The sequence below is a fragment of the Arachis stenosperma genome, chromosome 5 (assembly GCF_014773155.1).
Source record: "Arachis stenosperma cultivar V10309 chromosome 5, arast.V10309.gnm1.PFL2, whole genome shotgun sequence".
In the NCBI taxonomy this organism is placed as follows: Eukaryota; Viridiplantae; Streptophyta; class Magnoliopsida; order Fabales; family Fabaceae; genus Arachis; species Arachis stenosperma.
Window position 1 is genome coordinate 90,457,463 of NC_080381.1, and position 72,089 is coordinate 90,529,551.

General features: G+C 35.3%; 1 protein-coding gene across 1 annotated transcript; it reads right to left on the bottom strand.

Annotated features, from left to right (window-relative positions):
• Window positions 1-43,233: 43,233 nt before the first annotated feature.
• Window positions 43,234-57,003, bottom strand: LOC130983184 (probable methyltransferase TCM_000336). Its single transcript, XM_057907370.1, has 4 exons — window positions 56,824-57,003; window positions 56,178-56,624; window positions 53,876-54,148; window positions 43,234-43,708 (listed from the first exon to the last, which is right to left on the bottom strand). Exons 1-4 carry the CDS (start codon window positions 56,896-56,898, stop codon window positions 43,376-43,378), a joined length of 1,128 nt encoding a protein of 375 aa, XP_057763353.1. The 5' UTR covers window positions 56,899-57,003; the 3' UTR covers window positions 43,234-43,375.
• Window positions 57,004-72,089: the final 15,086 nt, after the last annotated feature.

Sequence of the window (72,089 nt, forward strand, 5' to 3'; positions counted from 1 at the left end):
ATTTTACTAAACCTCCTATCTATGATTTGAGTGATGGAGAAGAGATTGAAGGCATTGGTGAAGAAGAATGGGAACTTGAAGAAGTTTGGCAAGAGGTAAAGCTTAAAGAATCTTGCCAAGTGGTGGAAGCTTCTAGGAGAAGATAGACGGGAGTAGAGCGTGCTTTGTCAAGATCATTGGGAACTCCTCCACCCAGGTTGTCATCTAATCCTTCATTTGAGTGGGTAAAACTTCTAACTCTTAGTTTTATTATCCCACTTGAACATGGTTTGCTTGAGACGGATGGCCAAGTAAGGGCGCTTTGTGGAATTAAGCATAAGAGGAGGATGTTTAGTGGTTGGCGTTGTAAGTCTAGGCTCATTGTGGTTGGAAGCTCAAAATTGAGGAGCATGGATTGGACTAGTGCTCAATTGAATGGGTCTAGGAGGATAGTTTGGTGCTTCCATGAGAATTCATCTCTCTTGCCACCCGGAGGAAATCACCATGATCAACTCAAGGACGGGTGTGAGAACAAAGTGTGGGATCCCGAATCGCACAAGGAAGATCAACTTTGGGAGCCTATGGTTTGTGAAGAACTCCATCAAAGCTTGGAGTTATTAACTTTGAAAGATGAACCACAATGGAAGTCCAACCATTGGTGGATGTTCAAGGTTGGATTCAAGCACAAGCCACATTGATGGATAGCTCCCCGTAAGTCCAACTTAAGGACAATAAACAAAAGTGCTAGGTGGGAGACACCCCACCATGGTAACATCTTTTCCTTTTTATCTTTTGTACATATTGGTAAAATAGGTTTAATTTTATGTTTTGTTTGGTTAGATATGTTCATTTGGGAGTTTAGTGTGTTAAATAAGGTTTTATGATGTTTTGGTAGTTGTTTGGAGGTTTGGAATGCTTGGTTTGGTGCAAAAACGTAGAAAAATTTTGAAAAACAGAGCACCAACCCACACGTACGCGTCACCCATGCGTACGCGTGTCCCAAGAATTTTCGACCATCCACGCGCATGCATACATGACGCGTACGTGTGGATCCAGAAGTTCCACCCCTCCATACATTCACCCAAGAGTTGTGCCTGAAGTGTGCCAACTTTGTGCCCAAAGAACGCGCACGCGTACTTTACACGTATGCGTCGCCGCTCTGAATAACTCATCACGCACACGCATGCGCCACGCGTATGCGTCGCTACCATTGCATCAATCCATGCTTACGCGTACATGATGCGTACGCGTGGATTGCCCTGTTTCACCCACCTTCTTTTCTTCTCCTCCTTCCATTTCTTTCCTTTTTCTCTTCTCTTTTCACTCTTCAATCATCACCCAACACTACCAAACACCATCTATAACCACTTCTTTTAGTTAGTTAGTTAATTGTTTAATTAGTACATTTTTATTTTGTTTTCTATTTTTCTTTATAAGTGTTGGATTATTAATATTGTTTACTGTTTCTTGTTGCTGATTATTGATGAGATGTTATTTTAACATCATTATTTTTAATTTTTATTGTTGGATTTAATTGTTGAGGTTATATTTTGTCACTTGGTTTTGAGTTTTCATGTTTAACATTTGTGAGCACCAAGTGAATGTTACATTGCCTTTAAGCTTCTTAACTCTTTTGAATTGCATGTTTTGGCCACCATGCATTCGTCATCTATTGTTAGGCAATTGTATATTATCATTGCATTTTTTTAGGTGATGCTTGTTTATGGTTTACCCTTTTTCACATCACTTATTTCATGCATTGAGAATGTAGAGTTGTGAAATTAGATCGAAAGCTTACCTAGTGACATATTTTTGAGCTTTGTAAAGCTTTGTGGATCATGCTTGCTATGTGATTGATTTTCACTTCTATCCTCTTTTTACTAACTTCCATAGCATCCATGTGTTTCACCTCTATGTCACTTAGGTGTTGCAAAAACTTCAATATGTGTCATTGATTGTTGTGTGAGTTTCATATACCATTTTGTTCACTAAGTCTACCTACACATCAATCAATGTCCATGCACTTTCCAATTTCACAATTGCTTGATTTTTGCATGAATGCTTTTATGCTTCTTCACTACTTGTTGGGTTGTTTTAGCCTACAAGTCTTTTAAAGTATCTCAAGCACACTAGAATGAGTGAAGTGCATGTTTTCTTTTGTATAATTGTGACATGATTTTTAAATACTAGGGTATGAGTTCTAAACCGCATGCAAGTTAGAACCCATACTATTTTTAATCAATGTCACACCAATTCACTCACTTAATTCTAGTGATTTACCTCATTCCAACAATCCACGCTTCCTTGCTTTTGTATTTTTTCATCTTACGGTGTGATGAGCGGATAATTTGTACGCTTTTTGGCATTGTTTTTAGTATGTTTTTGATAGTTTTAGTTGAGTTCTTAGTATATTTTTATTAGTTTTTAGTTAAAATTCACTTTTCTGGACTTTACTATGAGTTTGTGTGTTTTTCTGTGATTTCAGGTATTTTCTGGCTGAAATTGAGGGACCTGAGCAAAAATCTGATTCAGAGACTGAAAAGGACTGCAGATGTTGTTGGATTCTGACCTCCCTGCACTCGAAGTGGATTTTCTGGAGTTACAGAAGCCCAATTGGCACGCTCTCAACGGCGTTGGAAATTAGACATTCTGAGCTTTCCAGCAATATATGATAGTCCATACTTTGCCCAAGATTTGATGGCCCAAACCGGCGTTCAAAGTCACCTCAAGAAATCCCAGCGTTAAACGCTGGAACTGGCACCCAAATGGGAGTTAAACGCCCAAACTGGCATAAAAGCTGGCGTTTAACTCCAAGAAGAGTCTCTACACGAAATTGCTTCATTGCTCAGCCCAAGCACACACCAAGTGGGCCCGAAAGTGGATTTTTATGTCATTTACTCATTTCTGTACACCTTAGGCTACTAGTTATCTATAAGTAGGACCTTTTACTATTGTATCCAGAGACTTTGGTAGCTATCTTCGTTTTATGCTATCTTAGATCATTGGGAGGCTGGCCATTCGGCCATGCCTAGACCTTGTTCTTATGTATTTTCAACGGTGGAGTTTCTACACACCATAGATTAAGGTGTGGAGCTCTGCTGTACCTCGAGTATTAATGCAATTACTATTGTTCTTCCATTCAATTCCGCTTGTTCTTTATCCAAGATATCACTTGTTCTTCAACTTGATGAAGGTGATGATCCGTGACACTCATCATCATTCTCACTCATGAACAAGGTGACTGACAACCACTCTTGTTCTACAAGCAATCAAAGCTCCAGTGAATATCTCTTGGATTCCTGATAACACGATGCATGGTTGATCGCCTGACAACCGAGTGCTCGCCTGACAAACGAGCCAGCCATTCCGTGAGATCAGAGTCTTCGTGGTATAGGCGAGAACTGATGGCGGCATTCAAGAGAATCCGGAAGGTCTAACCTTGTCTGTGGTATTCTGAGTAGGATTCAATGATTGAATGACTGTGACGTGCTTCAAACTCCTGAGGGCGGGGCGTTAGTGACAGACGCAAAAGAATTACTGGATTCTATGCCGGCCTGATTGAGAACCGACAGATGGATAGCCGTGCCGTGACAGGGTGCGTTGAACATTTCCAATGAGAGGATGGGAGGTAGCCACTGACAACGGTGAAACCCTTGCATAAGCTTGCCATGGAAAGGAGTAAGAAGGATTGGATGAAGACTGTAGGAAAGCAGAGAGACGGAAGGGAAGGCATCTTCATGCGCTTATCTGAAGTTCCTACCAATGAATTACATAAGTATCTCTATCTTTATCTTTATGTTTTATGCGTTCATCACCATTATACATTTGAGTTTGCCTGACTAAGATTTACAAGATGACCATAGCTTGCTTCATACTAACAATCTCCGTGGGATCGACCCTTACTCACGTAAGGTATTACTTGGACGACCCAGTGCACTTGCTGGTTAGTTGTGCGAAGTTGTGTAATGCCATGGAATTGAACTACCTAGTTTTTGGAGTTCATGACCGGGGATTATGAGAGTTGTGAAAAGTATTGTTCACAATTTCGCGCACCAAGTTTCTGGCGCCGTTGCCGGGGATTGTTCAGTTTGGACAACTGAAGGTTCATCTTGTTGCTTAGATTAGGTATTTTTTTTTCGAAATTCTTGAAGATGAATTCTAGAGTTTCATGATGCTTTGTTGAAGTCTGGCTGGCTGAGAAAGCCATGTCTAATCTTATTGGACCGAGGTTTCAACTATTCATCACAAGAGCTTGTTGACTTTCATCAATCTTGCTTTTGGAGCAATGATCTGCTAAGGCTTGGCTGGCCTGTGGCCATGTCTAGTGTTTTGGACCGAAGCTTTCTTTGAAAGCTTGGCTGGCTGTGATGCCATGTCTAATTCCTGGACCGGAGTCTTAGAATAGCATTGCACTGATTCCTGGAATTCTCATTAAGAATTTTGATATTTTTTTCACTTAATTTTCGAAAAACACAAAAAAAATCAAAAAAAAACTCATAAAATCCAAAAATTTCTTGTTTGAGTTTAGTGTCTCATCTCAAGTTTGGTGTCAATTGCATACATTCATGTGTCTTAAGGATCTTCAAGTAATTCTTGATGATTTCTTACTCTGATCTTTGAATTCTTTTGGCTTGAGTGTTTATGCGTCTCATATAGTGTCAGTAATATACAAACTGCTAAGTTTGGTGTCTTGCATGCATTGTCATTTCATTCTTGTTGCATTTTGATTATTAAAAATCCAAAAATATTTTTAATTTGTGTCTTTTCAAGTCAATAACACAGAGAATTGAAGATTCAGAACATACTGCAGAGGAATTATACAGAAAAAGCTGGGCGTTCAAAACGCCCAGTGAAGAAGGACAGACTGGCGTTTAAACGCCAGCCAGGGTACCTGGTTGGGCGTTTAACGACCAAAGAGGTAGCATTTTGGGCGTTAAACGCCAGAATGTATACCATTCTGGGCGTTTAACGCCAGGATGGCTAAAGGGGGAGAATTTTGTTTTCAAATCAATTTTTTTTCAAGTTTTCAAAGTTTTTCAAAATCAAATCTTTTTCAAATCATATCTTTTCAATCAAATGTTTTCAAAATCAATTTCTTTCCTTTTTCAAAGATACTTACTAACAATTAATGATTTGATTGAACATCTCAAATTTGTTGCCTTTTCTGTTGAGAAAGGTTTAATGTTTGAATCATATCTTTTCTTGTTAGGCAAGTCACTAATTTTCAAAATCAAATCTTTTACAAAATTGTTTTCAAAACATATCTTTTAAAATTGTTTTCAAATCAAATTTTTTCATTCATATCTTTTTAATCACAACTTTTTCAAAATAAGTTTTCAATCAAATCTTTTTGATTTCTAATTTCAAAATCTTTTTCAAAAATCACTTGATTTCTTTTCCACTTTCAATTTTCAAAAATTATCAATCAATTTTTAAAATGTTTTTGACATCTTTCTAATTGAATTTTCGAAAATCCTCTTCCCTTCTTCCCACATCCTTCTATTTATGGAGTACTACTCCTTCTTAATGCACAATTCGAACTCTATCTAATCAAGTTCGAATTCTTCTACCTCCTTCTTCTATTTTTCGTTTCCTCTGACACCTTAAGGAATCTCTATACTGTGACATAGAGGATTCCACATCTTCTTGTTCTCTTCTCTTTCATATGAGCAGGAGCAGAGATAAAGGCATTCTTGTTGAAGTTGACCCTGAACCTGAAAGGACCTTGAAGCGAAAGCTAAGAGAAGCTAAGGCTCAACTCTCTGTTGAGGACCTGACCGAATTCTTCAAAGAAGAAGAACCCATGGCAGCCGAAAACAACAACAATGCCAACAATGCAAGGAAGGTGCTGGGTGACTGTACTGCACCTACTCCCGACTTCTATGGGAGAAGCATCTCTATCCCTGCCATTGGAGCAAACAACTTTGAGCTTAAGCCTCAGTTAGTTTCTCTAATGCAACAGAATTGCAAGTTCCATGGACTTCCAATGGAAGATCCTCATCAGTTTTTAGCTGAGTTCTTGCAAATCTGTGACACAGTCAAGACTAATGGGGTTGACCCTGAGGTCTACAGACTGATGCTATTCCCTTTTGCTGTAAGAGACAGAGCTAGAATATGGTTGGACTCACAACCTAAAGATAGCCTGGACTCTTGGGAAAAGCTAGTCAATGCCTTCTTGGAAAAGTTCTTTCCACCTCAAAAATGGAGTAAGCTTAGAGTGGAAGTCCAAACCCTCAGACAGAAGGATGGAGAATCCCTCTATGAAGCTTGGGAAAGATACAAACAATTAATCAGAAAATGTCCCTCAGACATGCTTTCTGAATGGAGCATCATAGGTATTTTCTATGATGGTCTCTCTGAACTATCCAAGATGTCTTTGGATAGCTCTGCTGGAGGATCTCTTCATCTGAAGAAAATGCCTACAGAGGCTCAGGAACTAATTGAGATGGTTACAAATAACCAATTCATGTACACTTCTGAAAGGAATCCTGTGAACAATGGGACTAGTCAGAAGAAAGGAGTTCTTGAGATTGATACTCTGAATGCCATACTGGCTCAGAATAAGATATTGACTCAACAAGTCAATTTGATTTCCCAAAGTCTGTCTGGAATGCAAAATGCACCTGGCAGTACTAAGGAAGCTTCATCTGAGGAAGAAGCTTATGATCCTGAGAACCCTTCAATGGAAGAGGTGAATTACCTAGGAGAACCCTATGGAAACACCTATAATTCTTCATGGAGAAATCACCCAAATTTCTCATGGAAGAATCAAGAGAGACCTCAACAAGGTTTCAATAATAATAATGGTGGAAGAAACAGGTTTAGCAATAGCAAGCCTTTTCCATCATCTTCTCAGCAACAGACAGAGAGTTCTAAGCAGAATAACTCTGACTTAGCAACCATGGTCTCTGATCTAATCAAAACCACTCAAAGTTTCATGACTGAAATAAGGTCCTCCATTAGAAATTTGGAAGGACAAGTGGGACAGCTGAGCAAGAAAGTTACTGAACTCCCTCCTAGGACTCTCCCAAGCAACACAGAAGAAAATCCAAAAGGAGAGTGCAAAGCCATAACCATGGCCGAATATGGAGAGGAAAGAGAGGAGGTAAACGCCACTGAGGAAGACCTCAATGGGCGTGCACCAACCTCCTCTGAGTTCCCCAATGAGAAACCATGGGAATCTGAGGCTCAAAATGAGACCATAGAGATTCCATTGGACTTACTTCTGCCTTTCATGAGCTCTGATGAGTATTCTTCCTCTGAAGAGGATGAGTATGTCACTGAAGAGCAAGTTGCTAAATATCTTGGAGCAATCATGAAGCTAAATGACAAGTTATTTGGAAATGAGACTTGGGAAGATGAACCTCCCTTGCTCACCAAAGAACTGGATGACTTGTCTAGGCAGAAATTACCTCAAAAGATACAAGATCCTGGGAAGTTTTCCATACCTTGTACCATAGGCACCATGACCTTCAAGAAGGCCCTGTGTGACTTAGGGTCAAGTGTGAACCTCATGCCTCTCTCTGTAATGGAGAAGCTAGGGATCTTTGAGGTGCAAGTTGCAAGAATCTCATTGGAGATGGAAGACAACTCAAGAAAACAAGCTCATGGACTTGTAGAGAATGTTTTGGTAAAAGTTGAAGACCATTACATCCCTACTGACTTCATAGTCCTAGAGACTGGGAAGTGCATGGATGAATCCATCATCCTTGGCAGACCCTTCCTAGCAACAGCAAAGGCTGTGATTGATGTTGATAGAGGAGAGCTAATCATCCAAGTGAATGAAGAATCCTTGGTGTTTAAGGCCCAAGGATATCCCTCTATCACCATGGAGAAGAAGCATGAAGAGCTTCTCTCAAAACAGAGCCAAACAGAGCCCCCACAGTCAAACTCTAAGTTTGGTGTTGGGAGGCCACAACCAAACTCTAAGTTTGGTGTTGAACCCCCACATTCAAACTCTAAGTTTGGTGTTGGGACGTTCCAACATGGCTCTGAGTATCTGTGAGGCTCCATAAGAGTCCTCTGTCAAGCTAATGACATTAAAGAAGCGCTTGTTGGGAGGCAACCCAATGTTTTATAATTAACTATTTCCTTTTGCTATTTTATGTTTTTTGTAGGTTGATGGTCATAAGAAGTCACAAAATCAATGAAAAAAGCAAAAACAGAATGAAAAACAGGAAGAAAAATAGCACACCCTGGAGGAAGAACTCACTGGCGTTTAAACGCCAGTGAGGCTAGCAGATGGGCGTTTAACGCCCAGTCTGGCACCATTCTGGGCGTTTAACGCCAGAAAGGGGCACCAGACTGGCGTTAAAAGCCAGAAAAGGGCAAGAACCTGGCGTTAAACGCCAGGAATGGGCATCAGCCCGGCGTTTAACGCCAGAAATGGCTCAAAACGTGATTTTGAGCAACATTTGGTGCAGGGATGACTTTTCCTTGACACCACAGGATCTGTGGACCCCACAGGACCCCCACCTACCCCACCACCACCCTCTCTCTTCCCCCATTCACCAATCACCTCAATACCTCTTCCCCAAAAACCCTTCACCTATCAAATCCCATCTTTCTCTTCACCACTCACATCCATCCTTCATAAAACCCCACCTAACCTTCCATTCAAATTCAAACCACTTTCCCACCCAAACCCACCCTCAAATGGCCGAACAACCTTCTCCCCTCTCTCCTATAAACCCTTCTTCACTCCTTCATTTTCACACAACCTAAACACCACTTCATTTTCACACAACCTAAACACCACTTCTTCCCTCTTTGGCCGAATACAAAGCCATCCCTTTTTCCCTCATTTCTTCTTCTTCTACTCTCTTCTTTCTTCTTTTGCTCGAGGACGAGCAAACCTTTTAAGTTTGGTGTGGTAAAAGCGTTGCTTTTTCGTTTTTCCATAACCATTTATGGCATCCAAGGCCGGAGAAACCTCTAGAAAGAGGAAAGGGAAGGCAAAAGCTTCCACCTCCGAGTTATGGGAGATGGATAGATTCATCTCAAGGGTGCATCAAGACCACTTCTATGAAGTTGTGGCCTTGAAGAAGGTGATCCCCGAGGTCCCCTTTTCACTCAAAAAGGGTGAATATCCGGAGATCCGCCATGAGATCCGAAGAAGAGGTTGGGAAGTACTTACCAACCCCATTCAACAAGTCGGAATCTTGATGGTTCAAGAGTTCTATGCCAATGCATGGATCACAAAGAACCATGATCAAAGTATGAACCCGGATCCAAAGAATTATCTTACTATGGTTCGGGGGAAATACTTGAATTTTAGTCCGGAAAATGTAAGGTTAGCATTCAACTTGCCTATGATGCAAAGAGATGAACATCCTTACACAAGAAGGGTCAACTTTGATCAAAGGTTGGACCAAGTCCTCACAGTTATATGTGAAGAGGGCGCACAATGGAAGAGAGATTCAAGAGGCAAGCCGGTTCAATTGAGAAGGCATGACCTCAAGCCCATGGCTAGAGGATGGTTGGAGTTCATTCAACGCTCAATCATTCCCACTAGCAACCGGTCCGAAGTTACTCTAGACCGGGCCATCATGATTCATAGCATCATGATTGGAGAAGAAGTGGAAGTTCATGAGGTTATAGCCCAAGAACTCTATAAAGTGGCGGACAAGTCTTCCACCTTGGCAAGGCTAGCCTTTCCTCATCTCATTTGTCACCTCTGTTATTCAGTTGGAGTTGACATAGAAGGAGATACCCCTATTGATGAGGACAAGCCCATTACCCAGAAAAGGATGGAGTACACAAGAGACCCCACTCATCATGAGATCCCTGAGATTCCTCAAGGGATGCACTTTCCTCCACAAGACTATTGGGAGCAAGTAAACACCTCCCTAGGAGAATTGAGTTCCAACATGGGACAACTAAGGGTGGAGCACCAAGAACATTCCATCCTCCTCCATGAAATTAGAGAAGATCAAAGAATCATGAGAGAGGAGCAACAAAGACAAGGAAGAGACATTGAGGAGCTCAAGCACTCCATAGGATCTTCAAGAGGAAGAAAGAGCCGCCATCACTAAGGTGGACCCGTTCTTTAATCTCCTTGTTCTTTATTCTTCTGTTTTTCGAATTTTATGCTTATGTTTATCCATGTTTGTATCTTGTGATCATTAGTGTCTTTAGTGTCTATGCCTTAAAGTTATGAATGTCCTATGAATCCATCACCTCTCTTAAATAAAAACGTGCTTAATTGAAAAGGAAATAATTGCATGAATTCTGAATTTTATAATAGTTTAATTAATTTGATGTGGTGGCAATACTCTTGTTCTCTGAATGTATGCTTGAACAGTGCATATGTATCTTGAATTTGTGGTTCATGAAGGTTGGCTCTTGAAAGAATGATGAAAAAGGAGACATGTTACTGAGGATCTGAAAAATCATAAAAATGATTCTTGAAGCAAGAAAAAGCAGTGAATACAAAAAAAAAAAAGAGGCGAAAAAAAAAAAGAAAAAACCGAAAAAAAAAAGAGAGAAAAAGAAAGAAAAAGAAAGAAATAAAGTTGTGATCCAAGGCAAAAAGAGTGTGCTTAAGAACCCTGGACACCTCTAATTGGGGACTCTAGCAAAGCTGAGTCACAATCTGAAAAGGTTCACCCAATTATGTGTCTGTGACATGTATGTATCCGGTGGTAATACTGGAAGACAGAGTGCTTTGGGCCACGGCCAAGACTCAATAAGTAGCTGTGTTCAAGAATCATCATACTTAACTAGGAGAATCAATAACACTATCTGGATTCTGAGTTCCTAAAGAAGCCAATCATTCTGAATTCCAAAGGATAGAGTGAGATGCCAAAACTATTCAAAGGCAAAAAGCTAAAAGCCCCGCTCATCTAATTAATACTGATCTTCATAGATGTTTTTGGAGTTCATTGCATATTCTCTTCTTTTTATCTTATTTGATCTTCAGTTGCTTGGGGACAAGCAACAATTTAAATTTGGTGTTGTGATGAGCGGATAATTTGTACGCTTTTTGGCATTGTTTTTAGTATGTTTTTGATAGTTTTAGTTGAGTTCTTAGTATATTTTTATTAGTTTTTAGTTAAAATTCACTTTTCTGGACTTTACTATGAGTTTGTGTGTTTTTCTGTGATTTCAGGTATTTTCTGGCTGAAATTGAGGGACCTGAGCAAAAATCTGATTCAGAGACTGAAAAGGACTGCAGATGCTGTTGGATTCTGACCTCCCTGCACTCGAAGTGGATTTTCTGGAGCTACAGAAGCCCAATTGGCGCGCTCTCAACGGCGTTGGAAAGTAGACATCCTGGGCTTTCCAGCAATATATGATAGTCTATACTTTTCCCAAGATTTGATGGCCCAAACCGGCGTTCAAAGTCACCTCAAGAAATCCCAGCGTTAAACGCTGGAACTGGCACCCAAATGGGAGTTAAACGCCCAAACTGGCATAAAAGCTGGCGTTTAACTCCAAGAAGAGTCTCTACACGAAATTGCTTCATTGCTCAGCCCAAGCACACACCAAGTGGGCCCGAAAGTGGATTTTTATGTCATTTACTCATTTCTGTACACCTTAGGCTACTAGTTATCTATAAGTAGGACCTTTTACTATTGTATCCAGAGACTTTGGTAGCTATCTTCGTTTTATGCTATCTTAGATCATTGGGAGGCTGGCCATTCGGCCATGCCTAGACCTTGTTCTTATGTATTTTCAACGGTGGAGTTTCTACACACCATAGATTAAGGTGTGGAGCTCTGCTGTACCTCGAGTATTAATGCAATTACTATTGTTCTTCCATTCAATTCCGCTTGTTCTTTATCCAAGATATCACTTGTTCTTCAACTTGATGAAGGTGATGATCCGTGACACTCATCATCATTCTCACTCATGAACAAGGTGACTGACAACCACTCTTGTTCTACAAGCAATCAAAGCTCCAGTGAATATCTCTTGGATTCCTGATAACACGATGCATGGTTGATCGCCTGACAACCGAGTGCTCGCCTGACAAACGAGCCAGCCATTCCGTGAGATCAGAGTCTTCGTGGTATAGGCGAGAACTGATGGCTGCATTCAAGAGAATCCGGAAGGTCTAACCTTGTCTGTGGTATTCTGAGTAGGATTTAATGATTGAATGACTGTGACGTGCTTCAAACTCCTGAGGGCGGGGCGTTAGTGACAGACGCAAAAGAATCAATGGATTCTATTCCGGCCTGATTGAGAACCGACAGATGGATAGCCGTGCCGTGACAGGGTGCGTTGAACATTTCCAATGAGAGGATGGGAGGTAGCCACTGACAACGGTGAAACCCTTGCATAAGCTTGCCATGGAAAGGAGTAAGAAGGATTGGATGAAGACTGTAGGAAAGCAGAGAGACGGAAGGGAAGGCATCTTCATGCGCTTATCTGAAGTTCCTACCAATGAATTACATAAGTATCTCTATCTTTATCTTTATGTTTTATGCGTTCATCACCATTATACATTTGAGTTTGCCTGACTAAGATTTACAAGATGACCATAGCTTGCTTCATACTAACAATCTCCGTGGGATCGACCCTTACTAACGTAAGGTATTACTTGGACGACCCAGTGCACTTGCTGGTTAGTTGTGCGAAGTTGTGTAATGCCATGGAATTGAACTACCTAGTTTTTGGAGTTCATGACCGGGGATTATGAGAGTTGTGAAAAGTATTGTTCACAATTTCGCGCACCACGGTGTTTATTTTGTTTTTCATGTTTGATGCACCATAAGCAAAAATGGAAGCAGAGGAAGAACACGCAGCACCGGTTGAACTACCAGATGAAGGTGGCAACTCGGAGAGTCGCCGTACCCTCTTGCTCATTTAGTGCACTGAGGACGGTGCAAACTTTTTAGTGTGGGGAGGTCGTTCGACCACTCAGCATTTTTGGGTAACAAGTTTCTAATCCCAACACTTGCATTTTATTTTAGGATTTTTAGTTGCATTTTTTTATTTTGCATATGTATATATTAAGCTTAGTCAAAATCATGATATTTTCCAAGGATTTTATCTATAGGGCACCCCTATTAATTGAAAAAAAAATTTTAGAACTTGTTTGAATTATATACTTTGTGGATCATGTTTTGAGCTAAGAACACAAGCATGTGAGATTTGAGCCTAATTGTGTGGTTACATCATATATAACCACTTATTTTTATTCTTGTGTGCATTATTCTCTTCTTATGATTGTAATCTCTTATTTGTTTGATTCTTTATGTCTATTATTTTGTGTATACATGCATTTATATGATTGATGCCATTGTTCAAATAGCTCACTTACCCAAATAGCCTACATTTTATCTTTTATTGTTAGCCAATTTTGAGCCTATGCTTAACCCATTAGTTCATAATTGTAGCACATTACAAGCCTAAGTGAAAAACAATAAATGTCCCTTGTTTAGATCTTTGATTAGCTTAGGCTAGTGAGAGTGTTTATCAATTGATTTTGGGAGAGTTGGGAACATTTGGTAGAGATAAAAGTGTGTTTGTGTTTTTGTTGAAAAATTTTGGGAATTGGGTACATACTCATGTATTAATCATGTGTAAACCATATGCATTGATGTTCTTGTATATATTTAGTTTGAAAAAAAATGAAAATGAGAAAAACAAAAAAAATATATAGAAAGAAAAAAAAGCAATAAAAAGGGGACAAAGTGCCCCAAAGTGAAGTTCAATAATAATCAATGCATATGTGTGGTGATCAAAAGGGAATGCATGAGTGTGTGAAAAAGTGAAGAATGGATAGCTAGGTTTGTTTGGAATTGTATAGGTTGTCGTAGGTTAGGTGGGAAGTTCAAGTTAATCAAAGATTCAAATTTTAAGCTCACTTGACCATATGCATCCTACCTTGACCCTAGCCCCATTACAACTATGGGAAAGCCCTCATGATATTTGTATGCATGCACAAAGTAATTGTTGATTGTTAGATGAAAAACAAATCTTGGGAAGCATGATTGGGGGGAGAAGTAAGTGAATCAACCACATACACTTGAGTGCCTAGAGCGGATACACATCTGGTGAGGGTTCGATTGCTCAATTACATGTTTCCACCCATGATCATCTTTTCTTGCAAGTTTGTAAAATCTTTCAATGATTCAATTCAATTGTGGGTTGATTTGACTGCTATGGCTTTAGCCCTTGTACTCATATATGTGTTCTTGGAAGTTGACCTATTTTGACCAAGTAGTTACATTCATTTAGATAGATTGCATGTAGACATGTAGCATTTAGGTAGTTTGCATTGAATAAATGTTGATACCCCTTTGCTTCTTTCTTAATTTTAGCATGAGGACATGCTTAGTTTAAGTGTGGGGAGATTTGATAAACCCCAATTTTGTGGTTTATCTTGTGCTTAATTTGGGGGATTTTATCACCTTTTCCCACATTTATTCAATGAAATAGCATGGTTTTGCAATTCTCCCTTAATTTGTGCTTAAATGTGAAAACATGCTTTTTATGCCTTAAAATAGATAATTTTTAGTCACTTTAATTCCATTCGATGTCTTGATATGTTTGTTAAGTGGTTTCAGGTTTAGAAGGCAAAGATTGGATTGAAGAAATGAAGAAAAAGCATGCAAAGTGGGAGAACTCATGAAGAAATGAAGGAACCATAAAGCTCTCAAGCATGACCTCTTCACACTCAATCGACCATAACTTGAGCTACAAAGATCCAAATGAGGCGGTTCTAGTTGCGTTGGAAAGCTAACATCCGGGGCTTCAAAATGATGTAAAATTTGTCATAGTTGCCTGATGTCTATGGATGCGCACGTGCACTGTATGCGTGCACACCGATTGGTGCATGTGATTTACTAAAAGCAACTTGTGGCCAGTGATTTCTAGAGCATTTTGGACCCAATCCAACTCATTTCTAATTCTATTTTATGCAGAATTCAAGCTCGGGCAAAAGGGGGGAGCAATTGTTTGTAGTTTTGGCATCATGTAGGTTAGTTTCTAGAGAGAGAAGCTCCCTCTTCTCTCTAGAATTAGGTTACGTTTAGGACATTTCCATCTTAGATCTAGGTTCAATTACATGTTTTCATCTTGTTTCTTTTATAATTTATTGTTCCTACTACTTGATTCTCTTAGTTTTCATGTTAATTTCTCTTTTATGTTTGTGGATGCTCTTGTTGGATTTGATTTACTTTTAGTGTAATTTAATGTTTGATGTTCTTTTATTGTTGATTTGAGTTGTGATCTCATTTTCCTTGCAATTGGTAGTTGTTAGATTTTATCTTTCCTTGCAATTTACCATGCTTTCCTTGTATGCCTTCCAAGTGTTTGACAGAATGCTTGGAAGGATGTTAGAGTAGATTTTGAGCATTCTTGGCTTGGAAAGAGTAATTAGGCAATCTTGAGTCATGAAAACCCAACTAATGTTGGTGATCTAGAATTGTTAGTTAATATGATTTCCATTGACTCTAATCTTTTGCTAATTCCATTAGTGAGTTGATTAGTACATTTGGATTGAAGTTAACTAGTCTTATTAGACTTTCTCCGAGTATGAGGATAACATGATACCTTCTTCCATCTTCAGGGATGACGTAATAAGATAAATTCTTGTTTATTATTGTGATATGATTGATTAATCTCGTTTGACTTTCTCCCTATGTGTTGGAGTTAACTAAATAAGATGAATTAATCATTGTATAACTAGGATGGAAAGCCTATGTTCTCAACCCTTGCCATGAATGTCTCCCTTTATTACTTGCTTTCTTTAGCTACTTGCTTGATTTACTTTTCTTGCCATCTATTTTTCTTGCCCTCTTACCAATCAAAACCTCCCTTTACCCCTTCATAGCCAATAATTGACCACTTCATTGCAATTCCTCGTGAGACGACCTGGAGTCCAAATACTCCAGTTAATTCTTATTGGGGTTTGTACTTGTGACAAAACCATAAATTTAATTTGATTCGAGGATTGACTATCGGTTTGGACTATACTAACAACAGAATTATTTTGTGAAATTTCGAACCGGTATCAATTCTTGCAATCAAAGCTCTTTATTTTAGGCTTTTAGCTTAGTTAAATATTAGTAGCAGAATTCTTTTCTAATTCAATTTTACGATTGCGTTATTTGAATTTACTTTGATATGTAAATATAGGTGTTAAACCCTGATTGTGTTGGATTTATGATTATGTAAGACTTATTAAATACATATTATATTTTGAAATGCAATGTTCATATTATTTTGGTAAATTTTTCTATTTTACTGAGTTGTAGATTTTAATATTTGTAGTATTTTTTTATTGCGATGGAAGCATTAGGAAGGAGTTTATATATAAAGTTGGTTAATTTTAAAACAAACATTATGGCGTTCCGCCGTAAATGTCTAACGGTAACTAAAATTTCAAATTTTGCGGCGGTTGCTAAACCGCCGCTATACACCTACTTTGCCTGGTTCACGCCCATAATGGCAGTTTTAAACCGCCGCGATTTGCCGAGTCACATTGGCGGCGGTTATTCCAGCGGTTCTTCAAAACCGCCGCCGCTGCTATGCCGACGGTTGATTTGACCGTGTTTTACTCACCGCCGGGAGCTGATTCTAGCGGCGGTTACCGCAACCCCCCAAAATAACCGCCGCCGCTATGCTGTTTTGTTATAGTGATAGACCTTTCTTGGTAACATTCAAAGAAATGTTACCATAGATATATTTTGTAACACTTAAAAAAATGTTACCATAGATATTTTTTGTAAAACTTAAAAAATGTTACAATAGATATTTTAAGTAACACTTAGAAAAATGTTACATAAATATTTTTTTGTAATACTTCAAAAAATGTTACTATAAATATTTTTTAACACTTAAAAATGTTACAAAAGATCTTTAGTAATATCTTTTGTTATATTATAATATTTTTATTTTATATTATACACAATATAAATATACTAAAATTAATTAGTACAACATAAAATATTTCATTAAATTCACAAATTCACAAAATGAAGTTTTTATAACCTCTTTCATTAATCAATAATCGTTGTACATGTTTGCTTCATGATGTAAATAAAATGAGAAAAAAATACTTATAGCACTTAAACTCTATGAACATTCCATATAAATAAAAAAAGTGATACAAATATTTTACCAATCACACAAGAGAACAAATATTCAATGCTGACCAATAGTTCCAGACTTCTTTCTAAACTTGAAGGAGCTTCAGCCAAAACACATGGGCCTTAATTTCACCCTCACAAATTGCTGGTCTTTACATTCTACGGTATCCATCATAGCTCCCTTCTCCCCATACTTGACTCCACCAAGTAGCATATTCTCACCTACTTAGGATCATAAACAACATACACATTGTATTCCAAAGGGCTATCTTTATGCTTTGATGCAACTATCCTTTCCCAAGGGACTTTGATATCATCCATCCAAACAAAGTGCTCTGACACGTCTGTTTTCTTCTTCCCCAACCTCTTCACTCCAACCTTCTTTTACTCTAAGGCTACTTTAATGAAATAAGGGTGCTCCTACCCAAAAAGAAAAAATAAAATGAAATAAGGATGCTTAAACGTTAGTCAAACTTCCATATGCATAATGCATAGTTGGATTTCCAGTTTGATGTACTCATAATCAATTGTAAATAGTGGATCAAAATCAATTAAATATTATTTAAAATTATATCATTAGTTTTTAATTAAAAAATTCATAATTGATTAATGTAGGTCAAAAAGTACATATCTGGAGTCTCATTAAGAGGTCAGAACTTTGTTTAATGGAGAATAGATTGTTGCTGAATTTTTGGCACAATCTTTCAACCTCAACACATTCTTCTTCAATTCCTGCATTTGGATCAAACTCCCAATGTTCACATCCAATGAAATTGTTCCCAGAAATTCGAATATTCTCCATTTACAAAAATTTAACTATGGCATAATCATAAACTATAATACTCACTGACAGGTTGGGGTGTTGTAGCAGGTAGAGCACTAGGTGCTGTTGCCACTTTCTCTCTAAGACCCTAAACATTTCAAACACATAAGTGTGAAAATTATTAGTACTTAATTAGAAACAAGGCAAACAAAATCTAAAACGAAGACCTATGGAGAACTCCTATTATTAGTACTTAATTTAGAATACCAATAATCATCACGCATAAGTAACGCCAATAAAAGCCTACCCATCAGAAATATTAGCATTTAGCAACCCTAATGTGACTCCAATCAAGGGGTCATAAGATAAGATTCAAGCCAACGGATGAAAAATAAATGGTCAGAGTTAAAGAAGTTTATATAACCTTTTAAAGAACTCATTATATTCTAAAATAAATCTTAATCAAGTTTTGGCATCAAGTAATCCTAAATATTCATAGGCTAGAAAGATTGATTACACATGAACGAGAGCCTTGCTATAAAATACCAAACCATCTTCATTCTGCAATACATTAGCAGGCACAAATTGCCATCAGAATTTAATATTGAAAATAAACTCAATACAAGTATTATTACTGCAACGAGAAGATTATATTGTAGATCATTCTACCTACTTGAACCCATTAAGACATACCAGCCTAGCTGCACAGCACTTCCTATAGTCCAGGTAGAATTTTCTGTTATGACAAAATGCCCAAATCAAAAAGGAAAAAAAACAACCATCCCAATACTGCATGAAATCATCTAGATTATAAAATGACACAAACTATCTCTCATGATTATAGCCAAACAAGGTGGCACCAGTCAAAGTAAGATATGGTGCCAAAAACTAAACACTAGTAATGGACAAGTTTTTTGGTTATTTTTTCCTTTTTATCTTTCTTTTACCAAAAAATACTTAAACTTTCTCAATTTTAAAGCTAAGATCTTGATAGCTCCTTTATAGATTTTTGAGCTATAGATTTTTGAGCTATAGATTTTTGAGCTATTTCACAAGGGAGTAACCATTTTTTTTCTTTTGAGTATCAATATAAATAAAACACTCCATATAAGAATACTATAGTAGGATCAATATCAATATTGTAGAAACTTTTTGAACCACTGAGCAGATCTTTTAGGGTATCTTGGCAATCCATCATTGTAATCAACATAGATCATTCCAAATCGAACAGTATAGCCATCTGCCCATTCAAAATTGTCCAACAATGACCATGCAAAGTACCCTTTCACATTTGCCCCATTCCTATCAATTCAAATATGAATGTGGATCCTATACATTTAGTTTACAAGAACAAGACTAATACATAATACATATATAGGTGCTATAAACTTACTGTAGGGCACTATGAAGATTGGAAAGATGGCCAGTGCTATACATAATCTGTCTTCTAGTGATTCTTCAATACTCTCATTAAGTTCATCAACACCTGCATTTGATTGAGGAATTTGGTTTGCAAAAGCAAGAAAATCAGTTAGGTGAAGATGATGATAGACTTCAACTCCAACATCCCTACTTACCATTTTTTGTTATGTAAACAATTGGATTATTATACTTCTCCTTTGTGTAGACAAAAAGATCTTGGATTCCTAAACGTCTTTGTTTCCCACACCCTTAATAAAGTATAATATATATATATATATATATATATATATATATATATAGAGAGAGAGAGAGAGAGAGAGATTAATTGAAAGATAAAGAAAAGTGTCTTTACTTGCAAAATTGACATTAGAATAAGTGGCATAATTTGGTTTTGCAGACAATAGCTTAGGTGCATTGGAAGCATAGTTGGTGGTATAATAGTTCAATCCAATGAAATTATATGAATGTATGAGTTGCTTAGATTGCTCTTTAGAGAACTTAGGCAATCTACTTCCAACTATAGATTTCATGCTTTCTAGATAATCTCCTATTGTCAAAGGTTCCATAAACCTATATAAAATAACAAATAACTGTTTTACTTAGATTCTAAGAACCAATCAATAATTTAAAAGCAGGGGTATTAATATTAATATTAGTACTTACCATCCATACATAAAGTCAAGTGATCTTTCAGCAGCACTTTATATCAAGTGGACTATTTGAAAAAGAAGATAACTTATATAAAATTTTACTGACATGAGATAACAAAAAAAATAAAATCCAAATGCAATAGGAGATAGTCTTCTGGCTGAATGCAAACAATACTAACTTTATTACACACTAAATTCATTCTTGAGACTTTAGCTTACAGCTTAAATCAATAAACCTTTATTAGAGATAACTTATGACATTGTATCAAAGTCTCTTTGACCAATTAATCTTGAACTCGATTATTGTTGCCTACCATTCTTGAAAAAGATTAAATATAAATTAAACTTCAAAGAAGGTAAACTGAACATATGCATTGCTTAAGCTTCAACTCCAATAGACTCTTTGTGAAACTGCATGTTAGTTAACAAATCATTAAAATGCCTCTATCCAACTATTAAGCTTTTAGAAGAACAGGCATGATGATATAAGTATCAAATTTTAGAAAATAAAATAAAGCTCTGCACTGGTGCTCTCTTAATTAACTATAATTAATACATTTATATGTTTATAATGTTGGTTTCTTGATTCTTAATTTGATGCAAAAAAGTTAAAAATGAGCAGAAGTGTTTATGGATCACACTCTTGCATTACTTACATTACTGCCCTGGCAACATAGATATGATCTATGAAAGGGATTTCAGATTTCAAATTTGAATTCCAACTAGAACAACAACAACACGAATCAACAGCAATGTCAAATCAAGCAGGATTTCAGTATCCAATTTTAGAACTGCAATCAAATTTAACTATAAATCTAGAAAATCACTTACTCTCAGAAACAATTACAAAGAAAGTAGCAGATTGCAACAATAAATGAGAAATCAGAGCATCTTTCGAAGAGTCAGCAAAACCGCTCTTCTCGCGGGGTCATCAGTAGTGATGTTCACATTTGCGGGACAGAGACGATGCATAAGGGCGGTGACCGTGATCAGAGGCGGTTCTGCGATGACTACAAAGCTAGGAGCAATGGATTGCCTACCTGCAAATCAACAGTGACAATGACGATAGCTATCGTGGCGAGCAGAGGCAGGAACAACAAGCATCGATAATTCAGATATGGAAATTAGTAACAGTTGAGAAATTGAAGAACTCCGTGAATAGAAAAAGATTAAAGAAGAGAGAAAATTCTTACCGTAGTGGAGAGTGAAATCGAGAATTTGAAACTGAAGGAAGAGCAAGAGATGATTGAGGTCTGAGGAGGAGCGAGATAGGGTTTACAGCGTTTTATAGCGTGAAGAGGAGTGAGAATTGAGAATGATTGCGAGTGATTTTTATTTACCCTTCAGATTTGTTTTATTTAGGAGTGACTTTTAAATGACAATAGGTAACACTTTTAGGAAGTTTTTGGTGGACGAAATTGTGATCATCAACAATGGCTCCAAAGACTTGGTGCTCTCAAACATAAATCACACTTTGTCACAACTCCGCACAACTAACCAGCAAGTGTACTGGGTCGTCCAAGTAATACCTTACGTGAGTAAGGGTCGATCCCACAGAGATTGTTGGTATGAAGCAAGCTATGGTCATCTTGTAAATCCCAGTCAGGCGGATTCAACTATAATAAGAGATTATTGGATTTTCGCATAATAATAATAAATTTAAACAGAAAATAAAGCTAGAGTTACTCATGTAATCCAATGATGGGAATTTCAGATAAGTGTATGGAGGTGCTGTGTTCCTTCTGAATCTCTGCTTTCCTACTGCTTTTATCCAATCTTTGTCACTCCTTTCTATGGCAAGCTGTATGTAGGGCATCACCGTTGTCAATGGCTACATCCCATCCTCTCAGTGTAAATGGTCCAAATGCTCTGTCACAGCATGGCTAATCATCTGTCGGTTCTCGATCATGTTGGAATAGAATCCCTTGATTCTTTTGCGTTTATCATCACGCCCAGCAATCGCGAGTTTAAAGCTCGTCACAGTCATTCAATTCCGAAATCCTACTCGGAATACCACAGACAAGGTTAAACTTTCCGGATTCCCATGAATGCCGCCATCAATTCTAGCTTATACCACGAAGATTCTGATTAAGGAATCCAAGAGATATGCGCCCGGTCTAAAGTAGAATGGAAGTGGTTGTTAGTCACGCGTTCATAAGTGAGAATGATGATGAGTGTCATGGATCATCACATTCATCATGTTGAAGTGTAACGAATATCTTAGAATAAGAATAAGTCGAATTGAATAGAAAATAGTAGTAATTGCATTAAAACTCGAGGTACAGCAGAGCTCCACACCCTTAATCTATGGTGTGTAGAAACTCCACCGTTGAAAATACATAAGTGATAAAGGTCCAGGCATGGCCGAATGGCCAGCCCTCAAAGTATGATGTGAATTCGAAAAATAAAGGAGAAGGACCAGATATGTGGTCAAAAGACTAGATAGTCAAAGACATCTAATAAACTAGTAAAAAGTTCTATTTATACTAAACTAGCTACTAGGGTTTACAGAAGTAAGTAATTGATGCATAAATTCACTTCCGGGGCCCACTTGGTGTGTGCTTGGGCTGAGCTTGATCTATCCACGAGCTGAGGTTTCTCTTGGAGTTGAACGCCAAGTTGTAACGTGTTTTGGGCGTTTAACTCTGGTTCGTGACGTGATTCTGGCGTTTGACTCCAGAATGCAGCATGGAACTGGCTACTAGTTCTCTCCAAGTGGGCCCGGAAGTGGATTTTAATGTCATTTACTCATCTCTGTAAACCCTAGGCTACTAGTTCTCTACATATAGGACCTTCTACTATTGTATTTTTATCTTTGGATCAGAGATCATCTTTAGATCTTTGAATCTTTTGATCCTTGATCATTTTGAGTCTTTTGATCATCTTTAAACCCTAGACCTTGTTCTTATGTATTTTCAACGGTGGAGTTTCTACACACCATAGATTAAGGTGTGGAGCTCTGCTGTACCTCGAGTATTAATGCAATTACTATTGTTTTTCTATTCAATGGATTCTATTCCAACCTGATTGAGAACCAACAGATGATTAGCCGTGCTGTGACAGGGTGCGTTGAACATTTTCACTGAGAGGACAGGACTGTAGCCACTGACAACGGTGATGCCCAACATACAGCTTGCCATGGAAAGGAGTAAGAAGGATTGGATGAAGACAGTAGGAAAGCAGAGAGACGGAAGGGACAAAGCATCTCCATACGCTTATCTGAAATTCTCACCTATGAATTACATAAGTATCTCTATCTTTATCTTTATGTTTTATTCATATATCACACATAACCATTTGAATCTGCCTGACTGAGATTTACAAGGTGACCATAGCTTGCTTCATACCAACAATCTCCGTGGGATCGACCCTTACTCGCGTAAGGTTTATTACTTGGACGACCCAGTGCACTTGCTGGTTAGTTGTGCGAAGTTGTGATAAAGAGTTGAGATTACAATTGAGCGTACCATGTTGATGGCGCCATTGATGATCACAATTTCGTGCACCAAATTTTTGGCGCCGTTGCCGGGGAATTAAATGTCCTAACTACTGTTTCGCATTTGTTCCCTGCAATAACAGTGCCAAGTTTTGATCAGGGAACAGCACCAAGTTTTTGGCGCCGTTGCCGGGGATTGTTGAGTTTGGACAACTGACGGTTCATCTTGTTGCTTAGATTAGGTATTTCTTCAGAGTTCTTAAGAATCAATTCTAGTGTTTCAAGGTGTTGCTCTTATCATCACCAAAGCTGATTGATTCTCATCAATTTAGCTCTTGAATGTAATGTCCTGCTGAAGCTTGGCTAGCCATGTCTAATTTCTTTAGACTGAAGCTTTAGACTAACATTGCTTGATTCCTGAAATTCTCATTAAGAATTTTGATACCTTTATTTTCTTCTCCACTTAATTTTCGAAAAATCCAAAAAAATTACAAAATCATAAAATCCAAAAATATTCTCATGTTTCTTGTTGAGTCTAGTGTCTCATGTTAAGTTTGGTGTCAATTGCATGTTTCTTTTCTTCTTGCATTCATGCATGTGTCTTAATTGATCTTCAAGTTGTTCTTGATGATTTCCTTGCTCTGATCTTTAAATTCTCTTGACTTGAGTGTTTTGTTGTTTGTCATATGCATTCTCATTTTGTTAGTGTCAGTAGTATACAAACTGCTAAGTTTGGTATCTTGCATGCATTGTTATTTGATTTTAGTTGCATTTTGATTATTCTTCAGCATTAAAAATCCAAAAAAAAATTTAATTTGTGTCTTTTCAAGTCAATAATCCAGAGAATTGAAGATTCAGAACATACAGCAGAGGAATTACACAGAAAAAGCTGGGCGTTCAAAACGCCCAGTGAGGAAGGCAAACTGGTGTTTAAACGCCAGCCAGGGTGCCTGGCTGGGTGTTTAACGCCCAAAAGGGTAGTGCTTTGGGCGTTAAACGCCAGAATGTGCACCATTCTGGGCGTTTAACGCCAGGATGGCACAAGAGGGAAGGTTCTGTTTTTAATTCAAATTTTTTTCAGGTTTTCAAAATTTTTCAAAATCAAATCTTTTTCAAATCAAATCTTTTCAATCAAATCTTTTTCAAAATCAATTTCTTTCCATTTTCAAAAATACTTGCTATCAATTAATGATTTGATTCAACATTTCAAGTATGTTGCCTTTTCTGTTGAGAAAGGTTTAATGTTTGAATCGTATCTTTTCTTGTTAGCCAAGTCATTAATTTTCAAAATCAAATCTTTTTAAATTGTTTTTCAAATCATATCTTCTCAATCACATCTTTTTAAAACCATAACTTTTAACTCATATCTTTTCAATCACATCTTTTTCAAAATAGTTTTCAATCATATCTTTTTAATTTCTAATTTCAAAATCTTTTTCAAAAATCACTTGATTTCTTTTCCACTCTTGGTTTTCGAAAATCAATTAGTGTTTTTCAAAATGTTTTTAAAATCTTTTACTTAATTTTCGAAAACTTCTTCCCCTCTTCTCACCTCCTTCTATTTATGGACTAACACTATTCCTTAATGCACAATTTGAACTCCATCTTTCTTGATAAGTTTGAATTCTCTACTTCTTCCTTCTATTTTTCTTTTCCCCTGACACCTCAAGGAATCTCTATATTGTGACATAGAGGATTCCATATTTTCTTGTTCTCTTCTCTTTCATATGAGCAGGAGCAAAGACAAAAGCATTCTTGTTGAGGCTGACCGTGAACCTGAAAGGACCTTGAAGCGAAAGCTAAGAGAAGCTAAGGCACAACTCTTTGTAGAGGACCTAACAGAAATTTTCAAAGAAGAAGAACCCATGGCAGCCGAAAACAACAACAATGCCAACAATGCAAGGAAGGTGCTGGGTGACTTTATTGCACCTACTCCCGACTTCTATGGGAGAAGCATCTCTATCCCTGCCATTGGAGCAAACAACTTTGAGCTTAAGCCTCAATCAGTTTCTCTAATGCAACAGAATTGCAAGTTCCATGGACTTCCATTGGAAGATCCTCATCAGTTTTTAGCTGAATTCTTGCAAATCTGTGACACTGTCAAGACCAATGGGGTTGACCCTGAGGTCTACAGACTTATGCTATTCCCTTTTGCTGTAAGAGACAGAGCTAGGATATGGTTGGATTTACAACCTAAAGAAAGCCTGAACTCTTGGGAAAAGCTAGTCAATGCCTTCTCGGCAAAGTTCTTTCCACCTCAAAAATTGAGTAAGCTTAGAGTGGAAGTCCAAACCTTCAGACAGAAGGAAGGTGAATCCCTCTATGAAGCTTGGGAAAGATACAAACAATTAAACAGAAAGTGTCCCTCTGACATGCTTTCTGAATGGAGCATCATAGGTATTTTCTATGATGGTCTGTCTGAACTGTCCAAGATGTCTTTGGATAGCTCTGCTGGAGGATCTCTTCATCTGAAGAAGACGCCTGCAGAAGCTCAAGCACTAATTAAAATTGTTGCAAATAACCAATTCATGTACACTTCTGAAAGGAATCCTGTGAACAATGGGACAAATCAGAAGAAAGGAGTTCTTGAGATTGATACTCTGAATGCCATATTGGCTCAGAACAAGATATTGACTCAGCAAGTCAATTTGATTTCTCAAAGTCTGTCTGGAATGCAAAATGCACCAAGCAGTACTAAGGATGCTTCATCTGAAGAAGAAGCTTATGATCCTGAGAACCCTTCAATAGAAGAGGTGAATTACATGGGAGAACCCTATGGAAACACCTATAATTCTTCATAGAGAAATCATCCAAATCTCTCATGGAAGGATTAACAGAGACCTCAACAAGGTTTCAACAACAATAATGGTGGAAGAAATAGGATTAGCAATGGCAAGCCTTTTCCATCTTCTTCTCAGCAACAGACAGAGAATTCTAAGCAGAACCACTCTGACTTAGCAACCATGGTCTCTGATCTAATCAAAACCACTCAAAGTTTCATGACTGAAACAAGGTCCTCCATTAGGAACTTGGAGGCACAAGTGGGTCAGCTGAGCAAGAAAATTACTGAACTCCTTCCTAGTACTCTTCCAAGAAATACAGAAGAAAATCCAAAAGGAGAGTGCAAGGCCATCAACATGGCCGAATTTGGAGAGGAGGAAGAGGCAGTAAACGCCACTGAGGAAGACCTCAATGGACATCCACTAGCCTCCAATGAGTTCCCTAATGAGGAACCATGGGAATCTGAGGCTCACATTGAGACCATAGCGATTCCATTGGATTTACTTCTGCCATTCATGAGCTCTGATGAGTATTCTTCCTCTGAAGAGGATGAGTATGTCACTGAAGAGCAAGTTGCTAAATACCTTAGAGCAATCATGAAGCTAAATGACAAGTTATTTGGTAATGAGACTTGGGAGAACGAACCTCCTTTGCTCACCAAAGAACTGGATGACTTGTCTAGGCAGAAATTACCTCAAAAGAGACAAGATCCTGGAAAGTTCTTAATACCTTGCGCCATAGGCACCATGACCTTCAAGAAGGCCTTGTGTGACCTAGGGTCAAGTGTAAACCTCATGCCTCTCTCTATAATGGAGAAGCTAGGGATCTTTGAGGTACAAGTTGCAAGAATCTCACTAGAGATGGCAGACAATTCAAGAAAACAAGCTTATGGACTTGTAGAGGATGTTCTGGTAAAGATTGAAGACCATTACATCCCTACTGATTTCATAGTCCTAGAGACTCGGAAGTGTATGGATGAATCCATCATCCTTGGCAGACCCTTCCTAGCCACAGCAAAGGCTGTGATTGATGTGGACAGAGGAGAATTGATCATTCAAGTGAATGAAGAATCCTTTGTATTTAAGGCTCAAGGATATCCCTCTGTCACCATGGAGAGGAAGCATGAAGAGCTTCTCTCAAAACAGAGTCAAACAGAGCCCCCACAGTCAAACTCTAAGTTTGGTGTTGGGAGGCCACAACCAAATTCTAAGTTTGGTGTTGAACCCCCACATTCAAACTCTAAGTTTAGTGTTGGGAGGTTCCAACATTGCTCTGAGTATCTTTGAGGCTCCATGAGAGCCCACTGTCAAGCTACTGACATTAAAGAAGCGCTTGTTGGAAGGCAATCCAATGTTATATTTAATCTATTTTCCCTTGTTATTTTATGTTTTCTGTAGGTTGATGATCATGGAAAGTCACAAAATCAATTGAAAAAGCAAAAACAGAATGAAAAATAGAAAGAAAAATAGCACACCCTAAAGGAGAACTTGCTGGCGTTTAAACGCCAGTGAAGCTAGCAAATGGGCGTTTAACGCCCAGTCTGGCACCATTCTGGGCGTTTAACGCCAGAAAGGGGCACCAGACTGGCGTTAAACGCCAGGAAAGGGCAAGAAGCTGGCGTTAAACGCCAAAAATGGGCACCAGCCTGGCGTTTAACGCCAGAATTGGCATGAAGAGCATTTTTGCTCGCCACTTGGTACAGGGATGACTTTTCCTTGACACCTCAGGATCTGTGGGCCCCACAGGATCCCCACCTACCCCACCACCCTCTCTCTTCTTCTTCACCCATTCACCAATCACCTCAACCACTCTTTCCCAAAAACCCTTCACCTATCAAAACCCATCTTTCTCTTCACCACTCACATCCATCCTTCATAAAACCCCACCTACCTCACCATTCAAATTCAAACCACTTTCCCTCCCAAACCCACCCTACCATAGCCGAACCCTACCCCTCTCTCCACCCCTATATAAACCCATCTTCACCCCTTCATTTTCACACAACCTAAACACTACTTCTCCCCCTTTGGCCGAACCATAACCCATCTCCATCTCCTCTATTTCTTCTTCTTCTACTCTCTTCTTTCTTCTTTTGCTCGAGGACGAGCAAACCTTTTAAGTTTGGTGTGGTAAAAGCATTGCTTTTTGTTTTTCCATAACCATTTATGGCATCCAAGGCCGGAGAAACCTCTAGAAAGAGGAAAGGGAAGGCAAAAGCTTCCACCTCCGAGTCATAGAAGATGGAGAGATTCATCTCAAGGGTGCATCAAGACCACTTCTATGAAGTTGTGGCCTTGAAGAAGGTGATCCCCGAGGTCCCTTTCAAACTCAAAAAGAGTGAATATCCGGAGATCCGACATGAGATTCGAAGAAGAGGTTGGGAAGTTCTTACCAACCCTATTCAACAAGTCGGAATCTTAATGGTTCAAGAGTTCTATGCCAATGCATGGATCACCAAGAACCATGATCAAAGTGTGAACCTGGACCCAAAGAATTGGCTTACAATGGTTCAGGGGAAATACTTAGATTTTAGTCCGGAAAATGTAAGGTTGGCATTCAACTTGCCCATGATGCAAGGAGATGAACACCCTTACACTAGAAGGGTCAACTTTGATCAAAGGTTGGACCAAGTCCTCACAGTCATTTGTGAAGAGGGCGCCTAATGGAAGAGAGATTCAAGAGGGAAGCCGATTCAACTGAGAAGGCATGACCTCAAGCCCGTGGCTAGGGGATGGTTGGAGTTTATCAAACGCTCAATTATTCCCACTAGCAACCGGTCCGAAGTTACTATAGACCGGGCCATCATGATTCATAGCATCATGATTGGAGAAGAAGTAGAAGTTCATGAGATTATAGCCCAAGAACTTTATAAGGTGGCAGACAAGTCCTCTACCTTGGCAAGGTTAGCCTTCCCTCATCTCATCTATCACCTCTGTTATTCAGTTGGAGTTGACATAGAGGGAGACATCCATCCCCATTGATGAGGACAAGCCCATCACTAAGAAAAGGATGGAGCAAACAAGAGACCCCACTCATAATGAAATCTTTGAGATGCCTCAAGGGATGCACTTTCCTCCACAAAACTATTGGGAGCAAATCAACACCTCCCTAGGAGAATTGAGTTCCAACATGGGACAACTAAGGGTAAAGCACTAAGAACATTCCATCCTCCTCCATGAAATTAGAGAAGATTAAAGAATCATGAGAGAGGAGCAACAAAGGCAAGGAAGAGACATTGAGGAGCTCAAGCACTCCATAAGATCTTCAAGAGGAAGAACAAGTCACCATCACTAAGGTGGACCCGTTCTTTAATTTCCTTGTTCTTTATTTTCCTGTTTTTTGAAAAAATCATGCTTATGTTTATCTATGTTTGTGTCTTATGATCATTAGTGTCTTAGTGTCTATGCCTTAAAGTTATGAATGTCCTATGAATCCATCACCTTTCTTAAATGAAAAATGTTCTTAATTGAAAAAAGAGAAGAATTGCATGAATTTTAAATTTTATAACAGATTAATTATTTTGATGTGGTGGCAATACTTTTGTTTTCTGAATGTATGCTTAAACAGTGCATATGTCTTTTGAATTTGTTGTTCATGAATGGTTGGCTCTTGAAAGAATGATGAAAAAGGAGACATGTTACTGAGGATCTGAAAAATCATAAAAAAGATTCTTGAAGCAAGAAAAAGCAGTGAATATAAAAAAAAAAGAGAAGAACCAAAAAAAAACGAAAAAAAAGGGAGAAAGAGAAAAAGAAAAAGAAAGAAATAAAGTTGTGATCCAAGGCAAAAAGAGTGTGCTTAAGAACCCTGGACACCTCTAATTGGGGACTCTAGCAAAGCTGAGTCACAATCTGAAAAGGTTCACCCAATTATGTGTCTGTGGCATGTATGTATCCGGTGGTAATATTGGAAGACAGAGTGCTTTGGGCCACGGCCAAGACTCATAAAGTAGCTGTGTTCAAGAATCATCATACTTAACTAGGAGAATCAATAACACTATCTGGATTCTGAGTTCCTATAGAAGGCAATCATTCTGAATTTCAAAGGATAGAGTGAGATGCCAAAACTATTCAGAGGCAAAAAGCTAAAAACCCCGCTCATCTAATTAATACTGATCTTCATAGATATTTTTGGAATTTATTGCATATTCTCTTCTTTTTATCTTATTTGATTTTCAGTTGCTTGGGGACAAGCAACAATTTAAGTTTGGTGTTGTGATGAGCGGATAATTTATACGCTTTTTGGCATTGTTTTTAGTATGTTTTAGTTAGTTTTTAGTATATTTTTATTAGTTTTTAGTTAAAATTTACTTTTCTGGACTTTACTATGAGTTTGTGTGCTTTTCTGTGATTTCAGGTATTTTCTGGCTGAAATTGAAGGACTTGAGCAAAAATCTGATTCAGAGACTGAAAAGGACTGCAAATGCTGTTGGATTCTGACCTCCCTGCACTCGAAGTGGATTTTCTGGAGCTACAGAAGCCCAATTGGTGCGCTCTCAACGGCGTTGGAAAGTAATGTATAATAGTCCATACTTTGCCCGAGATTTGATGGCCCAAACCGGTGTTCCAAATCAGCTCAAAACTGTCTGGCGTTAAACGCCGGAACTGGCACAAGAATGGGAGTTAAACGCCCAAACTGGCACAAAAGCCGGCGTTTAACTCCAAGAAAAGTCTCTACACGAAAATGCTTCAATGCTCAGCCTAAGCACACACCAAGTGGGCCCGGAAATGGATTTTTATGTCATTTACTCATCTCTGTAAACCCTAGGCTACTAGTTCTCTACATATAGGACCTTTTACTATTGTATTTTCATCTTTGGATCAGAGATCATCTTTAGATCTTTGAATCTTTTGATCCTTGATCATTTTAAGTCTTTTGATCATGTATTGGGAGGCTGGCCATTCGGCCATGCCTAGACCTTGTTCTTATGTATTTTCAACGGTGGAGTTTCTACACACCATAGATTAAGGTGTGGAGCTCTGCTGTACCTCGAGTATTAATGCAATTACTATTGTTCTTCTATTCAATTCAGCTTGTTCTTATTCCAAGATATTCATTTGCACTCAAGAACTTGATGAATGTGATGATTATGTGACGCTCATCATCATTCTCACTTATGAACGCGTGCCTGACAACCACTCCCGTTCTACAAGCAAACAAGGCTTGAATGTTTATCTCTTGGATTCCTTGATCAGAATCTTCGTGGTATAAGCTAGAATTGATGGCGGCATTCAAGAGAATCCGGAAGGTCTAAACCTTGTCTGTGGTATTCTGAGTAGGATTCAATGATTGAATGACTGTGACGAGCTTCAAACTCCTGAAGGGTGGGCGTTAGTGACAGATGCAAAAGAATCAATGGATTCTATTCCAACCTGATTGAGAACCGACAGATGATTAGCCGTGCCGTGACAGGGTGCGTTGAATATTTTCACTGAGAGGATGGGACTGTAGCCACTGACAACGGTGATGCCCAACATACAGCTTGCCATGGAAAGGAGTAAGAAGGATTAGATGAAGACAGTAGGAAAGCAGAGAGACGGAAGGGACAAAGCATCTCCATACGCTTATCTGAAATTCTCACCAATGAATTACATAAGTATCTCTATTTTTATCTTTATGTTTTATTCATATATCACACATAACCATTTGAATCTGCCTGACTGAGATTTACAAGGTGACCATAGCTTGCTTCATACCAACAATCTCCGTGGGATCGACCCTTACTCGCATAAGGTTTATTACTTGGACGACCCAGTGCACTTGCTGGTTAGTTGTGCGAAGTTGTGATAAAGAGTTGAGATTACAATTGAGCGTACCATGTTGATGGCGCCATTGATGATCACAATTTCGTGCACCAGGAACTTAGAATTTCAGATAGTGTTATTGATTCTCCTAGTTAAGTTTGTTGATTCTTGAACACAGCTACTTTTATGAGTCTTGGCTGTGGCCCTAAGCATTTTGTTTTCCAATATTACCACCGGATACATAAATGCCATAGACACATGACTGGGTGAACCTTTTCAGATTGGACTCAGCTTTGATAGAGTCCCCAGTTAGAGGTGTCCAGAGCTCTTAAGCACACTCTTTTTGCTTTGGATCACGACTTTAACCATTCAATCTCAAGCTTTTCACTTGGACCTGCATGCCACAAGCACATGGTTAAGGACAGCTTGATTTAGCCGCTTAGGCCTGGATTTTATTTCCTTGGGCCCTCCTATCCATTGATGCTCAAAGCCTTGGATCCTTTTTACCCTTGTCTTTTGGTTTTAAGGGCTATTGGCTTTTTCTGCTTGCTTTTTTTTCGCAAGCTTTTGCTATTCACTGCTTTTTCTTGCTTCAAGAATCACTTTTATGATTTTTCAGATCATCAATAACATTTCTCTTTTTCATCATTCTTTCAAGAGCTAACAATTTTAACATTCATAAACAACAAGATCAAAAATATGCACTGTTTAAGCATTCATTCAGAAAACAAAAAGTATTGTCACCACATCAATATAATTAAACTAAATTCAAGGACAATTTTTGAAATTTATGTACTTCTTGTTCTTTTGAATTAAAAACATTTTTCATTTAAGAGAGGTGAAGGATTTATGGAATTTATTCATAGCTTTAAGACATAGTTACTACATACTAATGATCATTAAGTAGAGACACAAAACATAGATAAAAAAAACAGAAAAAATAAGAACAAGGAATGTATCTACCTTAGTGGCGTCTTCTTCTTGAAGGACCAATGATGTCCTTAAGCTCTTCTATGTCCCTTCCTTGCCTTTGTTGCTTCTCCCTTATTGCTCTTTGATCTTCTCTAATTTCATGGAGAATGATGGAGTGCTCTTGATGTTCCACCGTTAATTGATCCACATTGTAACTCAAATCTTCTAAGGAAGTGTTGAGTTGTTCCCGATAGTTGTTGGGAGGAAAGTGCATCCCTTGAGGCATCTCCGGGATTTCTTGGTGATGAGCTTCCTCATGCGTCTCTTGGGTTCCATGAGTGGGCTCTCTTGTTTGCTCCATCCTTTTCTTAGTGATGGGCTTGTCCTCCTCAATGGGGATGTCTCCTTCTATGATGACTCCAGCTGAGTAACATAGATGACAAATAAGATGAGGAAAAGCTAGCCTTGCCAAAGTAGAGGACTTATCGGCTATTTTGTAGAATTCAAGGGAGATGACTTCATGAATTTCTACTTCCTCTCCAATCATGATGCTATGGATCATGATGGCCCGATCCACAGTAACTTCAGATCGGTTGCTAGTGGGGATGAGGGAGCGTTGGATGAACTCCAACCATCCTCTAGCCACAGGCTTGGGGTCCAGTCTTTTTAGTTGAATTGGCTTGCCTTTGGAGTCTCTTTTCCATTGATCTCTTTCAACACATATGTCCCTAAGGACTTGGTCCAACCTTTGATCAAAGTTGACCCTTCTTGTGTAGGGGTGTGCATCTCCTTGCATCATGGGCAAGTTGAATGCCAACCTCACATTTTCCGGACTAAAATCTAAGTATTTCCCCCGATCCATTGTAAGATAGTTCTTTGGATTCGGGTTCATACTTTGATCATGGTTCCTAGTGATCCATGCATTGGCATAGAACTCTTGAACCATCAAGATTCTGACTTGTTGGATGGGATTGGTTAGAACTTTCCAACCTCTTCTTTGGATCTCATGTCGGATTTCTGGATACTCATTTTTCTTGAGTTTGAAAGGGACCTCGGGGATCACCTTCTTCTTGGCCACAACATCATAGAAGTGGTCTTGATAGGCTTTGGAGATGAATCTCTCCATCTCCCATGACTCGGAGGTGGAAGCTTTTGTCTTCCTTTTCCCTTTACTAGAGGTTTTTCCGGTCTTAGGTGCCATCAATGGTTATGAAAAAACAAAAAGCTTATGCTTTTACCACACCAAACTTAAAATTCTGCTCGCCCTCGAACAAGAGAAGAAAGAAAAGAAGAAGAAGAAGAGAAAAGATGGAGGAGAGTAAGGGAGGTGTATTCGGCCAAGGTGTAGAAGAGGGGATTGTGTTGTGTAAAAATTAAGGAGAATGGAGGGGTTTATATAGTGAGGGGAGAGGGAGTAGGTTCGGCCATTTAGGGTGGGTTTGGGTGGGAAAGAAATTTTGAATTTTGAAGGTAGGTGGGGTTTATGGGGAAGAGTGGATGGATGTGAGTGGTGAAGGGGGTAATTGGGAAGAGAGATTGAGGTGATTGGTGAAGGGTTTTGGGGAAGAGTGTTTATTGGAAAGAGATGATGAAGGTTGAGAAGAGGGGAGAATATGGTATGTGGGGATCCTGTGGGGTCCACAGATCCTGAGGTGTCAAGGATTTACATCCCTGCACCAATTAGGCATGTAGAATGCCTTTGCATGCAATTCTGGCATTTAAACGCCGAAGTGATGCATGTTCTGGGCGTTCAACGCCCATGTGTAGCATGTTTCTGGCGTTGAACACCAGTTCCATGCTTGTTTCTGGCGTTCAGCGCCAGCTCTCCTCAGGGTGCATTCCTGGCGTTTGAACGCCAGGGTGTTGCTTGTTTCTGGCGTTCAACGCCAGATCCATACTCTGTTCTAGCGTTGAACGCCAGCCAGATGCTCCTTACTGGCGTTTAAACGCTAGTAAGTCCTTCCTCTAAGGTGTGATTTTTCTTCTGCTATTTTTGATTCTGTTTTTAATTTTAATATTTTTTTCGTGACTCCACATGATCATGAACCAAATAAATCATAAAAGAACAATGAAAATAAAATAAAATTAGATAAATAAAAATTGGGTTGCCTCCTAATAAGTGCTTCTTTAATATCAATAGCTTGACAGTGGGCTCTCATGGAGACTCACAGGTGATCAGGTCAATGTTGTATAGTCCCAACACCAAACTTAGAGTTTAGTTGTGGGGATTCAACACCAAACTTAGAGTTTGGTTGTGGCCTCCCAACACCAAACTTAGAGTTTGATTGTGGGGGCTCTGTTTGACTCTATACTGAGAGAAGCTCTGCATGCTTACTCTCCCTTGTTACAAAAGGATAGCCGTGTGCCTTAAACACAAGGTAGTCCCCATTCTATTGAAGGACTAATTGTCCTCTGTTAACATCTATCACAGCTTCTGCTGTGGCTAGGAAAGGTCTTCCAAGGATGATGCATTCATCCTCCTCCTTCCTAGTGTCTAAGATTATGAAATCAGCAGGAATTTAAAGGCCTTTAACCTTTACCAACATGTCCTCTACTAATCCATAAGCTTGTCTTACTGACTTGTCTGCCAATTGTAATGAGAATAAGGCAGGTTGTACCTCAATGATCCCCAACTTCTTCATTACAGAGAGTGGCATAAGATTTATGCCTGACCCTAGGTCACACAGAGCTTTTTCAAAGGTCATGGTGCCTATGGTACAGGGTATTAAGAATTTCCCAGGATCTTGTTTCTTTTGAGGTAAAGTTTGCTGAACCCATGTATCAAGTTCACTAATGAGCAAGGGAGGTTCACCTTCCCAAGTCTCATTACCAAATAACTTGGCATTCAGCTTCATGATGGCTCCTAGATATTGAGCAACTTGCTCTCCAGTTACATCTTCATCCTCTTCAGAGGAAGAATAATCTTCAGAGCTCATGAATGGTAGAAGGAGATTTAATGGAATCTCTATGGTCTCTATATGAGCCTCAGATTCCTTTGGATCCTCAATAGGGAACTCCTTCCTGCTTGAGAGACGTCCCATGAGATCTTCCTCATTGGGATTCGCATCCTCTCCATCCTCTTTGCATTCGGCCATATTGATTATATCAATGGCCTTGCACTCTCTTTTTGGATTTTCTTCAGTATTGCTTGGGAGAGTACTAGGAGGGGTTTCAGTGATTTTCTTACTCAGCTGGCCCACTTGTGCCTCCAGATTTCTGATGGAGGACCTTGTTTCATTCATGAAACTTAAAGTGGCCTTAGACAGATCAGAGACTAAATTTGCTAAGTTAGAGGTATTCTGTTCATAATTCTCTGTCTGTTACTGAGAAGATGATGGATAAGGCTTGATATTGCTGAGCCTATTTCTTCCACCATTATTAAAGCCTTGTTGAGGCTTTTGTTGATCCTTCCATGAGAAATTCGGATGATTTCTCCATGATGAATTATAGGTGTTTCCATAAGGTTTACCCATGTAATTTACCTCTACCATTGCAGGGTTTTCAGGATCATAAGCTTCTTCTTCAGAAGATGCCTCTTTAGTACTGTTGGATGCATTTTGCCATCCATTCAGACTTTGAGAAATCATGTTGACTTGCTAAGTCAACACTTTGTTCTGAGCCAATATGGCATTCAGAGCATCAATTTCAAGAACTCCCTTCCTCTGAGGCGTCCCATTATTCACGGAATTCCTCTCAGAAGTATACATGAATTGGTTATTTGCAACCATGTCAATAAGTTCCTGAGCTTCTGCAGGCGTTTTCTTTAGGTGAATGGATCCACCTGCAGAGTGGTCCAATGACATCTTGGAAAACTCAGATAGACCATAATAGAATATATCTAATATGGTCCACTCTGAGAACATGTCAGAAGGACACTTTTTGGTCATCTGCTTGTATCTTTCCCAAGCTTCATAGATGGATTCACCATCTTTTTGCTTGAAGGTCTGACCCTCCACTCTAAGCTTGCTCAGCTTTTGAGGAGGAAAGAATTTATCCAAGAAGGCCGTGACCAGCTTATCCCAAGAGTCCAGGCTATCTTTAGGTTGAGAGTCCAACCATGTTCTAGCTTTGTCTCTTACAGCAAAAGGGAAAAGCATGAGCCTATAGACTTCAGGATTTACTCCATTCGTCTTTACAGTCTCACAGATCTGCAAGAACTCAGTTAAAAACTGATAGTGATCTTCTGATGGAAGTCCATGAAACTTGCAGTTTTGTTGCATTAGAGCAACTAGTTGAGGTTTCAGCTCAAAGTTGTTTGCTCCAATGGCAGGAATTGAGATGCTTCTTCTATCAAACTTGGAAGTAGGTGTAGTATAATCACCAAGCATCCTCCTTGCATTATTGTTGTTAGGTTCAGCTGCCATCTCCTTCTCTTATTCGAAAAATTCAGTAAGGTTGTCTCTGGATTGTTGTAATTTGGCTTCTCTTAGTTTCCTCTTCAGAGTCCTTTCAGGTTCAGGGTCAGCTTCAACAAGAATGCCTTTTTCCTTGTTCCTGCTCATATGAAAGAGAAGAGAACAAGAAAAGAAGAGAAGAGGAATCCTCTATGTCACAGTAAAGAGGTTCCTTATTGTTAGTAGAAGAAGAAAGGGGATAAAGAAAGGAGAATCCAAACAGAAGGGTGAGGATTGGGGTAGTGATTCAAGATGAAGAGAGGTGAAGAGAAGTGTTAGTAAATAAATAAATAAATAAATAGAAGAAGATGAGAGAGAGAATTTGAAAATTAATTTTGAAAAGGAGTTAATGATTTTCGAAAATTAAAGATGAGATAGAATTAAAATTAAAATTTAAAACAATTAGTTAATTAAAAAGAATTTTTTTGAAAAAGAGGGAGGTATTTTCGAAAATTAGAGAGGGAAGAGTAGTTAGGTGGTTTTGAAAAGGATAAGAAATAAACAAAAAGTCAAATAATTAGTTGGAAGAGATATTAAAATCAAATTTGAAAAGATAAGAAGATAAGAAGTTAGATAAGATATTTTAAAATCAAATTTTTGAAAAAGATAAAATTTTGAAAAAGATATGATATAAAAGATAGGATAAGATGGATTTAATTTTTAAAGTTAAAATTAATTACTTAACTAACAAGAAACTAAAAGATAAGATTCTAGAATTTAAAGATTGAACCTTTCTTAACAAGAAATTAACAACTTCAAATTTTTGAACCAATCACATTAATTGTTAGCATAATTTTCGAAAATAAAGATAAAATTAAGAAAAACATTTTTGAAAAACATTTTTTTAAAAAGAAAATTTTGAAAAATTAATAAGAAAAATGAAAAAGATTTGATTTTTGAAAAAATTTTGAAAAGATAAGATTTTTAAAATTGAAAATTTGACTTGACTTGTAAGAAACAACTCATTTTAATACTTTTTGACTAAGTCAACTCAAATTTTCAAAAATTATGAGAAAATTAAGGAAAATATAATTTTTTTTTTGAATTTTTAATGATGAGAGAGAAAAACACAAATATGATCCAAAACATAAAAATTTTGGATCAAAACACAAGATGCATGCAAGAACACTATGAATGTCAAGATGAACACCAAGAACACTTTGAAGATCATGATGAACATCAAAAACATATTTGTGAAAAAAATTTTATGCAAAGAAAACATGCAAGACACCAAACTTAGAATTCTTTAATGCTTGGACTCTAACAAACAAAAAATGCATATGAAAAACAACAAAAGATACAAAAAAAGAAAAAATCAAGATCAAACAAGAAGACTTACCAAGAACAACTTGAAGATCATGAAGAACACTATGAATGCATGAATTTTCGAAAAATGCAAGAGATTTTTAAAGCATGCAATTGACACCAAACTTAAAAATTGACTCAAAACTCAAACAAGAAACACAAATTATTTTTTATTTTTATGATTTTATGATTTTTTGTGTATTTTATTTTATTATTTTTTTTCGAAAATAATTTTTGGGAAAAATGAAAACAAAGAAAAATTTTGAAAAATTTTTGAAGACTTTTTTTTTAAAAGAAAATTACCTAATCTGAGCAACAAGATGAACCGTTAGTTGTCCAAACTCGAACAATCCCCGGCAACGGCGCCAAAAACTTGGTGGACGAAATTGTGATCATCAACAATGGCACCAAAGACTTGGTGCTCTCAAACATAAATCACACTTCATCACAACTCCGCACAACTAACCAGCAAGTGTACTGGGTCGTCCAAGTAATACCTTACGTGAGTAAGGGTTAATCCCACAAAGATCATTGGTATGAAGCAAGCTATGGTCATCTTGTAAATCCCAGTCAGGCGGATTCAACTATATTAAGAGATTATTGGCTTTTTGCATAATAATAATAAATTTAAACAGAAAATAAAGATAGAGTTACTCATGTAATCCAATGATGGGAATTTCAGATAAGTGTATGGAGGTGCTGTGTTCCTTCCGAATCTCTGCTTTTCTACTGCTTTTATCCAATCTTTGTCACTCCTTTCTATGGCAAGCTGTATATAGGGCATCACCGTTGTCAATGGCTACATCCCATCCTCTCAGTGAAAATGGTCCAAATGCTCTGTCACAGCACGGCTAATCATCTGTCGGTTCTCGATCATGTTGGAATAGAATCCCTTGATTTTTTTGCGTTTGTCATCACGCCCAGCAATCGCGAGTTTGAAGCTCATCACCGTCATTCAATTCTGGAATCCTACTCGGAATACCACAGACAAGGTTAGACTTTCCGGATTCCCATGAATGCCGCCATCAATTCTAGCTTATACCACGAAGATTCTGATTAAGGGATCCAAGAGATATGCGCTCGGTCTAAGGTAGAACAGAAGTGGTTGCCAGTCACACGTTCATAGGTGAGAATGATGATGAGTGTCACGGATCATCACATTCATCATGTTGAAGTGCAACGAATATCTTAGAATAAGAATAAGTTGAATTGAATAGAAAATAGTAGTAATTGCATTAAAACTCGAGGTACAGCAGAGCTCCACACCCTTAATCTATGGTGTGTTGAAACTCTACCGTTGAAAATACATAAGTGATAAAGGTCTAGGCATGGCCGAATGGCCAGCCCCCAAACGATGATGTGAATTCGAAAAATAAAGGAGAAGGACCAGATATGTGGTCAAAAGACTAGATAGTCAAAGACATCTAATAAACTAGTAAAAAGTTCTATTTATACTAAACTAGCTACTAGGGTTTACAAAAGTAAGTAATTGATGCATAAATTCACTTCCGAGGCCCACTTGGTGTGTGCTTGGGCTGAGCTTGATCTATCCACGAGCTGAGGCTTCTCTTGGAGTTGAACGCCAAGTTGTAACGTGTTTTGGGCGTTCAACTCTGGTTCTTGATGTGATTCTGGCGTTTGACTCCAGAATGCAGCATGGAACTGGCGTTGAGCGCCAGTTTACGTCGTCTAATTACGAATAACGTATGGACTATTATATATTGCTGGAAAGCTCTGGATGTCTACTTTCCAACGCCGTTGAGAGCGCAGGGAGGTCAGATTCCAACAGCATCAGCAGTCCTTTGTCAGCCTCCTATCAGAGTTTTGCTCAGGTCCCTCAATTTTAGCCAGAAAATACCTGAAATCACAGAAAAATATACAAACTCATAGTAAAGTCCAGAAATGTGAATTTAGCATAAAAACTAATGAAAACATCCCTAAAAGTAACTAGATCATACTAAAAACTACCTAAAAATAATGGCAAAAAGCGTATAAATTATCCGCTCATCAGTTTTGTAAAAATTAAATATATTTACTAACATTTATAAATAAATGTTACTTAGCATCTAATTTTATGACCATTACTAACACTTTAACAAATGTTAAAATAAAAATGTTACTAAATCCTCAAAACGTAGTAGTGTATCTCTATTGAATTAATCATAAAGGTTAATAAAATATAATGGCATAAATTTCACCTAATTGTAGCAAGTATCTCCATTGAAAAGATTTGCTAATTATTACTATGTATAATTTGTGTGTGATGTGTGTATGTGTGGATTAATAGTGAATTGTTACAATTATTTATAATCTAGAAAATTCGTACCTCAGACATAGATCTTCTGTTTATTATTTTTCATACCTAAGGACTACTAACTACGATTCTATCAACAGTATTACTTATGGTAGATTATGTAATGAAAAAGTTTAAAAAATAAAGACAAGAATTATAAGCAGGGGCAAAGCTCGAACCCCTTTTAGAAGGGGGCTAACATGCAAAATACAACTAAATAGAGAACAAAAAATAAAATTAGGAAGGCCAAATTATAAAATTAGAGGACTTTATAAGTAAAATTTATTTATTTGGGAGGGTCATTGCCCCTTTCATGTATACTAAGCTTCGTCCCTGGTTAAAGGTTATGGAAAGTCACATCTAATTTGACAAGAACAAGACGACTTACATAGAAATAATTCTCATTGATGATAAGGTAAGTTGATTATTTTTCATGATTATTTCAAGTGATGCTAGGTCTATTTTATAAATATTTTTGTTCATATTTTAAGTTTATTTGATAAGTAAACCCTTGCATGAATTAAAGACAATGCAATTTTATAGATTTATAAGTGCTAATAGCTTTTACATTTAATTTGTTTTATAGTGTAATAATGGCCAATATATTTGTTGATGGATTTGACTATTACTATATTATTTATAATCACATTCAGTATATATATTTAATTTATTGAAAAAAGTAGATTATTAAAACTGACTAATAACTATTTTAGAATTAATTTAAGTAACACTAAATTAAAATAAAAATCAAACAATACATAACATATTACTTTTTATTAATTAAATTATTATAATTTAAATAAATTTTTAAAAAATAATTTAAAATTATAATTTTAATATGTGCATAGTATAAGTAATTACACTTGTGTTAAGTCTATTTGATACTTTCTCTTTGTAAATCATACGATCACCCACGTTAAGTCTATTTGACACTCTCTCTTTATATGTCACAAGTGAATAGGATGTTATTAATGACTCATGACTACACTCTCTCTTTATATTTTATCACTCTTATTTAATGCACTACTTTAAAATAAAGACTTCTATAATAACTTTCTAAATACAAAATAATTTATTTAAAAGTTGTTATTAATAAAAGTCCTTATATTTTAAACTCTTTTTTAAAATAACTTATTTAAGAAATTTAGCCTAACTGACGCTAAATATGAGTGATAAAATAGCTTTTAAAAATAGGAGAAGTCACATTTTTTAACTTCTTCAAAAACTCTTAAATAACTTTTTGAAAAGTTAAAAGTTTATCTAAAAAAAAATGGCGCCTGATTCAATACTCCTAAAAGATTTGGAGTATTAAAACTCTTCTTAAAGAGTTAAATCAAAAATTAACGTATTTGGAGTTTTAGTACTCCTTAATCAAGAAGAGAGAGAAAAATTATCATTTAATTATTAAAGAAAGAAAAAAGAATTAGCATTAAATTTTATTTGGGTTAAATTTTTTGTTTTAATTTAAATTTATTTTATTTTTAAATTGATATTAAATTATTATAAAATTATGATAAAAATAAAAATTTAAAAGAATTAAAAAGATATAATACTCTTATTATTCTAAAATTTTTTTATTTAAACAAACATATTCATAGTATTTTAAAATTAATACGAATAAATTTATTTAAAATTTTTAAATTTTAAATAAATATATTCATCTTATTTTAAATAAATGTTCTCGTATTATTTTTTTAAAACGGTTAAATATGGATTTTAAATATCTCAACAAAAAAGATAGATATATCTAATCTTTCAAATTAATAATATTAGAGTGTATATATAAGTACATAATATCTGAAAAGATTAATAAATCTTACCTAGAAAATATAGTTAGAGATATTTTTTGCTTAAGATAATAAAAATAACACGAATACATTTATTTTTATTAAATTATATCTATTAATTTAAATTATATCTATCTAAATTTTAAATAAAAAATTTTAAAAGTTTAAAATTCAAATATGTGAATAAAATTAGATTAATAAAAAAATAAAAATATACGAATACGATTCAAATTGTACAGAAATAGGAATAAATTTGTCGGTGAACAAATTCATTATTTTCAATAAACAAAAGAAGATAGTATATTAAATAAACTTTATGAAATAAATTATAATTTTAAATAAATAATTAAAATAAATAAGATATAAAATTATTAATTAAGTAGATTTTATTAACTAATTAAATAACTTATATACTAATAGAGCATATTAAATTTCTTATAATAATTATAATTATCATTTATTAAAAATATATTTTATAAGTTGTAATTAATATGTTTGTAGTTTTTCAAAAAAAATATTAATTGTTTATTGATTTTATCAGTATGCATTAAATGTTAACCTAAATCAATGCAAAGTAAATTAAATTTTAAATTTTAATAGTGTTTTTTTGTTAAAATTATATGGAATTTTAAAACTCCAAACATAAAGGAAGTATTGTAACATCTACCGTATATGCTTGGTGCATGAAATAATAAATAGTGTACATACACACTTGAAGCAAAAACTATCACAATAATTAGATAGATACTCACTGGTCACTGGCTGCAAATTTAAAACACACATGTAATGTAGCTTGTTAGTAGTGCGAATTAAATAACACTTTGAGAATATTTTCTTTTCTTCAACTTTCTTTTTCCCTCTAAATATTCATATTTTTCTAAGAACCAGAACAAAAGTGATGGGTTTTATGTCCTCCTTGACCACTTCATCATCCAAAAGTCTAGCAAAATTATCAAACAAAGCGTCTAAGATCTTTTCCCCAAAGTGGCTTGAGATCATTGATTCTTGGATGGCTCTCACCGCCTTTGCAACCGTTATACCATAGCTTTCAATGCCTTGTTCAATTGTATCCATCTCAACGGTATCTAGCCTCTCCAATTTTATTGACTCTTGTTTTCTAACCTCCTCTTCTACTTCTTCCCTTGAAGGTGCATAGAAATGCACATCATATGAATCAAGCTTCTCTTGTTCTATTCCTCCCTTTTAGTCAAACCATAGATATCGGGAAAAAAAAGAAAATTAAGAAAGAAGGAGACAACGAAATTCATTATTATTTAATCATGTATAAAAAATATAATTCTGCACCAACTATATTCAATTGTTATTGTTGGATGTTTACATTTTGTGGAAGATGATTGATTTCATAATATATTATTAGAACACTTAGTACCAAATATTATGATCTAAAAATTTAAATTTTGATTTTTATTGTATAGAATTTCAATATATGACAAAAAGAAAATTTATATATAATTCATGTTTCAAGTCTAAAAAGTTATTGCGTGAACATGTGTTAAAATATATAATTGTTTATGTATATCGGTTTAATCCTCCTTAGGTGAATTCATGAGAGTCTTGTATGTATAGAAAACTTTTGAAACTTTATTGATGCCATGGATTTTTGTTGTGAAAAAATAACCGCAACAAGAACTTACAGCACTAGCTAGCTTAAATGAATGCCTCGACAATAAAGGAAAAAGTTAGAGGAAAAAGAAAACAGAGAGAGAATATAAACAGCGCATATGATAAGGACCTATGATATATTGATATAATGATATGGGGAGATTAAAATTTTGAAAGCTATACTAGGCTGGAATGTTAAGAAAAATGAATGGGTGTGATGAAACTGAACAAAATCAGTAAGAATATTTTCTTTCCTTTTCTAAGTTTTCTTAGGTGAATATATCCTTAATAAAATTTTATAAAAATAGTAATTAGTCATTACAAAAATGTGTTTTGATAAACAATGCGGAGAGCCGGACACTGATTAAGAATTTCTTTTTATAGAGTTACCAAAAGCTAGGAATTAGTATTTCAAGATATAAGATACAGGGAATAGAGTCGAGAATACAGGAACAGGACTAAAACAAAATATGCAAAAAACGAAAATGAATCTTTTTAATTTTTCTCTATATTGATCTTATAAAGAATAGGCTTACGCCATACAAAATTTAAGTGGAGCAAAAAAAAAATTGTAAGTATTGGGAAATCACACTTTACAAGATCAATTATTTTTAAGCAGTAGCAAAGATAACCTTTTCCTCTTTTCGTTGGAGTATTAGCTAGCAAAAATTCGGATAGTTATATTATTTAAATGAATCCTTCGATCCTTCTTAAGGTTATAACTAATAATGAGAGAGGTTAGATAACTTAGTGTAACTATGTTATATCAGTTAGTAGTTAGCAGTAGACGGTTAGTAATTAGTATGATATATAAAGTGTATAGTCTAACTACACATCCAAATGTTTTGGCAATCAAGTTCAACTAAGTTGACTCAAACTCAACAAAAACCACTTTCATCACACCAGCACGTACATGCGCGTATTTTAATAATGCAAAACATATCCTTCTTCTTCTTTGTCTTCGCAATGTTTCTTTTTCGTGTTCTTCCTTCTTCTTCTTTGCATTCCTTCTCTTTCTTCTTCACGTTCTTCTTTCTTTTTCTTTGCGCTCCTCCTTCTTCTTCGCATGTTTTCTCTCAATCGTCATTCTTTTATTGCTGGTGTTGTTGTGTTGTCTCTTTTTCTCCTTTTAATTGAGGTTCATTTGGATCCATAAATGAATTCAGTGTGTTTTTGTTGATAATAGTCTTTTTGACTGCTTATTCAAAATTGAACTAATTTCAATTCATTTGTGAATTAATTGAGGTTCACTTGATGCTGTTGATAAGTATTGACCAAATTTTTTATTCCTTAAGTAATTTCGGTTTATTTCTTAGTTAATTGAGGTTCATTTGGATCCAGAAATAAATTGTATATATTTTTATTGATGATTGAGTCTTTTTGATAGCTTGTTCAAAACTAAACTAATTTCAGTTCATTTGTGTATTAATTGAGGTTCACCTGATGCTGCTGATAAGTATTGACCAAATTTTTTATTTCTTAAGTAATTTCAGTTCATTTCTTAGTTTATTTGAGGTTCAATTGGATCCAAAAATGAACCGAAATTACTTAAGAAATTTGGTCAATACTTATCAGCAGTATCAAGTGAACCTCAATTAACACACAAATGAACTGAAATAAACTAAGAAATGAACCGAAATTATTTTATGATGATATTAGAGAAAATCAGAACTCATACAAATATTTACAAAATATTAGTGTTATTGGTCACGACGATAACAAAAGAGGAGGAGAAGGAGGAGGAGGAGGAGGAGGAGGAGGAGGAGAAGGAGAATCAGAAGAAGGAGAAGGAGAAGGAGAAGGAGAAGGAGAAGGAGAAGGAGAAGGAGAAGGAGAAGGAGAAGAAGAAGAAGAAGAAGAAGAAGAAGAAGAAGGAGAAGCAGAAGCAGAAGGAGGAGAAGCAGAAGAAGAAGGAGAAGAAGAAGAAGGAGAAGCAAAAGCAGAAGGAGGAGAAGCAGAAGCAGAAGGAGGAGAAGAAGAAGAAGAAGCAGAAGCAGAAGCAGAAGAAGAAGGAGAAGAAGAAGAAGGAGAAGAAGAAGAAGGAGAAGCGTGATTTGAAAAGTTGTCATAACAACTTGGTTAGATTTGGTTAAGCATTTTTTGGATGTAGAGCTTTATTGTAAAGTGTATCATCTATTTTAAATCATAATACAATTCTAAAATCAATGCTATTTTGTTTTGGAAAAATATAGGTTCGTAATTTTTAATTAATCAATTTTAAACAATTACAACTAATAATCATTAATTTTATATTTTTAAAAAATAAAATTAAATAATCACTAATTAATAATAATTAATTAGTATAGAGTGCAATTTAAAAATACTAATTAGTTTGTTATTAGTTAGACTCTTACCTAACGGGATTGATTTGTTTTCTCTCATCTTTGATGACTTATTCCTAGTTTTCGAGATCTCTGTGTCCTTCTCTCTGCTCTTGACACATTATTCTTCTATACTAGCTTCCTAAGAAACGTTACAATCCTAAACTTTAAATATTATTGATGTTGGTTTTGATTTTTTATATATAATTTTTTTGGATTTTTTTTTAAATTAGTTATGATTCTTTTTATTTAAATATCTTTTTTGTGAAAAAAAGAAGCAAAATTTTTCTTTTGGTTTGAAGTCAACAAAATTGGCTAGAGATTACAGATGATACAAGTGGAGCATGATGCAATTTCAAGAAAATTAAAGAACATTATAGAACTTAAGCTTGGTCTAGAATCAAGTATGATGCAAATGGTTTTTATTATGTTAGAAGACTCATAAAACTACTTGCAAGTTGTCCAACTTGCATAGTCAAAGTTTTAGTCAAAATTTGCAACTTGAAGATAAGTTAGCTTAGTTACAATCTTTGACTTAGTCAAAGAATGAATTGTTACATAAGTTAATATTTATCAACTTGTTATATAACTTGATAAAGATGAATATGAAAGAAGACTCCAGTACACATACTTGTATAATTTGTGCACAACTTGATCAACTTATAAACCAAATACACCTCCACAAAATACTATATATAGGGGGTTAAGGCATTTGTTAATGTATGTCACATTTTGCATAGAATTAGTGAGTGAAACTTAGAGAGAAAAGTAGTAAGGCCTCTCATATGTGTAATCTCTTTGTAAAAATTTTTATAATACGTAAGAGAGTATTATAGACTTCTTTATGTATTGTGAGATATTGTAATTTCACCACTTTGTCATATTATTTCCACTATTGTTTGAATTCTTGTTCAGTTCTTCTCGTTCACAAATTGTAGTTGCATTATTTTGTCCTTATTGACTCTGGTACCTAACAGTGGTATCAAAGCTTTAGGTTCTTAATCTTCCACAGCAAAAGGGCAAATTGGTTTCAAAACCATGGAAACAAAATTTAAGATCGAGAAATTCAATGGGAATAACTTTTTTCTTTGGAAACTGAAGATCAAGGCAATTTTGAGATGGGGAAATTACTTAGAAGCAATAAAAGACAGGCCTATCGGCACTCTTGATGACAAGTGAAAAGAGATTGAGGAAAATGCTGTTGCCAATTTATACTTGGCTATGACAGATTTCGTATTGTCAAGCATCTCAAAAAAACAGATAGCAAAGGAGATTTGGGAGGCACTCACTAAGTTGTACGAGGTAAAGTCACTTCACAATAGGATATTCATGAAAACAAGGCTATGTACTCTTTGTATGAGTGAATCTACATTGGTGACGGATCACATCAACAATCTTAATACTATATTTTCACAACTGACAGCCATGAAGTGTCAAATTGTAGAAAATGAATGTGCTGACTTCTTCTCCAAAATTTACCAAACTCTTATGATCAACTTATCATTAACATCACAAATAACAATATTGTTGATCAACTTCGATTTGATGATGTTGCTACCGCTATTCTTGATGAAGAAAGCAGACACAAAAATAAAGATGGTCAAACAGAGAGTTCAAAGCAAGAAGAAGCTTTCTTGGTGATGAGAGGCAGATCAACGGAACGTGGCTCTAGTAGGAGTTAAAGTCGTGGGGGATCAAGGTCTCAAAAGAAGAACCTTACTTGTTATAATTGTGGCAAGAAAGGACACTTAAAGAAAGATTGTTGGTTTAACAAGAAGAGTACAGAAAAAACTACTAATGCAACTACCTCACATGGTTGTGTTGCAAACACCTCTTTTGATGGAGATGTCTTGTGCATTGCAGCTGTTATTGGTCATGAAGACAATAAACCACTAGCTGATGTCTGGCTATTGGATTGTGCAGCAACATATCACATGACTCCACATCAGGAGTGATTTAGTACTTATGAACCTATTTCAAAAGGGTCTGTACTCATAGGAGATGATCATGCCTTAGAAATTGTGGGAATCAGTACCATTAAAACTAAGATTTTTGATAGCTTCATCCATACAGTTTAGGGTGTAAGACATGTGAATGGCTTGAGAAAAAATTCGTCATCTGTTGGGCTGTTGGATTCACAAAGGTACAAGATTAATATTGAAAATAGATCGTTGAAAGTGACTAATGGTGCTCGTGTGATCATGAAGGCAAAATGGCTAACAATCAATCTCTACTTGCTTTCTTGAGATACAGTTTGAGACGCAGAAGTATCAGTTGCATCTGCTGACCAAGAAGATACAAAGATGTTGTGGCATCGTAAATTAGGCTATATGTTAGAACATGGTCTATAGGTTCTTGCAGAATGTAATCTCCTTCCAGGGTTTAAAATGGTGAATCTACCTTTTGTGATCAATGTGTGACAAGCAAGCAGCGTATATTGAAATTTGAACGATCAACCGCTAGAAGCAAGCATATATTAGACTTGATTCATTCTGGTGTGTGGAAATCACCAGAATTATCATTAGGAGGAGCAAAATATTTTGTCTCCTTCATAGATGATTACTCATGAAGAGTGTGGGTATTCTCCTCAAGAAGAAGTCAGATGTGTTTCCAAAGGAATTTAAAGCACGAATAGAGCTCGAAATTGGCAAGAAAATGAAGTGCTTGAGAACAGACAATGTGATTTCATTGCATTTTGCAAGCACGAGGGTATTTAGAGGTAATTCACAGTTGCATATACACCTCAGCAAAATGGAGTTGCAGAGTGGATGAACATAACTCTTCTAGAAAGAACTCGAGCTAATATGCAGATTGCAGGATTAACCAAGTTTTTCTGGGCATAAGCAATCAAAATAGCCTGCTATGTGATTAACAGATCGCCATCAACAACAATTAGGTTGAAAACTTCAATGGAGATATGGCAAAGTAAGCAACCTGATTATTCTTCTCTTCATATGTTTGGATGTCCTGTTTATGTGATTTTCAATACCCAAGAAAGACCAAAGCTTGATCCTAAATCAAGAAAGTGTATCTTCTTGGGCCATGCTAATAATGTAAAGGGATATTGTTTGTTGGACGCTACTGTCCACAAAATTATTATCAGTAGAGATATTATATTTGTTGAAAACGAGTTACAAAAAAAGTAAGAAAATATTAATACAACTAAAGAAACTACTTTAAAATACATGACTGATAAGTCTAGAGAAAAAGACTCTTCTGAAGCAGAAACTGAACAAGTTGTACAAGGAATAGCTGAAACTCGAGAACAACACGTGAACTGAGAAAATCATCATGGCATACCGACTACGTCAGTACTTGCCATGATGCATATTGTTTTGTTAATGAAGATAGAGATGATTGAAAGTTTAGAGTCTTCTTTTTGGATGACATCCATGCAAGAAGAAATGGAAGCACTACGCAAAAATAAGACGTGGGAGCTTGTCCCACTCCTGGGCAGAAGGAAAGCGATTGATAACAAATGGGTTTACAAAATAAAGCGTGACAATCACGACCAGATAGAATGTCATCATGCAAGACTGGTGGTGAAGGAATTTGCTCAGAAAGAAGGTATTGATTTGAGTGAAAGTTTTTTCTCCAGTTGCTAGAATTTTTACAATAAAAGTAGTTCTTGCTATATATGCTAGATGTAAAGACTGCCTTTCTTCATGGTGAACTTGAAGAAGAAATATATATGCTCCAACCAGAAGGCTTTGAAGAATTAGGAAAAGAAAACTTGGTTTGCAAGTTAACCAAATCTCTGTACGGCTTTAAGCCGGTGCCAAGATGTTGGTACAAGAGATTTGATTCCATCATTATTAGCCTTGATTACAACAGACTTCAGTTAGACCATTGTACTTATTACAACAGGTCTAGTAATGATGATTTTATCATTCTGCTGTTATACGTGGATGACATGTTGGTGATAGGCCGCAACAAAGATCGTGTCAAGGAATTAAAGGCTCAGTTGGCTATGGAGTTTGATATGAAGGATCTGAGACCAGCAAACAAGATTTTGGGAATGCAGATTTGGCGAGACATAAAAGATAGGAAGATTTGGCTATCCCAAGAAAATTACTTGAGGAAGGTCTTGCCAGGCTTCAACATGCAAGAGTGTAAGTCAATATCTACCCCACTTCCTGTCAATTTTAATTTATCTTCTGAGATGTGTCCTAGCAGTGAAGTAGAAAGATAGAAATATCTTGAGTACCGTATGCATATGCAGTGGGAAGCCTTATGTACGCCATGATTTGCACCAAAGCAGATATCTCTCAATCTGTCGAGATGGTTAGCAGATTCATGGCAAATCCAGGAAAAGAGCACCGGAGTGTTGTGAAGAGGATCCGAAGATATATCAAAGGAACCTTTAATGCTGCTTTATATTTTAGAGAATCTGAACTTACCATCAAAGGTTATGTTGACTCTAATTTCGCTGGAGACCTTGACAAAAGAAAATCCACTATTGGCTATGTGTTCAATCTTGCAGGAAGTGTAGTAAGTTGGTTATCAAAATTACAAGCAGTTGTAGCATTATCAACTACAGAAGCTGAATATATGGCAGCTACCCAATCTTGTAAGGAAGCAATTTGGTTGCAAAGGTTAATGGAGGAATTCGGGCACAATCAGGATATGCTTCCAATATTTTGTGACAGTCAGAGTCCCTTGCACATCGCAAGAAATCTATCCTTTCACTCAAGAACGAAGCACATAGGCATTCAATATCATTTTGTTCATGAAGTAGTGTAGGATGGAAAAATGGATATGCAGAAAATCTACACTAAGGACAATCTTACAAATATTATGACAAAACCAATCAATACAGATGAATTTGACTGATGCAGATCTTCTCTTGGCCTATTGAAAATATGAGCAATATGAATACACCAAAAGAATAATTTTGAGTGGGAGATTGTGAAAAAAAGAAGTAAAATTCTTCTTTTGGTTTGAAGTCAACAAAATTAGCTAGAGGTTACAAGTGATACAAGTGGAGCATGATGAAATTTCAAGAAAATTAAAGTATGATGGAAATGGTTCTTATCAAGTATGAAGACTCATGAAACTACACATAAGTTAGCTTAGTTGTAATCTTTGACTTAGTCAAAGAATGAGTTGTTACATAAGTTGATGTTTATCAACTTGTTATACAACTTGATAAAGATGAATGTGAAAGAAGACTCTGGTACACACACTTGTGTAATTTGTATATAACTTGATCAACTTGTAATAAACCAAATACACCTCCACAAAATACTAAATATAGAGGGTTAAGGCATTTGTTAATGTATGTCATATTTTGCATAAAATTAGTGAGTGAAATTTTGAGAGAAAAATAATAAAGTCTCTCATATGTGTAATCCTTTTATAAGAATTTCCATAATAAGTAAGAGAATATTATAAACTTCTTTATGTATTGTGAAAAATTGTAATTTTACTATTTTATTATATTATTTTTATTATTGTCTAAATTCTTATTCAATTTTTCTCGTTTACAAATTTTAGTTGCATTATTTTATTCCTATTAACTCTGGTACCTAATATTTTTAATATATGTTTAGCCAGCTCACCGATATATATAGATGTAGTTTCTAAAATATTATTGTAACTCAATCCCAGCAAGATTCTGAAAGTATTATTGCAAAGAATATGAGCAAAAATAGGCCCTTAAATAAGTTTTTATTTGCTATAACATACCTTTTCTTTTTGTTTTCTATCCACATATATATATTTTTTATTTTGAGCCAGTAAAAATCTAAAAATTGTGTACTTTAATTTTGTTATTAATTAGTTTGCTTTATTAAGTACGGATGACAATGGAACGAGTTTTTATCTTACTCGATTTTATTTTGTTTTACAATAGTTCACATAAAATTTGTTTTGTTTTTATTCGTAAACAGTAAAAAATTAAACTCTAATTCTTTCAATTCTTATAATTATTAAAATTCAATAAATAAAATAAAATTTAAAATTTATATAACCATCAATAAATAAATAATATAAATTAAAATATAAACTTAAAAATAGTATAATATTATAAATTATTTTATTAATTATTTTACGTATATGACATTTATTTTATATATATATATATATATATCGGAACTATTACTTAAATTCAATTTCCTATCGTGTCCAAAATTACACCCTATTAAAAATTTGCCTTACATTCGAATGAGTAATTATCCGTCTTGAATGAATAAAAATAAAATAAATACCTACGAATCTGGATAGTATTATCATTCTTACTATTAAATATATTAATTAGACTAATTCTGTCATGCTAATATTTTAGTCTGTTACTTTAGTATTTATTTTATTTTATTCTATCAAATTAGCACTTACAAACCAAAACCATAAATTAAATTAGACAACGAACGTTTCATTTTTATTACCAAAAGAAACCATTCATAGGTCCAAAAGCTTATTTAAGCCAAATATCATATTTTTTGAAAACCATAAAATCAATATTAATTTCATATATAGATTACAAATTAAACAAAATAACAACAGGGACTTAAACTAAATTATTTCATGTAGTCATTATAATTGGATTTCTCTTGGGCACTAAAATTGGTAACTATTCTAATTTTTTTTTTTTTTTGTAGTGATGCATTTATTTGTTGTAAATTGTCTCTTATAATAACTTAAATGATTAGGTAGATATTTATAAATAGTTATATATTTAACAAAATTTTTTATCAAAAGTTTTTTAGAAAAAAAAAAAACTAAAAGCTTAGATTACATACATGTTTACATTTATTTTATGCTAAAATTTTGTCTCTCTTCAAAAATATGTGATAACTAGACTTTTTGATTATGTAGCCGACTCCACTAAGTGGGATAAGGCTTTGTTGTTGTATAATAATCAAATTGGTATCGAATAAATTTTAAATTGGATGTTTTGAATTTTAACAATTTTTTATTATTACTTTAGAAGTCTTAAAAAAAAATTGGTTTTTCTCCAGAGAGGACTAGTTTATCTTATAGTAATTTTTATTAGAATTTAGTTGCTTTATAATAAAATATGCTAGGAATTTATTTTTTCAATACATATATATTAAATATGAGCAATGCTAGGGGCCAGCAACATTTGTTATTGGTAGTCATCAACTAGCCATTAATGATGATTTGATGGTGTGAGATTGGTGTGAGATTTCATTCAATGGCTTACCTTTCTCTGCTGGTTACATATTGGCCAAAATGCAATAAAATTGCTGGTTCTCTAAACTTTTCCATTAAATATTTTATTGTAAGATATAAAAAGAACAAATTATCTGATAAAACGAATACTTAAAGACTTTAAAAATAATAAAAATTTATTGAAAATTAAAATATCTAATTTAAGATTCGTTAATAAGGATCAATTTTTCAGGATATACTAAATTATACTTCTATCTATGCTTTTCCAATTCACGGGAAAAAAATGTACCTGTGAGACAAGAATAGCAAATGAACGAGAAAGAATCTGCCAGAAGAAAGAGTTGCCTTTATCAACATGTTCTGTGCCTCTCCTTCCGAGAAATATGAGTACCATCCTCCCATCCACAACTAGTTCTTCAGACCTTGATCTTAAGAACAATGAAAAATCCTGTTGGAACTGATTCAAGTATGCTTTTTGAACCACTTCAGGGCTTGACTCTGAAATGTATACACACCCTTTGTTCAATGAATTTCCCTCCTTGTCATATAGTGCTGGTGGAACCTGCATGAATAATCATTAATCATCATCATCATGATGACATAATAAACCATCAATGTGTATGGTCCAGGGCATGCGCATAATGAAAAAGGTGAAAAGCCAAATTAGGAAAATTATTCTCTGAATTGGGAAAATCAATCATTCATATAAATAGACCTCTTTATATGAAAATTATTTTTGAAATTGGGTTGGAAATGATTTTTTTAAGATTATAAATTGTTGAAATATTAATCTCAAACGTGACACTATTTAATTTAAAGTACAAAAATCAGACTTTGAAAAAAAAACTAGACCTCCAATTTCTATTTTTGTAGAATTAAAAAATTTTAAAATATTTTTTAATTTTTGTTTTTAAAAAAAAAGATAAAGATTTAAATTAGACTCTTCGATTTTTATTTCAAAAAAATGTTTAAAAATTTAAAATCTGAAATCGGACCTCTAGTTTTACTTTTTGCTAAACGGTCTCTATAATTTGAAAAAAATAATTAAAAAAAACAATAGACTTAAAAATGTTACGTTTTAGCCCTACTATATGAATTTCTTTTGCTCCTCTTTATATACATAAGCCAGCACCATGTACAAATATATCTGCTAATAATAATTTGTGTTACATCCAGTAGTGGCGGACCTTAAAAAAAATTTTGGGTTAAAATTTTAACATAAAAATTCTATAATAATATTTATATTAAAATAAAATTTATAAATATAATTATTTTTAATTTTATTATTAATATGACAATAAATAATTAAATAATTATATAGATAGATATTATAAAATATTTTAAAAATTTAGAATTAAAATTGTAAAATAGATAACTATATAAATAAAAAAATTAATTTTACTTAATATAAAATCTAGTTGATAATGAGAATAATAAATAATAATAAAAATAAAATTTTAATTTATATGAATAAGTTAATAAGACTTTTAATTTATAAATATCTATTGAAATCAAGTCTAAAATGTTATTGTAAAATAAATAATAATTTAGATAAAAGAAATTAATTTTACTACAATTAATTCTAACATTAAAATTGTAAAATTTTGTTCATAATAAAAATAATAAATAATAATGAGAATGAGATTTTAATTTATATGAATAAAGTAATAAAATCTTTAATTTATGAAAACTTTTTGAAGTCTAAGCCCAAAATATTAATGTTTAAAACTAAAAATGATTGAATAAATACAGAAAGTGAAAATAAATCTTACAAACTTAATATATATAAAAGTGTAAAACTTAAACCAATTAAACTATATTTGTTTTTTTATATTAATACTATTAATTTTTTTATAAAAACTTGGGGGTGGAAAGGGACACGGTCCTCCATCGTCTGAACTAAGTTCCGTTCTTGATTATATTTGTATGAAAGTGAGATATTATATATATATATATATGCTTCATGTACTGTAGTGAGAATAAAGTGAAAAATTCATGAATTAGATTCATTAATAAGGACATTATTTATGAATCTAGCTAGCACAAAATTTTATTTTACCCCTGTTTTTGGTAATTAATTATTTTACCCCTTTTCCATCCTATAGAAAATACACGCCTAACATACGTTAAGTTGTGGATAAAGCTGGGATAAAAATATTCATGAATAAGTATATAATGTGTAAAATTATGAGAAAAACTCATCAAAATGTCTAATAATTTTCTATTTTGGGAATTATAAAAAATATAAAAAATTTATTTAATAATTTTTTATCATTTTAAATATAAAAAATAACAAACAAAAAATACCAATTTTATAGTGTCTATGAATTGGTATTTAATTTAAATATTTAAATTATTTATATTTATGTTTTTTAAATAAACATTAATTTTTATTTTTTTTAGTAAATTAGAAATAACAATCATAAAAGAAAAAATATCAAAATAATTTTCTATTTATGTCATTTTAAATATTTATTTTAAAGCAATATACCAAAATAAGTGTATTATTCTAATAATGCAAAAAACATTAGACATAACTCTAAAAACAAGGAATATGTGAGATAGATAGATGTATATGGTGGCCTACTTACCCTTGAAAGCCAGTGTAAACTGTAGGAGGAGTGGACAAAGTGCAAAGAACTGTTTGGGAACAGTCTTCCATAAAAAGAGCCAGGGTAACCTCCCATGAAAATGGAAGGTATCAACCCATCATTATTATCTTTATTCTTGTCTTGCCTAAGAAGCCTGTGGAACTCAGGCAAGGCCTTGAAAATTGAGTTGAAGTCATTGGTTGGGAGATCATTTAGGTAAACCCTGAACTCATCCGAGATAAGGTGGTGGGGATGGTGGCGGCGGTGCATCATGATCTTGTGGCTTATGCTTTGAATTGCTTGAAATATGTCCTTGATTATTGAGAGAGTGTTGGGACCAGATGAACAACCCAAGTCAGCAATGCCTATGCTCTTTGGAGTTGTTGCAAGGTAAACCTCCTCAACGGCTTCTAAAATTATGTGCTTCACCTTATCACATGCCTTCTTCTATCATATTGTTAGAAAATTAAAAATGATAAATTAGATTGTGCAAGAAACACATGTAAATACGAAAATACATTTTTTTTATTTTTTATATCTTCATAAAAGGATAAATTAAACAAAATTTATGTCACCGCTACTAAATTCAGTATATCTAGGATGGAAAAGAGAGTCGAGGAAAGTGATCAAGAGAGAATGAATGAACCTGTAGTGAGGAATTCTTGGCATAGCTAGTTTTGCCAACTCCGCCAGTCATGTGGAAGACTTTCTCTACATCCATTTTTTTCTTTCTTCTTTTTTTTTTTTTTCTTTTTTCTGGTTGAATAGAATAGCCCTTTCTTTCGTTCGAGCTTGGTTGTGAACTTGTGTATGGTCTCCTTTTAAAGGTAAGATTTCCATGATGTGGTCTTTTATTTGTTATTTTTAGTTTGTTTTATTTTAGTTTGAGAGTGTGTGCCTTACTCTACCAAAATTTAATAACACTTTACATATCATGGGAGTTCAGAATAAACTATTTGGTGAGTGTCACAACTCACTTGTGACAGTGATTGTGTTGCTTTTGACACTCTCCTTAAAGAAACTAGTCAATCAATAAAATAAGGATGATAGTGAATGTTTGGTTTGGTTTGGTTTACCCTTTCAAAGGTCACAAAATTTTTTCACTCCTTTTAACTTTTTGTCATATCAAAATATCGAATTTTACTAAAACCGCAGTAAGTTATGAAATTAGCCTATTAGGTATTAGAGTCAATTAATGGATTAGAATAAAGTACCTAAAATGTGTATTGTGAATAAGAATTAAAAGTGTAAAAATGATGCAAGTAATTTAGATAATAAAAACTATTACAACTAAATGTTAAGATTATAATTTATAAAATAAAATCCAAAATAAAAATATAATTTATATTTCAACGATCACTCTAAATTAGAGTCAAGCTTCATTTAATAATAATAAAAAATATGAGTCCTTTCAATGTTAATATATGTATACTGATATAAAATAGGGTGTGAATAAGAAGCCTGCTGATACGCAATTTTTTTCTCCAAAATTTTTTATAATCTTTAAAAAATATATTTTGCTATTTTCAAAATTTAATATTTAAGACATCTTAGTTAGAGAGCATATAGATACTTATAATTTTAAGTAATATTAATTCTATTTATTATTTTTACACATATTTAATAAATTAAAAAATAAATCAATAGGTATATTAATGTCTATTATTGATGATATATAAATATGTAATGTATAAAATAGTCATTATTCAGACACTTAATGGAATGAGCATTCAGCAGGGTTAATAGTAATACCCTTCATTCCCAATTTCCCATGATACCCAAACAACAGAATTATTTAGAAGGCCTTCACATTAGGGTTTTGGTTTCTTTTCTTATCCTTTCTTTGTTGGCCGTAATGATTTCAAGCCCATCAGAAAAGCCATAACGTTAGGCATCATGCTCATACCGGTGAAAGTCAAGTAGTGGGGCATTCGCACTTTTTTGTCCTCAAAAAACGAAAAAAGTTTTACTCAATTTAGAAAAGATAAACTACTAAAACCGCACTGATATTTTGCAACGCTGATAAAAATAATTTTTATTTTTTTATAATGATGAAATTATCTTTAAATATTATAAATTAAAACAAAAATAATTAAAAATAATACTTTTTTATAAATTATAAATAATTTTTGTAATTAATAAATTACTTATATATTTATACAAAAATTTGTAGAATATTTGGATAAAACTATTTATAAAATACATAAAGAAAACTTAATAAAAATTTGATTTTTAAAATATTTTTTATATTTTAAAAGTATTTTTGGTTATTAATAAAAAGAAAACAAAAAAATCTACATAGTATAAAATTATCAATTTTTTTAGGAATAAAATTGTCTTATTTTTTCAATTATGTTTGTACAAAACTATGTCATAATTTAATCACTAAAGCACTTTTTGAGAATTTATATTTAGTGTTAGATATTTTTATCGCGTTTTAAAAAATTTTGAGAATAAATTTTGTTGTTAACAAAATTTAGAGATATTTTTGTGAGTGTGTTCAAAAATATGAGATTTTAGTAATTTACCCATTTTTCAGGATATGTTTTAGCGATTAATCAATATAAAATAGTGAATCACAAATAATAAATGTTTTAATTATATATTTTGTATATAAAATTATAAATACATTCTTTTATGAAGAATATTAGAGTGAAATAAAAATTTATTATTTTTGGTTATCTATTATTTATTAATGTTTAAAAATATAGGCTAAAGTATGTAATTAAATTATTAGATTAAAAAATTTGAATTTATAAAAAAAAGTGATGATCAAAAATAATAAATTTTAATAATTTTTTAATATTTTTTATTTTATTAAATTTTAAAGTTTAAATATTAAATTTTTAATTCAATTAAATTTATAAACGCTTAGATTTCTAATTCTATGATTGGCTTAATTTTTAAAATATTAAAATTTTGAGTTAGATACGAAACTTTTTTAAATTTGAGCTAATTATTTTATGTATTAGGATATTTATAAGTCAATGCAAATTAGTTATCATATTTGATAATATTAAATATTCTAATGTTAAATAAATAAAAAATAGTAAAAAAAAAAAGTTTAGTTACCCGAGAGAGTTGTGATTAAGTGGAAAATGGACCTAACTTGTGAATGGTGCCTGTCAGTGTCACTTTGTTTGGATCACCCAACTTTCAATCCATCAAATCATTGAAGCTTTAGTTGGGTAATTAGATATTATCTTTTTTTTTTGGAAAGTTATATTTAAAATTAGTTTGGTCAATTATTTGTCCAACAAGAAAATGGAATGATGACATATGTTGCTAAGGGGTTGAAGGAAAACTGTTTCCTATACTCAAGTTTTTGTTTTTTTCTTAGTTATACAATATAATGCAAATATTTTAAATTAATATATTAGATGAAACATTAGATTCAATCATGCATACAAAATTCTATACTTGGTTTTTTTTTGGTGATTATACTTGGTTTATTAATACGAAAAAGTAAATTAATTAATTCAATTACCAAAAATATATAATTTTATATAACATATTTTATAATTGAAGAGTACTTAACTATTTGTCTGTTAAAATAATCACCTTATAAATATTTGATAATATAAAATATTTTAAATAAATGACCATTTTTTTTATTTTTTACTTTTGCTAAGATTAGTATTTAATTTGCAAAAATCATATGTTACCCAAATTAAAATAGAGAGGTAGTAAAAAAATTTACAAGGATGGAGGTAAGAATTATTAGAAAATGAAAATGCTGGAACTCCAACGATAGTACAAGAAGTACTCATCACACACCTGAAATAATTTGCTAAATCTTTATTAAAAAAATAATTACCTGAAATGATAATATAATTTATGAATTTATATATAAAAGCTTAAATTTAAAATTTTAATTTATTATTGACTTTGTTAATATAAAATTTAAAGAGTACTATCACATAAATGTGATCAATAATCAATGAAGAATTTTATATTTAGCATAAATTAATCTTAAAATGTTATAAACAAATTTTTTGTATTCTTTTCAATTTTAAAGATTATTTTTTTAATAAATATAATATAAAGTTAAATGTTTTAGATTATATCATATTAAATTATTTTGTATTATTTATTATGTTGTATTAATTTTTTTATTAATACCCATACATATTTGTAGAGGTTGATTTAAAGTTATTGGTACTTATTATTATATCAACCATTACTGTCCAAAAGAATTTTGCCCTTAATATAGTCTAACAACACTCACCTTCCATTGTGGGAGTAATTAAATGTTAGTTTAAATTTTTCCAATATAATATACGGATCTTGTAAATTTTATTTCAGAAGATAAACCGAGATCTTTTACCATTTTTTTAAATTTTATCTATAAAATAAATATTGATAGATTATATTTTATCTTGTAAAATAAAATTAAAAATTTAGACAATCTAAAACAATAATATCCAATAATTCATCATTAATTTAATCTATCGTGCATTGTTAATGAACACTAAATTGGACAAATTATAATGTGATTTAATGTTCATGCATCTTACAAGATAGATGGGATTCAATATGTATAACATAGAGCATCCACTATCAACCAAACATTATCTCAAGACTATTCAGACTAGCAATTTTTCTAAATAATCAGAAATCAGTCTTATTTCTTTACCGTAAATCAAATATATATTTATAAATGATTACATTGTGGGAGTGATTAATTATTTATTTAATTTGTGTCCCTGTATAGTATACAATAACTCATCATTAATTTAATCTATCGTGCATTGTTGATGAATGCCAATATGGTCATGCTTTAAAGTTTATGCATCTTACAAGATAGATAGGATTGAATATGTATGGTCGTAGAGTATCCACTATCAACCAAACTTTGTCTCACAACTATTAAGAGTAGCAATTTTTATAGATGATCAAAAATTAGTCTTATTTTTTTTACAGTAAATCCAATATATATTTATAAACTATTACATGCAGTTTCTATGATAGTAAAAAATAGGGTTAAGTATGATTTTGGTCCCTAATGTAGGGGCTGAAAATTTCTTTCGTCCTTCGACTTTTTTTCGCTCAAAAATGGTCCCCAAAGTTTCAGTTTATTTTGAAATCGTCCTTTTTACCAATTATATTTTTTTAATTACCAAATTACCCTTTATTAAAAAAATTATAAAATAAAATAAATATAAAATAAATAAAAAAAAGAAAAAAAAAGAAAGAAAGGGGGTACAGGATAGGGGCCGAGAAAGAAAGGAAAGGGGGGGTGGCGAGAAAGAAAGAAAGGGGGGAGGGGGGAGGGTGGTGGGGGGAGAGAAGAGGACGCCATGCCCGCCGCACCGCCGCCGCACCGCCGCTGCACCGCCGCCCGCCACTTCTTCTTCTTCTTCTTCTTCTTTCCGCCGCCGCACCGCCGCTCGTTTCTTCTTCTTCTTCTTCCCGCCGACACCACCGCCGAGTCGTTGCCCGCCGCCCGCCGCTTCTTCTTGCCGCCGCACCGCCGCCCGTTTCTTCTTCTTCTTCTTCTTCCCGCCGACACCACCGCCGCACCGCCGCCGCACCGCCGTCGCTTCTTCTTCTTCTTCTATGAATTCTGTGAATTTGATTTTTTGTGAAATTCTGGATTTGTTGTGTAATTTGTTGTGGAATATTGTTGTTGTTGAAATTTGATTTTGAAGGATTGTTGTTGTTGATTCTGGGTTCTTGATGATGATGATGATTCTGGGTTTTTGTTTGATGATGATGATGATTCTATTGATTTTTTGAGTTTTGGTTGGTGTGATGGATGGTGATGGAGTGGCAGTAGGTGGGGGTGGTGGTGGTGGTGGTAGTTCTGAGTTCTTATGATGATGATGATGATGATGATGGTGGTGGGTGGTGGGTGGTGGATGGTGGTAGTTCTGAGTTCTTCTGATGATGATGATGATGATGATGGTGGTGGTGGTGGGTGGTGGGTGGTGGGTGGTGGGTGGTGGGTGGTGGTGCTGGTGCTTTGCATGATTTTGGAGAAGAAGGGATAGGGGTATTTTGGTCCGAAGGACGGTTTTAAAACAAACTGAAACTTTGGGGACCATTTTTGAGCGAAAAAAAGCCGAGGGACGAAAGAAATTTTCAGCCCCTACGTTAGGGACCAAAATCATACTTAACCCTAAAAAATATAATATACATTCTAATGTCTGACTACTTTTAAGTAGTTTTTTTCAAACTAATCTAATTTTTTATTAGTATTAAATTAGTTTTCATATTTCATAATAAAAAATATGAGCATTAAAATATTATCATTAAAATAATTGTATGTTTATTCTAATTGAATGATATCAATATAAGTTGGAGTATAATTCATTGAAGCAGAAAATGGTTAATAATGAGAGTATTGGAGAATAATAAAGTACAATCAAATAGCATAATCTCAAAGGACAGGTGATATTGGAAGAGAGACTCTCCTACATTAAATGAGAGTTGAAAGAAGAAATGATAATACAGACATGCCTTCTATAGATTATTTGAACTTCACATATCGAACCCTTTAGTCAACTTTGTCACTAGTGCTCTTTGAAGGTTGTGGTAAGTTTAGAGAAGGGGGTTGAATTTATGCCTTTCTTTTAAGTTGCTGTTAAGACATTTTTAAACAAACTTTTAATTCTGCTTCTGTTTGAACTTAGCAGCGAAAAATTTATGAGAAAATTTATTTTTGTCTCATGAATATCAGAAAATAGAACACACGAGAGAAGAGAGAACCTAACACCAGCATGTATCCTGGTTTGGTTGCCTTGTGCAATGCAACCTACGTCCAGTCTCCTCCACAACAATGGAGGAATTTCCACTATAGTTAAAAGTATTACATACACCAATTCCACAGGATTGACACAATCCTTTCGCACTCAAGTTCTAACCTAACTTGACATTGGCTATGCTAATATCTATCTTTTCACTCTTGGTGCTCACCCAACTAAGAAAGGGGTACCTCACTGGTACAAGATGCAAGATACAAACTTACCTAAAGAAATATGAAATTAACTCTAGGCTTTTCTCTCAAGTGTTTCACTCAACCTCTCTTCACTCATTGGCTTTTACTTGAGCTCACTCAATATGGCTTTTCACTCAAAAAATTACAGAAAAATAAACATTAAAAAGAAAATTACAATCTATAAAACATGAAGGAGATTGACTCATCAACAACCTCTTTGCTATGTGATAAACCAGATTTGCATGTCTCTGATTTAGTTCTTCATTTTTGGCAGAATGCTTCTTTGAAAGAAAGCATGTCCAAGTAGATGAAATTCTTCAGAGAACTTCTTCACAGAACAAAACCTCAATTCACTGGGTTATCTCTCCTTGGTTTCTGAATGAACAGAAAACCTCTTTATTTCCTTGCATGTTGCTTGGTTGCTCGCCCTAGTTCAACTTCTTGAGCCTTGAGCTTCACCAACCTAGCCGTTCACTTTTTCCCAGTAATCCTCAAAGTGGAAACTTTGCTTCTGACTTTTCTATCTTGACCGAAAGCCACATTATCAGCAGAAAGGAATTTCTTCAATGGTAAACCTAGATCTTGACCATTGAAATACAACTTTGTCCCCAAGTATCACTTGTGACCGTAGATACACGGTAGTGAATAACACAGATCAACTTTCCTTTGTATCCCATTTTGGACTGAGTAGAGAGTTGGGAAGAGGAGAAGAAGATATGTTGCATGTATAAGGAAATGGGTTACCTTTTAGCTTATGATCTTTTCTTGATGTTGTTTGAAATGGTTGATTAGACCTTACCCTTCTTTGCTTAACCTTCTCTTACATTCTTCTTCCGTGACAAGCTTAGGAGCTAAACTCTCTTTCTTACTTTTTCTGAGTTCTGTGATTTGAATGAGACAGAGAAAAGGAACGTTGCTTTGGAGGCAAGATGGAGAGATTTGCTGAAATCAAATCTAGCTTGGATCGGATATCCATTAGGCAACCCGTTTGATTTCTTTGGCTTTGTTTCCTTTTGGGCTTCGCTTGATTAACCTACCCACTAGCCTTGATATTTTATTTTCATTCCAATTTGGGCTATAGGATTGAATTTTGGCCTGCAACATTTAATAAATAATTAGCAACATGTAATTATTAACACTCAACACTAATTATTTACTTTGCCCAAAAATAATATTTGTCATCACTAATTAATTTAGTTAATTTCTTAACTCAACAATCTCCCCCTTGAAGACAAACATATTTAAGGAATAACCAAAGGAATTGAAGTTTAGCAAAGTTAGAAAACTTCCCTTTGATTGATGTTTCTTGCTTTAGTGTTGTTCCCCCTTTCCTTTTCAATAGTAGCTCCCCCTAGATTTATGCTTTTCTCTTTGTTCCTGTTTTACATTGTACTTATAGAGAACACAATAAAGAGCTATACACATTTATCTTGTCTAAGAGATATAAAACAAACAACACCACAGAATCAGCCCAACATATCATGTCAACAGCAAAAACAAAGTATCAAGATTAATCAAGGGCAAACTGATATCATATGAAAGCAATTTCCAATTTGCATGTCGATTCATTCCCTGCAGTAGCACAGTTGCAACTCAAAATTTATATGCTCAACACTATCATCAGCAGCAATCAGAAATTCACAATTAAATCACAAAAAAATTTAGTAGCAGCAAAAGCAGTAAAAGTCAATTCAGCCCCCTTTTGTCATCAAGGGTGGATAATAATCAAGATAAACAAAAACATCACCTTAAATCCTGCAAGAAAGAGTTAGTGCACAGTTCAAAATATGAAGAAAACTAAAATTAACTGCAACATTATTTAGATAATTATAGTCATCCAAGACAACAACAGAAATAGTTCAAAAGTAGCAAAATAAGCAGAATTCATAAGACAAGAAAAAAGATAGTAGCAGCTTCATGTAGCAATCCTAGGCATCAGAACCGTTCCCCTCGGAGTCAACTTCTTCATCAGCGTCAGTGGCAGGGTCTTCATCCTTCTGTAGGTTGTCAATAAATGTCATAAACACAGCCACTCTATCCCTTGATTTTCGGAGAAAGTTTTCATGTTTGCTGGCTAGCTTTCTTTGCTCCTTGCTCATTGCAATCAAGTGATTAGATTGGGAGACTGGTGGACGAAATTGTGATTTATCAATGTTGTATTCTTTGTTGTTGTATGGAATAATTATAATGGCTCTTTGCTATGTGTGGACACAACTCCGTTCAACTTAACCAGCAAGTGTACTGGGTCATCCAAGTAATACCTTACGTGAGTAAGGGTCAATCCCACAGAGATTGTTGGTATGAAGCAAGCTATAGTCATCTTGTAAATCCCAGTCAGGTAGAGTCAAATGTAATTGGATTAGATATTTAAAAGATAAATAAAATAAAGGGATAGAAATACTTATGTAAATTAATAGTGGGAATTTCAGATAAGCGTATGGAGATACTGTGCCCTTTCTTTTTCTACTTTCCTACTTCTTCCTTCAATCCCTCTTACTCCTTTCCATGGCAAGCTGTATGTAGGGCATCACCGTTGTCAATGGCTACATCCCATTCTCTCAGTGAAAAAGGTCCAAATGCTCTATCACAGCACGGCTAATCATCTGTCGGTTCTCAATCAGGTTGGAGTAGAATCCCTTGATTCTTTTGCGTCTGTCACTAACGCCCAACCTTCAGGAGTTTGAAGCTCGTCACAGTCATTCAATCCCAGAATCCTACTCGGAATACCACAGACAAGGTTAGACCTTCCGGATTCCCATGAATGCCGCCATCAATTCTAGCTTATACCACGAAGATTCTGATTAAGGAATCCAAGAGATATGCGCCCGGTCTAAGGTAGAACGAAAGTGGTTGTCAGTCACGCGCGTTCATAGGTGAGAATGATGATGAGTGTCACGGATCATCACATTCATCAAGTTGAAGTGCAATGAATATCTTAGAACAGGAATAAAGAGAATTGAATAGAAAATAGTAGTAATTGTATTAAAACTTGAGGTACAGCAGAGCTCCACACCCTTAATTTATGGTGTGTAGAAACTCCACCGTTGAAAATACGTAAGTGAAAGGTTCAGACATGGCCGAATGGCCAGCCCCCAAAACGTGATCAATGGCCTCCTAAGATGAAGAATAAAACAAAACTGAGACCAAAGATGTCTAATACAATAGTAGACTATCCTATTTATACTAGACTAGTTACTAGGGTTTACAGGAGTAAGTAATTGATGCATAAATCCACCTCCGGGGCCCACTTGGTGTATGTTTGGGCTGAGCTTGATCTATCCACGAGCTGAGGCTTCTTTTGGAGTTGAACGCCAAGTTGTAACGTATTTTGGGCGTTCAACTCCGGGTCGTGACGTGTTTCTGGCGTTTGACTCCAGACAGCAACATGGAACTGGCGTTGAGCGCCAATTTACGTCGTCAATTCCCGAATAAAGTATGGACTATTATATATTGCTGGAAAGCTCTGGATGTCTACTTTCCAACGCCGTTAAGAGCGCGCCATTTGGAGTTCTGTAGCTCCAGAAAATTTATTTCGAGTGCAGGGAGGTCAGATTCCAACAGCATCAGCAGTCCTTTGTCAGCCTCCTTCTCAGAGTTTTGCTCAAGTCCCTCAATTTCAGCCAGAAATTACTTGAAATCATAGAAAAATACACAAACTCATAGTGAAGTCCAGAAATGTGAATTTAACATAAAAACTAATGAAAACATCTTTAAAAGTAGCTTGAACTTACTAAAAACTACCTAAAAACAATGCCAAAAAGCGTATAAATTATCCGCTCATCACAACACCAAACTTAAATTGTTGCTTGTCCCCAAGCAACTGAAAATCAATTAGGATAAAAAGAAGAGAATATACTATAAATTCCAAAATATCAATGAATATTAATTCTAATTAGATGAGCGGGACTTGTAGCTTTTTGCTTCTGAACAGTTTTGGCATCTCACTTTTTCCTTTGAAGTTCAGAATGATTGGCATCTCTAGGAACTTAAAATTTCGGATAGTGTTATTGATTCTCCTAGTTAAGTATGTTGATTCTTGTGACTCAGCTTTGCTAGAGTCCCTAGTTAGAGGTGTCCAGAGCTCTTAAGCACACTCTTTTTGCTTTGGATCACGACTTTAACCACTCAGTCTCAAGCTTTTCACTTGGACCTGCATGACACAAGCACATGGTTAGGGACAGCTTGGTTTAACCGCTTAGGCCTGGATTTTATTTCCTTGGGCCCTCCTATCCATTAATGCTTAAAGCCTTGGATCCTTTTTACCCTTGCCTTTTGGTTTTAAGGGTTATTGGCTTTTTCTGCTTGCTTTTTCTTTTTCTTTCTATTTTTTTCGCCACTTTTTTTTTTCACAAGCTTTTGCTTTTTTCACTGCTTTTTCTTGCTTCAAGAATCAATTTCATGATTTTTCAGATTGTCAATAACATTTCTCCTTGTTCATCATTCTTTCAAGAGCCAACAGTTTTAACATTCATAAACAACAAGATAAAAAATATGCACTATTCAAGCATTCATTCAGAAAACAAAAAGTATTGTCACCACATCAATATATAATTAAACTAAATTCAAGGATAAATTCGAAGTTCATGTACTTCTTGTTCTTTTTAATTAAAAACATTTTTCATTTAAGAAAGGTGAAGGATTAATGGAATTATTCATAACTTTAAGGCATAGTTACTACACACTAATGATCATGAAGTAGAGACACAAAATATAAATGAACATATAATATAAAAACCGAACAGCAGAAAGAAATAAGAACAAGGAATGAATCCACCTTAGTGGCATCTTCTTCTTGAAGGACCAACAATGTCCTTAAGCTCTTCTATGTCCCTTCCTTGTCTTTGTTGCTCCTCCCTCATTGCCCTTTGATCTTCTCTTGTTTCATGAAGAATGACGGAGTGCTCATGATGTTCCGCCCTTAATTGTTCCACATTGTAGCTCAAATCTTCTAAGGAAGTGTTGAGTTGTTCCCAATAGTTGTTGGGAGAGAAGTGCATCCCTTGAGGCATCTCAGGGATTTCTTGATGATGAGCTTCCTCATGCATCTCTTGAGATCCGTGGAGGGTCTCTCTTGCTTGCTCCATCCTTTTCTTGGTGATGGGCTTATCCTCTTCAATGGGGATGTCTCCTTCTATGATAACTCCAGCTGAGTAACATAGATGGCAAATAAGGTGAGGAAAAGCTTTGATGATGAGCTTCCTCATGCATCTCTTGAGATCCGTGGAGGGTCTCTCTTGCTTGCTCCATCCTTTTTTGGTGATGGGCTTATCCTCTTCAATGGGGATGTCTCCTTCTATGATAACTCCAGCTGAGTAACATAGATGGCAAATAAGGTGAGGAAAAGCTAGCCTTGCCATGGTGGAGGGCTTTTCGGCTATTTTGTAGATTTCATTGGAGATGACTTCATGAACTTCTACTTCCTCTCCAATCATGATGCTATGAATCATGATGGCCCGATCCACAGTAACTTCATATCGGTTTCTAGTGGGAATGATTGAGCATTGAATGAACTCCAACCATCCTCTAGCCACAGGCTTAAGGTCCAGTCTTCTGGCTTGCCTTTGGAGTCTCTTTTCCATTGAGCTCCTTCCACACATATGTCCATTAGGACTTGATCCAACCTTTGATTGAAGTTGACCCTTCTAGTGTAGGGGCGTTCATCTCCTTGCATCATGGGCAAGTGGAACGCCAACCTCACATTAAGATTCGACTTGTTGCATGGGGTGGTTAGGACTTCCCAACCTCTTCTTCGGATTTCATGTCGGATCTCCGGATACTCATTTTTCATGAGCTTGAAAGGGACTTCTGGGATCACCTTCTTCTTTGCCACAACATCATAGAAGTGGTCTTGATGGCTTTTGGAGATGAATCTTTCCATCTCCCATGACTCGGAGGTGGAAGCTTTTGTCTTCCCTTTTCCTTTTCTAGAGGATTCTCCAGCCTTAGGTGCCATTGATGGTAATGAAAAACAAAAAAGATTATGCTTTGACCACACCAAACTTAAAATATTGCTCGCCCTCGAGCAAGAGAAGAAAGAAGAGGAGAAGAAGAAGAAGAAAATATGGGAGTGAGAGAGGGGAGATGGATTCGGCCAAGGTATAGAAGAGGGGGTGTTGTTGTGTGGAATGAAGTAGAATGGAAGGGTATATATAGGGAGGGGAGAGGGTTGTAGTTTCGGTCATTTAGGGTGGGTTTGGGGGGAAAGTTTTTTTGAATTTTGAAGGTGGGTGGGGTTTATGGGGAAGAGTGGATGGATGTGAGTGGTGAAGGGGGTAATTGGGAAGAGAGATTGAAGTTGTTGGGAAGTGTGATATGGGGAAGAGTGTTATAGGATTAGGAGGTAAGGTGGGAATATGTTAGGTGGGGATCCTATGGGGTCCACAGATCCTGAGATGATCCTGTGGGGTCCACAGATCCTGAGGTGTCAAGGATTTACATCCCTGCACCAATTAGGCATGTAGAATGCCTTTGCACACCATTCTGGCGTTTAAACGCCGAGATGATGCACACTCTGGGCGTTCAACGCCCATGTGTAGCATGTTTCTGGCGTTGAACGCCAGTTCCATGCTTGTTACTGGCGTTCAGCGCCAGCTTTCCTCAAGGCACATTCCTGGCGTTCAAACGCCAGAATGTTGCTTGTTTTTGGCGTTCAGCGCCAGATTCATGCTCTGTTCTGGCGTTGAATGCCAGCCAGATGCTCCTTACTGGCGTTGAACGCCAGTATGTCTTCCTTTCAGGGTGTGATTTTTCTTCTGCTGTTTTTGATTCTGTTTTTAATTTTTATATTTTTTTGTGACTCCACATGATCATGTACCTAATAAAACACAAAATAATAATAAAATAAAATAAAAATTAGATAAATAAAAATTGGGTTGCCTCCCAACAAGCGCTCTTTTAATGTCATTAGCTTGACAATGGGGTCTCATGGAGCCACAAGGTGATCAGGTCAATGTTGTAAAACTCCCAACACCAAACTTAGAGTTTGGATATGGGGTCTTAACACCAAACTTAGTGTTTGGTTGTGGCCTCCTAACACCAAACTTAGAGTTTGACTGTGGGGGCTCTGTTTGACTCTGTACTGAGAGAAGCTCTTCATGCTTACTCTCCTTTGTCACAGAGGGATGGCCATGTGCCTTAAACACAAGGTAGTCCCCATTCAATTGAAGGACTAATTCACCTCTGTTGACATCTATCACAGCTCCTGCTGTGGCTAGGAAAGGTCTTCCAAGGATGATGCACTCATCCTCTTCCTTCCTAGTGTCTAAGATTATGAAATCAGCAGGGATGTAAAGGCCTTCAACCTTTACTAACACGTCCTCTACTACTCCATAAGCTTGTCTTAATGACTTGTCTACCAATCGTAATGAGAACAAGGCAGGTTGTACCTCAATGATCCCCAGCTTCTCCATTACAGAGAGTGGCATAAGATTTATCCCTGACCCCAGATCACATAGAGCTTTTTCAAAGGTCATGGTGCCTATGGTACAAGGTATTAAGAACTTGCCAGGATCTTGTCTCTTTTGAGGTAAAATTTGCTGAATTCAGGTATCTAGTTCACTAATGAGCAAAGGAGGTTCACTTTCCCAAGTCTCATTGCCAAACAACTTGGCATTCAGCTTCATGATAGCTCCTAAATATTGAGCAACTTGCTCTTCAGTCACATCTTCATCCTCTTTAGAGGAGGAATAGTCTTCAGAGCTCATGAATGGCAGAAGGAGATTTAATGGAATCTCTATGGTCTCTATATGAGCCTCAGATTCCTTTGGATCCTTAATAGGAAACTCCTTCTTGCTTGAGAGACGTCCCAGGAGGTCCTCCTCATTAGGATTTTCGTCCTTCTCCTCCCTTGTGCATTCGGCCATATTGATTACATCAATGGCCTTGCACTCTCCTTTTGGATTCTCTTCTGTATTGCTTGGGAGAATACTGAGAGGAGTTTCAATGACTTTCTTACTCAGCTGACCCACTTGTGCCTCCAGATTTCTGATGGAGGATCTTGTTTCACTCATGAAACTGAAAGTGGCTTTTGACAGATCAGAGACTAAGTTTGCTAAATTAGAGGAGCTTTGTTCAGAATTCTCTGTCTGTTGCTGAGAAGATTATGGAAAAGGCTTGCTATTGCTCAACTATTGCGTCCACCATTGTTAAAGCCTTGTTGAGGCTTTTGTTGATCCTTCCATGAGAAATTTGGGTGATTTCTCCATGATGAGTTATAGGTGTTTCTATAAGGTTCACCCATGTAATTTACCTCTGCTATTGCAGGGTTCTCAGGATCATAAGCTTCTTCAGAAGCTGCCTCTTTAGTACTATTGGATGCATTTTGCCATCCATTCAGACTTTGAGAGATCATGTTGACTTGCTGAGTCAACACTTTGTTCTGAGCCAATATTGCATTCAGAGCATCAATTTCAAGAACTCCCTTCCTCTGAGGCGTCCCATTATTCATGGAATTCCTCTCAGAAGTGTACATGAATTGGTTATTTGCAACCATGTCAATGAGTTCTTGAGCTTCTGCAGGTGTTTTCTTTAGGTGAATGGATCCACCTGCAGAATGGTCCAATGACATTTTCGAAAACTCAGATAAACCATAATAGAATATATCTAATATGGTCCATTCTGAAAACATGTCAGATGGACACCTTTTGGTCAACTGCTTGTATCTTTCCCAAGCTTCATAGAGGGATTCACCATCTTTTTGCTTGAAGGTTTGAATTTATCCAAGAAAGCCGTGACCAGCTTATCCCAGGAGTCCAGGCTATCTTTAAGTTGTGAGTCCAACCATATTCTAGCTCTGTCTCTTACAGCAAAAGGGAAAAGCATGAGTCTGTAGACTTCAGGATCAACTCCATTCGTCTTAACAGTCTCACAAATCTGCAAGAACTCAGTTAAAAACTGGTAAGGATCTTCAGATGGAAGTCCATAAAACTTGCAGTTCTGTTGCATTAAAGCAACTAGTTGAGGCTTAAGCTCAA

Coding starts and splice junctions, on each gene's coding strand:
- LOC130983184 (XM_057907370.1), bottom strand. CDS start 56,898: ATGGATGTAGAGAAAGTCTTCCACATGACTGGCGGAGTTGGCAAAACT. Junction 56,625..56,823: donor CCAAGAATTCCTCACTACAG/GTTCATTCATTC, acceptor ACAATATGATAG/AAGAAGGCATGTGATAAGGT. Junction 43,709..53,875: donor TTGCTATTCTTGTCTCACAG/GTACATTTTTTT, acceptor TTTGACTAAAAG/GGAGGAATAGAACAAGAGAA.